The sequence below is a fragment of the Mytilus californianus genome, unplaced genomic scaffold, assembly GCF_021869535.1.
Source record: "Mytilus californianus isolate M0D057914Y unplaced genomic scaffold, xbMytCali1.0.p SCAF_11, whole genome shotgun sequence".
NCBI classification, from domain to species: Eukaryota; Metazoa; Mollusca; class Bivalvia; order Mytilida; family Mytilidae; genus Mytilus; species Mytilus californianus.
In genome coordinates, this window is record NW_026262593.1 from 41,152,508 (window position 1) to 41,224,596 (window position 72,089).

At 32.7% G+C, this 72,089-nt stretch overlaps 3 protein-coding genes across 3 annotated transcripts; 1 reads left to right on the plus strand and 2 right to left on the minus strand.

Moving 5' to 3' along the window:
* Positions 1 to 3,758: 3,758 nt before the first annotated feature.
* LOC127720092 (uncharacterized) lies at positions 3,759 to 11,050 on the minus strand. The gene is made up of 4 exons (XM_052226501.1): positions 11,039 to 11,050; positions 8,042 to 8,324; positions 5,190 to 5,276; positions 3,759 to 3,909 (listed from the first exon to the last, which is right to left on the minus strand). The coding sequence occupies exons 2-4, from the start codon at positions 8,322 to 8,324 to the stop codon at positions 3,860 to 3,862; spliced, it is 420 nt and encodes a 139-aa protein (XP_052082461.1). The 5' UTR covers positions 11,039 to 11,050; the 3' UTR covers positions 3,759 to 3,859.
* Positions 11,051 to 31,172: 20,122 nt separating this feature from the next.
* LOC127720091 (uncharacterized) lies at positions 31,173 to 40,527 on the plus strand. The gene is made up of 4 exons (XM_052226500.1): positions 31,173 to 31,202; positions 35,056 to 35,428; positions 36,797 to 36,841; positions 40,410 to 40,527. The coding sequence occupies exons 2-4, from the start codon at positions 35,056 to 35,058 to the stop codon at positions 40,448 to 40,450; spliced, it is 459 nt and encodes a 152-aa protein (XP_052082460.1). The 5' UTR covers positions 31,173 to 31,202; the 3' UTR covers positions 40,451 to 40,527.
* A 20,628-nt stretch (positions 40,528 to 61,155) lies between these two features.
* LOC127720079 (uncharacterized) lies at positions 61,156 to 69,037 on the minus strand. Its single transcript, XM_052226486.1, has 3 exons — positions 68,436 to 69,037; positions 67,369 to 67,485; positions 61,156 to 64,697 (listed from the first exon to the last, which is right to left on the minus strand). Exons 1-3 carry the CDS (start codon positions 68,925 to 68,927, stop codon positions 64,131 to 64,133), a joined length of 1,176 nt encoding a protein of 391 aa, XP_052082446.1. The 5' UTR covers positions 68,928 to 69,037; the 3' UTR covers positions 61,156 to 64,130.
* Between the last annotated feature and the right edge of the window lie 3,052 nt (positions 69,038 to 72,089).

Sequence of the window (72,089 nt, forward strand, 5' to 3'; positions counted from 1 at the left end):
AAATCAATACGTAACGCTCGTGCATGTTTACACTGTCATAACTTTTCTGGCTTTATTAACAAAGGTGTGCTTCTCACACAAAAACCGTCAAACAGAGAAAGAAAGACTGAATAAAAAAGAAAGAAAAAAACTTCATTACAAATAAAGCACTCCGTACTTTATTCTGGAAAATCCTTTTGATACGATCTGTATATATACATAGTCGAACAGATCATTCAATTTTATAGACATAAAAATACCAGGTGGGTCTCACCGTCATTTGAGCGGTCTCCGGTAGGTTTTTCACTATATATTTTGAATATCAAACTGGCACTTTGAATGCCCCGTAAACATAGAACACAAAAACTTTACCAAAATTCCTTAGTTGTCATTTGTATCTTTATGCTATCTAAATATCTACATAATTGTATGATGATTGAGCGATCAGGGAGGTCTAGCCATCGCTATATGCACTTTTACCTGAATTTTGATTTTTAGCTGAAAAGTGACAATTTAAACCCTCCATACATATCGAAGATGACATTATTCTGCAAAATCCTTTTGATACGATCTGTGTATATACATAGTCTAAAAGATCATTCAATTTTATAGACATTGAAAGACCAGGGGGTCTCACAGTCATTTAAGCGGTCTCCGCTAGGTTTTCACTATATATTTTGAATATAAAACTGGCACTTTCAGCCCTCCGTAAAGATAGAAAACAAGAAGTTTACCCAAATTCCTTTTAGTGTCATTTGTATCTTAATAATAAATAATTATCTGCGTTATATTATGAAGATTGATAGATCAGGGACAGGGAGGTTTAGACATCGCCAGTTGCTCTTTTACCTGAATTTTCGACGATTTTTAGCTGAAAAGTGACAATTAAAGCCCTCCGTACAAATCGAAGATGACAATGTTCTGCATAATCCTTTTGATACGATCTGTGTATATACATAATCTAATAGATTGTTCCATTTTATTGGCATTTAAAGAATAGAGGGTCTAACCGTCATTTATACGGTCTCCGCTAGGTTTTCACTATATATTTTGAATATCAAACTGGCACTTTGAGGCTCCGCAAAATTGGATGACAAGAAGTTTACCCAAATTACTTTTGCTGTCATTTGTATCTGTATGCTAACTAACTATCTGCATAATATTATGAATTTTTGGAGATCAGGGAGGTCTTGCCATCGTCCTGTGTCGTTTTACCTGAATTTTAGACGATTTTTAGATGAAAAGTGACAATTTAGGCCCTCCGTACTTATCGAAAATGACAATATTCTGCATAATCCTTTTGATACGGTCTGTGTATATACATAGTCTAAAAGATCATTTAATTGTATGGACATTAAAAGACCAGTGGGTCTCACCGTCATTTAAGCGGTCTCAGCTAGGTTTTCACTATATATTTTGAATATCAAACTGGCACTATGATCCCTCCGTAATCATAGAAGACAAGAAGTTTACTCAAATTCCTTTACGTGTTATTTGTATCTCTATGCTAATTAACTATCTGCATAATATTATGAAGACTGAGATATCAGGGAGGTCTATCCGTCGCCCTATGCCCTTTTTACCTGAATTTTCGACGATTTTTAGCTCAAAAGTGAAATTCAAGCCCTCTGTACTTAACGAAGTTGACAATATTCTGCATAATCCTTTTGATACGATCTGTGTATATACATAGTCTAAAAGATCATTCCATTTATAGACATTGACATTGAGGAGGGGGTCTCACAGTCATTTAAACGGTCTCCGGTAGGTTTTCACTTTATACTTTGAATATCAAACTAGAACTCTGATCCCTCTGTAAATGTAGAAGACAAGAAGTTTACCCAAATTCCTTTTGATGTCATTTGTATCTTTATGCTTACTAACTATCTGCATATTATTATGAATTTTGAAAGATATGGGAGGTCTAGCCATCGACATGTGCCGTTTTACCTTAATTTTTGAAAATGTTTTGCAGAAAACTGACAACTTAAGCCCTCCGTGCATATGAAAGATGACATTATTCTGCAAAAAGTTTTCCATACGATCTTTGTATATACATAGTCTGAAAGATCATTCAACTTTTTGGACATTGAAAGACCAGGGGGGGTCTCACTGTCATTTAAGCGGTCTCCGGCAGGTTTTCATTATATATTTAAACTATCAAACTGGCACTTTGAGCCTTCCGTACTTATCGAAGATGACAATATTCTGCATAATCCTTTTCATGCGATATGTGTATATGCATAGTCTTAAAGATCATTCAATTGTATGGACATTAATAGACCAGTGGGTCTCACCGTCATTAATAGACCAGTAATATAATGAAGACTGAGAGATCGGGAAGGTCTATCCGCCGACCTATGCCCTTTTTACCTAAATTTTCGACGATTTTTAGCTGAAATAGACAATTTAAGCCCTCTGTTCATATCGAAGACATTCCATTTGGTGTCATTTTGTATCTTTATGCTAATTAACTCTCTGCATAATATTATAAAGATTGAGAGATCAGGTAGGTCTAGATATAAATGGCACCAAAATTCCTTTTGGTGTCTTTTATATCTCTATTCTAACTAACTATCTGCATAATATTATGAAGATTGAGAGATCAGGGAGATCTAGCCATCGTCCTGTGCCCTTTTACCTGAATTTTCCACGATTTTTAGCTGAAAAGTGACAACTTAAGCCCTCCGTACATATCGCAGATGTCATTATTCTGGGAAATCCTTTTGATACGATATATGTTTATATATAGTCTTAAAGATCATTCAATTTTATGGACATTGAAAGACCAGGTGGTCTCAACGTCATTTAAGCGGTCTCCGCTTGGTTTTCACTACATATTTTGAATATCAAACTGGCACTTTGAGCCCTCTGTAAACATAGAAGACAAGAAGTTAACCCTAATTCCTTTTTTGGGCATTTGTATCTTTATGCTGACTAGCTATCTGCGTATTTTTATGAAGATTGAGAGATCAGGGAGGTCTAGATACAAATGACACCAACATTTTCATTTTGAAAGACCATGGGGGAGGGGGGTTCATACCGTCATTTGAGCTGTCTCTTGTAGGTCATTACAATATATTTTGAATATCAAACTGGTACTTTGAGCCCTCCGTAAACATAGAAAACAAGAAGTTTAGAAGTTTACCCAAATTCCTTTTTTTTGCATTTGTATCTTGATGTTGACTAACTATCGGCACAATATTATGAAGATTGTATGATCAGGGCGGTCTAGATACAAATGACACCAAAAATCCTTTTGATGTCATTTGTATCTTTATGCTAACTAACTATCTGCAGAATATTATGAAGATTGAGAGATCAAAAAGGTCTAGCCATCGCCTTGTGCCCTTTTACCTGAATTTTTGACGATATTTAGCTGAAACGTGACAATATCTTATTTAATTTTTTTTTGGTTTTCCATAATAATTTCTATTCATATTTTTAAACGTTACTAGAGTGATCGTTTGTTTTCGTTTCTAGAAATATCATTTATCAAAGTACATCTTTGGTTACATTTTATTGATAAAAATCTATATCTTATCAAAGACAAATGTGCGATTTACATAAGGGTTTATATTTGAGAACAACGAGAATTTATGACAGCTTAAAGGGGTTATAAAACGATTTCCTACATATCATTTTACTCCTTTTAACTATGACTATCATACTTTTAATTTTAGCGAATATTGAATTTTTTATTGTTTTCAATTATTAAGGAATTTGAATACCGGCCGCTAACTTCACATACATGTTTCGTTGATATAAACAAGGAAAGATTATCATACTTATTTATATAAGCATAACAAACACACGTTAGGTACACACAATATATCTTCTCAGGTTGTCTTTAGTGTAACATTGGTAATTATCTCGCCTATTAGGTAGTTGTTGGAGCAGTAGTGGAAGAAATTGTTGGTGCAGCAGTAACTGAAATTGGAAAAAAAAAATTTCTATTTTTCATCAATACAATCATAAAATTAGATAGTGTATGACACAGATGTAGCGGATTCTTTATACATTTTAGTGTTTTAAAAAATTAGGGGGTGACTATTCAATTTTCTAGACGAGAAAAATACTTTGGAAATGAATGTGTTGACCCGGTTATAACTCTAACTGAATAATTCAAGAGAGTATGAAAATACATATTTTTCCCACAAAAACAGGATATATTCATGTTTAAAAAAAAAAATTTCCGTGAAATAATCATGCCTGACTAGCAACAGGTGAAATACAAAATTCCGTCAACGAAAAAATCTTTCCACTCTTTGCCCTCCCTTTCCCCCTGCAAATTGAAATGAAAGTCACTTAACCGTGATAAACACCGTTGTTCATCAAATTCATCATTTCCTAAATATTGACGTCAATAAGATAACTATCCAAATTTTCACAACCTCATAGCTTCATTCGTTGGAATCCATTATACAGGGAAACGAAAAGATTACGACATTATTGTTTAATGTTTTCTATTATACTTTTGTAAGCTCTAAATTACGCAAATTTCTAGAATTAGTAGCCTTTAGTCGGATAATTTACTGGTATTTTCAATCCGGTGTCAGTTATAAAAGTCCACAGATTTATTTTCGGACTTTAAATGTTTATGTCCTGTATTTACTAGGAATATTCATGTTTTGAAAATGTTGTAATATCTAAATACACAAGGGCTTTTTTCAAACACTTACTCAAATTCATAGTTTTAAAGAAAGATATATGTACTTTAAGGCTATAACAATATCTTTGCTTATTTCTTATCAAATAATAAACGCTTGAAGAAACGCCCAAAACCGCAATTTTTTTGTATTTTCCAGAAAATGTACAAGAAGAACATTTTTAGCTTTAACAAAGTTATGTAGGAAGTAAAACTATTTAATGTTTTTCGGATACACTCAAATTCATTAGATAACGACGAGCAGCATTTGACAAAAATATGTAAAATTTGGAATTTAAGTATAAGTGCCTTCAACAGCAAAACGTAGCAATGAACAATATTTTGGTGAAACGGAAATATGTAAAATTTGTGACCCTACATTTTTAGTATAAAATATAAACATTCTTATAGTCAATTTCCTGTAAAATTTGACAACTTTATGAGTTAGACCCTGCAAGTAAAACAAATACGAGGGATATTAGCACTACTCCTTTACTGAGTAGGACAACGTGATCATATAAGCTAGCCTAAGACAAGTGGGTCAGGTAAGTTTAATACAAACCTATTTGGAGTGGCTGGATTAGCTGGACAATTGGAGCTGCTGGTGCTGCTGCAGCAGCTGGAGCTGCTCGAGGGATGAGTGCCGTCACTACAATAAAAATCAATTATACATATTCAAAATGTTTTAATTGCAATCAGTATAGCGACGGAACATAACTGAAGATTTGTCGTTTCTATACTTAAAAAAAATATGGATGAGTTTATTTATCAAACCGGTACATCAATATTTATACTGCAGAAATCTTAAATGATTACCATAACTTGTTTTTGTGAAAATTTTGATATGGTATACTAATAAATGTAGAAAATATTAAATTTTAGATCAATATCATATTGAAATGAATTATCAAAGGGTTTCCATGTGAGTGTCCAAATTAGGGAACTTTAAGTTATATTTTGTGTACAACACATTTAAAACATTTGTAGTTGATTTTAGATCTTTTCTAGTCATTGTGTGATTGATTCTTAAAAAAGGATAACAAAAATACTAAACTCCATGGCAAATTAAAAAAGGGGAAGTCCAAAAATTCTGACAAAATAAAACGCTGTCAACTAACGGATCAAGTGAAAAACAACTGCCATATTCCTGTCTTGGTATGGACATTTTCCGAAGAAACCGGTGGGTTAAACCTGGTCTTATAGCTAGCTAAACCTCCCAATAGATCAGGGTGTTTAATGAGAGAGAGTTGAAAACTCTCCGACGATGATCCGTTAATTGCTTTAAAAAAAGGTGATATTTTCATTCAATGATAACTGTAAATAATTGTTAATGAGTGGGTGCCTCCATTTAATGATATATTCTTTAATCATGAGTTTTATCTATATATGCGTTTAGTGTCTCCAATATTCTTAACCTTAAACTACCAACCTTATTCATAGAAAGGGTCAAAATTCATTATTTTTGGGGAAATTAAAAAAATTTCAACGTAAGATATGATATAATAATATTTAGTTATACTACGATTTGCAACAGATGTAAACATTTTTATTTAGTAATCTGATTGAGAAAAATTCTAAATCTGAACAAAGCCGATTTCTGGACTTTTCTTTCTTTACCTGTTACTTCAGAAAAAAGTATTCTTTAATTATAAAAGAAGAAAAATTCAATTGTCTTAATTTGCAAAAAGGCAAACATGTATATAGAAAATTAATTTGGTTGAATTTCTTAATTAACAGAGTATTGTCAACAACCCCGTTTTTGGATGAAGCCCTGTGCCAATATTCGCTAATTACCGTCGATGATATAGCGATTAAAATGTGGTGTTTATTAGTATACAAATGACATCTAACTTTTAGAATATTTATATTGTTTCGGAAGATATATGTTTTGATAATTAGAGGCATTAACATTAACAAAAAAGGAAGGCGTTTCAATTTATTGAGTGACTACCAACTGTACTAATGTTTCTTTCAATAATATAGATCTTGTTCAAATAGCTAGTTAATAGTCTCAAATAATCAAGTTCTTGTGATTAATTAAAACCTTGTAATTGTACTTTATGTAAACTACTCTTTTTTTACCAATTTATTTTCTTTATTTTATGATAATGATTATTACAATTATTATTATTATTATTATTATTATTATTATTATTATTATTATTATTATCTAATCTATCTAATTCGTAGTAAATAGAAATAGCAATTTAAAATTTTAGGGCGTCCGGAGGGCTTTTCTTTCTTGTTTTTTATTTCACCAGGAACACTAAAAAAATAAAAAACGCAGGACAAGGTTGTATAAATACTTGAATACTTGGAGAGCTATATGACCAAAAGGGAGGTAAATATAATAGTGAAAATAACCTAAGATAAGCGTGGTTAATTTCGTTTTTAATGATAGGGCAGATAATATAGCGAATCGTATTTAGAATGAGATTTAACACACATTTGAACACTATTGGACATTGACGATTTGAAAATGTTTCCGTTTGATAAATATGGGGCATGGACACATATAGAATGCCGAAAACATGGTTGTGATATTGACATTTTGATATACATTTTAGGTCTAATTTATTATGCGGCTATCTTCTTTATATGTATATTGTTCTATTAAAAATAGAAACGGCATTAAACGCAAGAAAGTAAAGAAAATTAGTGTTCGTTGTAGCCATAGTAGTTAGGGGCAGATATGTCTCCTTTCCTTTGATCTTTGGTGTTAGTTGTCTCGTTAGCAATCATATCATGCCTCCCTATTTTCATATTCATAGTAATTTTAGAACTAGAAATAATGGTAGATAATGCAATCACTTTCAGGTTTCCATTTGCTAGAACAGTTACAAATTTTAGATTTAGTATTGATAAAATAAAAATATGCGATCAAATTAATGAATGTTTATTATAAACAACATACTAGTTGACGTTTATAATAAAAAAAAAACCTTAATGGTCAGTCATATTATAGATTGATTTCCATTCACCAGAATAATTACATATTTTATATATGGTTATACTATCCATGAACAGTTTGGAACATAAATATTTAATATTGTGACTGTACAAACCATGGCAGTGGACAGCGTCATAATCATCATCAGGTGCTGTCGAAACCAAAAATTTAGAAAGATAATTAATAAAATCGTGTCTGTACAACCATGGCCGAATATAGAGAAGAGTTTGGTGACCTTCATCTTGTACTTTTCAAACTAAAAAGTTAGAAAGTCAATACGTATAAACGTTTGTGAGCATAAAATCTACCAGGTCCTAAGAAGAACATACCATCGTGGTCAAATTTTCATTGGGGAAGGGGTTGGGGGTGGGTTGCAATTTGGGTTTGAATATAACATAATTTATTAAAAAGACATTAACGAACGTAAAAAGTAAGTAGCAATTATTTGCTATTGTAGTACTAACATAAGAAGGGTACTAATAACAGAGACAATAACGATCCCAATCCACCACCAAAGCCACTGCTAAATCCACCACTAGATGCACCAACACCGTCTGTTAGTCCATCTTCTTGGATAAGAAAAAACTCTGTTTCAGCTGTATCAAGATCCGGCACAGGTGGAGGTAATCCGCCAAAGGGTAGTCCTATCCCCGGTGGAAATCCTAGTTGACAGCTAACATGAACAGGACCATGCGTTAAGCCAATAAAAACTGTTATGACAAGGATGGTCAGTTTAAAATACGCCATCTGTTAACAACAAAAACTGATTTACATAGGCATCATTACATTTAAATGGAAGATAAGCACATTCAAAATATATAAATGATTGCTTCACTGAAAATACAAACATTATGTATAGCAAATTTGTTCACTTGACACGTTTAAACCACCAAAAAAGACAAACGTTACATTTTTGTCAACAAAGGTGTGTGCCATTTGATAGAATGAAGAAATGACAAACTTACAAGTATCTAAATTAAAAACTTATATCTATTATATTAAATAGGGAGAAAACAACAAGAAGATAAACATGCACGATTCAATTTATGAATAATTTTCATAAACAACATACTAGTAGATGCTTATGATATATCACACTTAATTCTCAATCCCATCATAGATGGATGTTATACACCAGAACAATTGCTTTCGGTTATTGATAATACTTAAAGATTTTCTATCCCAAGAATTTATTACCGTAGCTTTATTTGGAAAACCCTTTCGGAATTATGGGTCGTCTAGGCTCTTCAACTTCGTACTTTATTTGGCCCTTTTTTATTTCGTCGATATTCTGATGAGTATTTGTTTAGATGAAATGCGACTCTTGCGTACAAAATATAAATCCTGATATCTATGATGGGTTTATTGATATATATAAACCTAAATTATTGGGGGGAATGCAAATTCAGAATTGATGCTTAGTGGCCAAATATTTGTTATTTTATAAGAAGGGGCGGGTAGGATAACTTTTTTTTAAACCAATATATCAAATTTACCTACTGCAAATCTCGCTTATTTGGTTTTTTTTGTGCGCTCGATAATTTATTTATACTTTTGTACTCCTGCATTTTGTTTGGAAAAACATTCCCCTTCCACAATATCAAATGGTCGTCTCCTTACAGTCTATAAATGTTTTTATAGCTGTTATCAAAACTCGAAAGGGGCATTAGCTATGAAGTTGACGAAAAACTTAAAAATGAAATGTTTTGTTTTGTTTTACACATTAATAAAAGAAAGGAAAACAACGCATTATAAATTTCGTGAGTCCGACGCGCTTTTCTAGATTATAAATGCTGAATTGTGATAAATTATTTCGCTATGAGCAGTCCGTTTTGATGAATTTTTTCAGAATGAGCGCAAATGCATCGATGATGTATTATTGCTTGCAGGTCAATAATTCAACTCATTTGAATCTGAATTCAAGCGAACTTCAATTTAAATTGGGCTACGCATAGATTAAGCATGTTTAGTTATTAAAAACACAAAATGGTCAAGATTGAAAAGTGAAACAGCCAGCCATCTGGAAGGTCCACCAAAAATTAAAAAAAATAGTTATTCTAATCCACAAGTTTATACAAATTCAATTTCATGAAAGAGGAACCTACTTCACTTAATTCAGAAAATAATAATTCTCTAATTATGTAAAAAAAAATCCTCGTCTACTTTCTAAACACATAATGGACCAATTCGCTCTTCTACAGGAGCTTGTTATTCCAATTTGTTCAATAACTTAATGATTTTAGCAAGTTTCCTCCTACTACTTATCAATGTTTAACATTAGGTATGTTGCATCTAAACAAAGTGCGAACTCGAAGAAAACAATTTAGTTCCTTGCATTTTCTACTTTAAATATATCAAAAGTAACAAAGAAGTATAAATTATCCAAAAATTCTAATATCGAAAAATATTCAACTCATGACCGAACAAGACTGATAGCTCAGTTACGCTCTAGGCGATTTTTTACTCAATGTTTTGTTGGTCACTCATTGATATCCTTTTTAAAACTCTTATTATATGACGAGCTATTCTTTAAGAATATAAGAATCGGAAATAAGTAATAACTCATTTCTTCTTAAAACTCATTTCACAATACAATCACAACTATAAAGATAGTTTGGATATGAATTAAAAGAATGTTATTTAATTATTATATTTGTTTCAGTATTTAATAATTTATGCACTAACTTATTATTGTAATCTGATCGAACTCTGTTTTTAGCTCTGATTGTATGTTCTACGGCCAAATTAGAAATTATTTAGTGCTGAATTACATTTTATCATATACATGTATTTAGTAGTAAATACAGTAGTTTTGAATATTTGATAAATAGCATGCTGTTTAATCCGTATCGCTCAACTTTGATGCACACCCTTTATCACACCCCTTTATCACACCCCTACTCAAATTTCTCATTTATGAAAGTAGTGATTCCGACTGAATTTACATGTAGTCCATGTTTTAATTTATGCAAGCTTAATTCTCAAGAAATATTTTTCCTCAATGGGTCCTAAATGAAACGGTCATTAGGGCGTGACGTCATTGTTTGGCGTGTGACGTCACAGACGTCCAGCTTTCTGGCACACGAAATGCAACTATAAAAAAGAACTCAATAAAATACCATACAAAACACAAAAAAATACAATAAAGAAAATATTTCTATCAACAACAGGACACAAATTGTAAGGTAACCCAGGTGCTTCGGATGAATATTTAGGCAGTTCTTTTAAAGCTTTTAGAACAAGGCAAAAGTAAATCTGAAGGTAACCCAGGTGCTAGGGATCAGAAAGTAGTTCATATATACTCTCCTGTTTAAATATATGATGAAGCGTTGAAAACATGGCAAAATCCGTATCACATGCCGTATCACTCTCGACCAATATCATCCCTCGGGCTTTAAGGCCTTCGGGATGATACGGCATATGATATGGATTTTGCCATGTATTATTCTCTATGTATTTACCTGGATTGTCGCCGGTTGTTCTTTCGTAGGAAATATGCGTTCCCGATGTTTATATATGCTGTGATGAGGAAGTTAAGCCTTCGGGATACTAAAGAAGCTTATTTAACCTTGTACATTTTGATGAAACACGAAAAAGTATAAGTCTCAGTTGATTACTTAATATACCTTTTAGCAAGTATATATCATGTTATTTTCTTTAACGGTTCATTAATTCATCATCGTGTTTGTAGACGTAGAAGTTATAACTTGCATACCTACCAAAGTCGACTAGATTTTCTCAATATCTATTGAAGGTTATTCAAGAGATATGAGCACACACGAAAATCAACTGTTGTTGTTGGAAACCAACGCAAACAAAAATTTTGAAAAAATATTTCAAAGTTAACAACTACTACAATAGCTATCAATTGACAACATCGGCCAAGTTGACTTATTTGTATATTTTATTTCTTCGTTAGTTTGCTGTTTACAATTTTTCTCTATCCAATATAGTTCATGGAAGAAAATAAACTCAAGACATCGTAAAAATTATCATTCAAGGCTAACTATTCTTTTAAGGGGTCAATTGACAATTTCGTCCAGGTAACTTATTTGTATATCTTATTTTCCTAAAGTTTACGTTCCTAATAATTTCTCTCTATCAGTTATAGTTTCTAAACAAAATGCGAAAAGGAATAAAATTTTCGTTCATGCAATTACTCCTATAAGGGTTATTTGTCGATGTCAGCTTTACTTGTTTTTAGATCTCATCTTTATTTTTTTTTACAAAAAACGGCTTTACAAAAGGGAGGCGAAAGACGCCAAAGGGACATTCAAAGTCAAAAATGAAATAACGACGCCATGGCAACATAAATAAAACGACCAAAAGACAAACAACAGTACACAAAACACAAAATAGAAAACTAAAAACTGAGCAACACGAACACCACTAAAACTGCAGGTGATCTCAGGTTCTCCGGAAGGGTAAGCAGATATTGGTCCACATGTGGCACAAATTGTGTTGGTCATGTAAGTTGAAACCCGGTGATAAGTTTAATTCGGTTGGTCGGTCACATTTGGAGAACAGGAGGACGGAGTTGTCGTTACGACGATCTGAACATATCCGACGTTATCTATGAAATAGATATTCTAAAACGGCCAACCAACTCGTGATGGCGTCCGTAAAATTTTCGAGAGGATAATTTCAGCTTCACCACCTTGACCTCTTGGTTTAATAGCTTTCTTATGAACAGCAACCCTCTATCAAAGAAATAATGATAGGAAACGGAACCCATAGAATATCGTTTCAACTAGGAGATATGTACTCCATATGCAGGCGTTGTTCAAATTTTGCTACATAAAAATGGAAAGTTTATAATTGGGAGGCTGAAATCTTTTTGTTTTGTCGTAAAAGTTTGTTCTCATAAATCCATTGTATGTGATCTGATTGTTTAAATCCTTGGAAACATGATTTATTCATTAGTTGTAATTGGCTTTGAATCAGCTGGCTGGATACGCTTCGTGTTGATCTTATAAGTCATGCATTTTCAACTGATTTCTACAGTTTCTGGTTTGTTGTGTTTTTACACCACTGTCTCAGGTTAGGGGAGGGTTGTGCTTTTTGTATGTGCTTTCCAAAGTCAGGAGCCTGTAATTCAGTGGTTGTCTTTGCTCGTTGTCTATCATATATGTTTTTATTAATTGTTTCTAAATAAATTAGGCGGATTTGTTTTTCGTTTAAACTGTTTTACATTTTTTCATTTCGAGGCCTATAGCTTATAGCTTACTATACGGTATAGAGTTTGCTAAAAACAATTTTAGTCTGAAACGGTCATTTTGATTTTAAAATTATCTGAAAGGACTTAGCAATAAATCATTAAATCATTAAATCATTTCAGTCGAAGTAAATTTTCATATTTATTGACTGTGATTACTTCAGTACTGTTCAGACAGTTTGCTTGCAGTGAATTCAATTGATACAATTCAGATGAATTCAAACGATTTTTTAATTTATCATTTTCTCTATAGAAAAACATTAAATCCTTCATTGCCAAATCAGTCTATTTTCTCTTACAACTGTAGTAGATAATAGGCTTTAATAGGCTAAAAGAAAGTATTGGACGCTGAATTATGCTTTGATAGCTTTGCTGGATCGAAAATATTGTTCCCTGCAAATATGACATGGGCCGATTTAGAAAATTCCGCCAACATGTGGCATTCGAATGACATCTTTTGTTTTACACTTGTTGTTAATCTTACATTTCAGTAGTAACTGCTATTTACCTGCTTTATGTTGCTTAATTGGTATCATAACGGACTGAGGAATACGTGCCTACATGCAATAGCTTTTAGTATAGTGCATTTGTTTATCGTGATACACATTATTAACCTTGGATGTAAGTGACCTATTTTTTACAAGTATGGATAATGTGTGCTTCGTCTGTATGAAAAGGAATTTCCAACAGTAAACACCGTTAGATTATTATATGAATTCGAACTCATCAGCTGATTCTATAGGTAATTACTTTTCACACACGAAAACATATTACAAAAACCGTTAGACATTACAACTGTGCCTGTTAATTATTGTTTTGCTTTTTAAATTATGTAATTAGTATTATCTGTAGCCGTTTAGTCATTTATATTGTGAGACAACACCTGGCTAAGGTATTTTCTAAGCGAACAATTCTGATCAGATATTTTAAGAATATTCTTAAAATAAAGATTCAGAACAATCGTTTCAATAATGATGATGCTAGCGTTTTCGGTCATTCATTCGGCTCTGCAGACATTATCTGAACGTTGTAATGCAGTAACAAACAATACAAGATTGTCAAATTACCATAATAAGGGCTTCATAAAATGGACCATGGTACCAGAGATAAAGAAAATCATGGCCGGGTCATGGTACTAGAGAAAGAGGAAAATATGGCCTTTGGGTGCTCTGTTCCACAATTCTCTAAAGATGTACGATTTCGGTAGCGTAGGAAAAAACGGGCAACCCTTAAAAAGGATAGGCGGTTGACCTTACAATGGGCCTCTACAAATGGGCCATGACATCAGAAGTGAAGGTAGGCGTGACTTTTTGTATGCACCGTTTCACAATTTCTAATGTCGTACGATTTTGGAAGCATAGGAAAAGGGGGTTCAGTTCAAACATATAACATTTGAATGAATACAAATTGGATAAGAAATAAGTCAAGCAAACTGATGAAGTCTTCTCTGTTTAACATATTAAACAATAGATTAAATCAGACCATGCTTACATTAAATGTTATTTCATCGTTTGTATGAATTGGACAGAAAATTAAAAAGGCGAAAAAGAAAAAGAAAAGAACAACAAAAAATGGTTGACTTAGATCACGATGTGAAATGTGTGTGCGGTCGTAGTTTCCCTTTTTTAATCAATATGGAATCTGTCCGACCCTTTAATAAACTCAAAAAACGTCTTTAAAGATATTTTCATATTGCTTCACAACCCCAGGTTAATACTTCTACATTTAAAGGATGTATTATGGGGCCATTTAGGATTTTCTTAAAGTTTACTTCGTTTGTCTGAATATAATATACCTTTATAAAGAAATGATTCGAACTGTCACGATACACACCACAGCAGCAAGATAGGTAAGAATTAATATCAACTTGATAAAGATCATAATTTGATTATAACATCGAATTTGGGTAAAAATGATATTTAGTTTATGACTTCCAAATTGATATTTCTTAAGCATATATTTTTTTAATACTTTAAGTTTTGTTTTCACTTTTCCATTTGTATCAGCATCACGGGTTGAATCACCAAGGTTATTCCGTAGACATATAGTTATGATATTAATGATTCATTAGTCAATGCGAGTCTACAGAATGAAAATATTATATCGTTACCATTGAGTTGCTGATATACTATTATACATATACTTTGGTTTGTTGATGGAATTAGATTACTCAAATATTCTGGTACATTATTTTGTTTAATATCATAAAACACTCGAATTGTTCTGATTTCTCTTCTTCCATCTAAAGTTTCTGAATCAAAATATGATTTACCCGGTATGTCCTATAGCCCTAATAATGTAATGTCGACTGGTCTAATAAAGGGCTTCTTAAGTGTGCCGTGGTATCATAGGAAGAGAAAGGCATGGACTTATGCATGCACCATACCACAGACACCCTAGACACGTACAAGCCCGGCAGCATCGGGAAGAGGGGTTACCCGGTATGTCCCATATCTAGCATTAATATGAGCTTATAAAATTGAGCCATGATACCAGAGGTAGAAGTAAGTCCGGGGAATAAAATACTGACGGAAATATAAGCTTATATTCCCTATGAAAATCACTAATAACACTTAAATTATAATGGAGTATACTGACTTTAATATTTATTAAAAATATTATCTCCTTTTTTTGGCAGGGTATATGGCTTCACATTCCCTGTCAAAATAACCAATCGAATTGCATTATTTGCTGGGATATTTCAAAAAAGTATAATAAACAAGTAATCCCAAGAATACAATACCAATGAAGTCAGTAACATTGCCTTTGAAAATACAAAATTTTAAAGTGATATACAAAGATCAAAAGGACATTTTTTAATATGATTGTAAATCATTTCGATCTGCCCTACACCTTTAAAAACCTGAAGAAACGCCGAAAACATTATTTTTTAGTTACGAGTCGTAAACACAGTTTCATCAAGATGTTAGAAATGCCAAGTATTTATATGAATTGAATAAGAAAAGATATGTTATATGAGAAACACACCCAACATTAAGCTGGTGAGTATGTCTGACAATCCAAGACGACAACTTCCAGTTCGTGATCTTAAGATTCCAGGGACAAAGAGTATCTAAAAACATACAGGCTAATGTCTCAACCTAAACTTGCAGCCAAAAATTCATTGAACATGCAAGTACTAATATTAATTGAATAAGAGAAGATGTGTTATATGAGAAATACACCAGACATTAACCTGGTGGGTATGTCTGACAAACCATTACGACAACTTCCGGTTCGTGATCTTCAGATGAATAGTACAAAGAGTGCATGACAACTTACAGGTAAATGACTCTACCTTCATTTGCAGCGACGTACATGCATATACTTGATATTAAAAATATATCAATGCGTCCTTGTTTGTCCATCCTAGAGAAATTACAGATTTCATAACATTCTGGGAGTTTCACTTTCCGCTTCATGTTATACGATGTCTACAAAATTCACATTCTTACAAACACAAAATGTAGTGCATGATAATATTTTTTACAGGTTGATTTGCTTACTTTTCTGGATCAATTGAAATGACCCATGGTATTAAGCTGGTTTTATTGTTACTGAAGTCTATTGATTGGTTGATGATGGGTTTTAGTGTCCTGTTATCTGGGTGGATATTGCGGACTTCATGGACCTACTGTTACAGTGATGGATCTGTTGTTGTTCTTTCTCCCTTTTTTCTTGCTCCGACCTGGTGGTTGAGTATGATACGGAGTGTCTGACCGTTCTTCTAAGGCTATTGCAGTTAGAATGACCTTTGGAGCTGGCATGGTTAGCGGAAATGTATGTGATGGTGTGCGAAGTAGATTGAAACCATCGATGTCAAAACCCTCTGTAAAATCTATCCTTCAACGATTACCTTTAGGTTTGGATGGAGTACTGAATTCTATAATTTATTTATACATCAGTACTGTTAAAATAATTGACACCGAAGAAGGCTATTTGTTAAGCCGAAATATTTGTCAACACGATTTATTAACAACATCTTCGTATAATACCATCTTATATTAGTATCGTTGTGCAAATCTCTAGACTTATATAATTTTTTCCTTATCTGCACAGTATCGTCTATTCTAGACGATCCGGTACATAGTAAATTTGCTGGTTGGTCCTTTTTATAGACTTCTATATACATATATATATATGTATATATATATATAGGAAAAAAAGTAAGGCTGAAAATGCACCAAATATTTATATTCAATATGAATATTCACATTTTGTCTATTACAACAACAAATTGTTCAAAAATGTTCTCCATAGTATCCTACCGGTTTCACTGTTTAACAGATCTTCAAGGATATGGTTGCTGGCGACGTCGTCAGGGGTAACGTCCGTAAGCGACATTATTATTTAGTCCTGAACGTCATAATATAGCACAAGGTAGGTACTTAAAACGAAAGTACATAAAGAAAATTATTTTATTAAGAAATATCGTCCTAAATTAAATAGATGACATGAGAATCTGGAAGGCATTTCTTTATAATTATGTACTTTCACTTTCGTTTTAAGTACTATATTATGACGTTCAGGACTAAATAATAATGTCGCTGATGAACGTTACCCCTGACGACGTCGCCAGCAACTATATCCTTGAAGATCGGTTAAACAGTGAAACCGGTAGGATACTATGGAGAACATTTTTGAACAATTTGTTGTTGTAATAGACAAAATGTGAATATTCATATTGAATATAAATATTTGGTGCATTTTCAGCCTTACTTTTTTTTCCCTATTTTATGCACAGCGTGGACAAAATTTAAAACTTTTCAATATATATATATATATATATTCTGTTTTGTAGACGTAAACAAATTTATTTGGTAATCTTAATTTCTCAACCAGATTACTAGAATCAAATTGTTTTTGTCTGTTGTAAATCGTAGTATAACTTAATATTTTTATATCATATCTTACGTTTAAACTTTTTTTATTTCCCCCACATTAATGAATTTTTACCCTCTCTATGAATAAGGCTAGTAGTAGAATAATATTGGAGACACTAAACGCATGTTTTTTAAAGTTTAACACTAAATTTACTCCGGTAGAAGAATGTGTCCCCAGTTCTTATTTCCTAGGTAAGTAAGTACATATTCATGATATTTCTAGAAATTAAGTTCAAGCAAAACTTTTTCTAGTAAAATGAGTTAATGGGTTAGTTAAATATATTTTCCACGGGAATTTGTTCGTGTACTTTAAAATTTATTGCAAAACAAGGAATGTGGACTAGTTTATCTAGGAAGCAAAGTCTATTGTTTTTTCTAGGTTAACCTTCATCCGTAACGCTCATTTTCGAATATTTGAAAACCTAGAATGTAAAAAAAACGAAAAACTTGAAGAGCTAGAAGACCAAAAAGGAATTAAAAAATATCCGAATCCATCTAAAGTCAACTTTACCAGAGGGAGTTGAAACCTATAATAATTTCTTAATTAGAAACGGACAATCTAAAAAAGGTTTGTTATGCATCATGTTTATACCAAAGTATTGATTATTTTTAAGCTGATAATGACCTCCGGAAATGATAGTCTACCACCAGCTGTTTCAACCTAGTATTTGTATGATAGGTCTGTATCACCATCTATTAGCCATTGGTATGCAAAACGAACGTAGTAATATTTTAAAGGATAACAGGAAATACTAAAAGATTGTATAGTACAACAGACCACGCAAACAACCAACACCCTGCTCCGTTGAAAAAAAGACAAACAATAACTAACTTCACATGGTCCAGTATTCTTGATTTGGTTCCAGAAATACAGTTCTGTTCTACCAGTTTTACGTTCTCACAGATTTCCCCTTTTGTCTAACTAGACCCGTATGTTGTAAAAAGTAGGTCATTACGGACGTGTCGATATCATCAGCTTGATCTGCTATTTACATCATGTTGGACGGAGATCGTTTGTAACATTACATTTCGAAAGTCCTTTTGGTATTTGTTTTACGATGCACAACAGCTGATTTATTCATTAGTTGTTATAAGCTTTGGACTAGCTTTTAGTAACTGCGAGTACTTTTATATCGGTATTTTTTGTCTTTTTCAATTTTCATTTCTGCCAGTGAGTCAAGCCATTTACAAAGTTATTTCGGATTTTCAAAGGTTGTTCTTGTGTTGTGCTGTTGTACCAGTGTCCCAGGTTAGAATGATAGAGTAACGCATACACACATGTTTAACCCCGACATATTCTGTATGTGCCTGTCCAAAATCAGGAGCCTGTAATTCAGGGTTGTTTTTTGGTTGTTGTCTGTAATATTCGTTTTTCGTTTATTGTTGTGTCATAAATCATGCCGTTAGTTTTGATATTTTTTTCATTTTGTTAGAGCCTTTTATAGCTTTCTTAAAGGTATGGGATTTGATGATAATTGTCATTTGTGTATAGTCTCATTGCAATCATACTACATCTATACTATATAAAAACAAACTAAATACAATGTTGATCAGTCAAATGATACTACCCAACCAGATAATTAATAACAATGAGCTAAGAAAGTCTGAAACAATTACAAATGACATAAAGTGAGTGAAACTCTTCGAATAAAATATCAGGTAAAGGAGAAAGAACGAACTGGGACTAAATCATCAAATTGCAAGACCTAGTAAAAACTAGACGTAAATGATTTCACTACTCAATTATCTGGCAATGGAATAACTCGCTTGATTAATAAACGCACTGCTGCACACATGTTTTTAAACATAAGAGTGAAACACCATCTCTTATTCCTGGGCTTTTTGACACATCATTGCTTTTTGTGTAAATGTAAGCATATTTCACATTTAAATCAAATTGCGTCACTTTATTGGCTTATAATTCTCGATTGCATGTGACATAGGCAAATGCAAGTAATAATATAGCTAATAAGGGCTATTCCAGGAGTTCTTAGAGCGAAATTTATGATTTTTTTAAAAAAATAATTGTAAATGTTTTTTAATCTACCTTTCGCAACGCCACAAAACACCAAACTTACTTAACAAAAAAGTAATACCAAATTAAGGTAAAAGCAGAAATAACTGCATGGTCAATGATTAGGCATAAATGTGCCAATGTCCCTAACGCGCCTCAAATTAAATATTCAAATAAAATATGCGAATCTCTATGCAGTGATATTGAACATGTTGCAACATTAAACCAGTGACTGAGCATAACCACTTGTGTTTATTTGAAGAGCAGAGGACCATAGAATAAGGGTTAAAACTGTATTAAATGTATGCAACTTACTCAATTTCCAGAGATCTTTTTGTATGAAAATAGGATTTGTTTTCCTCAAGAAGCCGCATCACAAAGGACTTTTAGGGGTATGTCAAATTTCAGAAAAATGAATCTCTTTTCGTAATGCGAAAGTTTAATAACATATGTGAAACGGTCTCAGCTCCGAAACGAGCCATCATACATATCAAACTTAACGATATGGGCAGAGGAATAAAAGAAAAGGCCACCATTACCGCCTACTTATAATGAATTGCTCATATTAACCCAAATGAAAATAATCTCTTGTACGAACAATAATATCTTTGTTAATGATGTCTAATATGGCACAGATAATCGAAATACAATGGCAATTTGTCACGACTTTTAGCTCCGATTCTAAAAGAGACTTTATAGATAATCGTAAACATTCTTAAAGATGCAAAAATTAATATGAATTGAAGATATGTAATTAAGAATACACCAAACATTAAGCAGGTGGGTATGTATGACAAACCATGACGACATCTTCCAGTTTGTGATCTTCAGATTAATTGTACAAAGAGTGCCTGAAACTTACAAGTGAATGTCTCTACCTTAATTTGCAGCGAAACACATCCATATATGTGATGTCTTTATTCAAGATATGTTTACGCTTCCTAGCTTGTTCATCCTTGAGAAATCACGGATTTTATAACATTCTAGGAGTTTCACTTTCCGCTTCATATTATACGATTTTGTCTTCAAAATGAAGCCCTCTGCATCTACAAAACTCACATTCTAACAAATACAAAATGGAGTGCCTTATATTTTTTTTTACATCTAAATATGCTTACTTTTCTCTGGAGCAACTGATACTACCCCTGGGTTAAAATGCAGTTCGTTTTTCTGGTTTTTATTTTATTTATTTTTTTGTAGACAGATCTTTTTATTTTGTCGTATTTTTTTCTGTTCTCCCTTAGGCATCAACCGCTTTGTTTTCTTACTGTCCGTACTTTAAAAATATCTATTTTTATCGTTCTTAACTCATCGGTTATAATCTATTTCAGGTTATAGATTTTCAAAAATGAATAATAAATAATCAAAATTTCATATGTGATAGCTGTGTGTTTATGAATATTGAAGATATGGTTTTCAAGGAAGATATGCGAGAGTCTGTATTTAATCTGCTAAGTCGATTGAAAGCATCAGAAAATCCTTTGATAAACACTCTTATCAACTGTGATTATTGTATTATTCAACATTTTGTGACAGCGAGCTGTATGTGGATTAACATTAAAATAATATAAATCTAAAAGTATTAGAAAAACTCATGAGGCGTTGAAAGCGCTTCGTACAAACTGAATTTATAAAGTGTTATTTCATTTAATATCCCCTCCTCGATATTACTGCTGATGAACTTTAAGTCCTGGATGTAAACATCAGTTCAAAAGTCAGTGATTAATAACCTATTTTCTAAAATTCCATTTTGATAAATTGCCATACGTGGAGCAGGATCTTATTACCCGTCCTGAACACCTGAAATCACCAAAAGTTTTTGACAGTGTTCTTGTTGCTAATTCTGAAGTTTTCCATGTTGTGTTTTGTGTTTTGTGTTTTGTGTACTCTTATTTATTTTTTGTTTTTTGTTTGTTTTTGTTTTGCTATGGCATTCTCAGTTTGCTTTCGACTTATGAGTTTGAGTGTCTCTTTAGTAACGTTCATTTCTCTTTAAGAAATTACCCAAAAACTAAGGTTTTCAGGGTGAATTCAGCTATATGTTCATGTCCCTTTTTGTCATATAGCGCCTAAGTTTCTATATATTCATATATCTCTGACTTTCAAATGTTCGGTTTTGTGAGTTCCTGATGAAGATTAATCCACAAAAGCGAGTCAAGTAAAATCCAGAAAAGCGCATCAAACGCAAATAGATAAAAAATTGTAGTTTTCATTAACATTTAGATATAATGGTTACTGCAAAATGATAGATTCCAATGATTTATATTTTATGGCAAAGCATGATAAATGCAGGATATCGAATTACATTTAATGACGTTTTTGTGTAAATATTTGAACTATACAGAATATGTTACGTTTTCTAGATAAAGGCAACAGCAGTTTACCGCTGTTCAATAGACATACATCGATTAAGCGAAAGCAAATCCGGGTCACAAACCAAAACCGAGGGAAACACATCAACTATAAGAGGACAACAACGGAACAACAGAAACACTGAACTGCTACAAAAACAAACGCCAACATACATAGAAACGGACTATTTGATGACAACTGCCATATTCCTGACTTGGTACAGGACATTTTAAGAAGAAATGGTGGGTTAAACCTGGTTTTATGGCTAGCCAAACCTCCCGCTTATACGGCAATGTTAAAAATACTAGACATATTGTTTAAATAAACATGAACTTAGCAAGGACATAAAACAAAAGACAATTAAGTGGCTTGATATTACCAATAAAAAATGCAAAGGTGAAATCTCTATTAACACATCAAATACAGAAGTTAGAAATAAGAAATCTGATGGGGACGAGAAACGTTACTAAATTGCAAGAAAAAAAATTAATGAAAAGTAGACAAAAAGATGATATAATTAAGGACAAGCAACATAGAGATAATGCAAAATTTCATGCAAAAAAGATTTTTTCAATCTAATTTAGGACAAGCATCGTTAAGAAAATGCATGGAAAATAAATCTGGTGAAAATATGATCTAATCAGGGACAAGCAACGATAGGAGTGTATCAAATACAAATAAATCTGATAATAAGAATAAAGATGATTTCATCAAGACCAAGTAACGTGAGAGTATTCAAAGACAAAAAAATTATTTAAAAAAAAACTTGAAACCTACACAAACAATGACCAAAAGAACAGCAAGTATATCAAAATTGCAGAAATCAATAGTGACATTTCAACATTTGATCGAAGATGGCCCAGAGGTTAACTCATTGGTATATGAAAAGCCCGACACCTCCATCATCTGCAATGTTGCTGAGATTAACGAAGAATGAAAAAAAAAATTAACAGTTTAGAAGTCAGCTTAAAGAGGAAATAAATTCAATTCATAAGAATCAACGGACTGTCAAAAAGGAGACAGAAGGCGATTAAAGGAGATATGGTACATTTTCAGTGAAATTCATATTACACTTGTGGTATATTGCATAAAATCACTTTCTCATTATTCGTGATTTCCATTACGCTCAAGCTAAACTTAAATACGCAGGACACGTTTTCCATCATAAAACATAACATGACATTAAATTATATCAGCATATTATTATAAATAATTACTGGGAAGATGTCTGTATCGCCGAAAATGAGGATAAAAGGAACTCTTAAACAGTAATACCACCAAACATGATGAAAGAAATATGCAGTCAGACTAAGACCTTGACAAATGGACAAATGAGCTGTGAAGACGAATGAAGAAATTGCAGAGTTTGACGAACTTCTTAAAACAAAAGCAAACTTATGTAGATATCCATTTGATTCCTTTTTACAACCATAAGATATGAGTAGTTATTCCGATTCAATACTTAACATTGTTCCGTGTGTGAGCGAAAGAATAAATAAAACTAAAACACATGCAATTCACTCTGACTTCAAAGTGAAGTGTCATTTCAACTGAGATAACTCCAAGATTTTGATGGGAAACGTGTTCTTCAGTCTATTTTTGTTTTCGTCGCATATAGTTTTTTTTTGCCATAACATTGTTAGTTTCTCTTCGACTTATACGTTTTAAATGTCCCCTTGGTATCTTCCGCCTCTTTTTTCACCTTTTCTTAGATGGAAAATTACGATTTGATGATAAGAGTAAAACTAAACCATCTTAGAATCAGTTCTTTAATGCTGACATATTTTGTCATGAAATATAAGTTCCTTCGTTATATAAGTTCCAAATGGATGAATTATTATGTAATATTATGTCCATTGGAACAAATAATACAGTTCTTGTTCCTAACGGAATAAAAATCATAGAATATTTGTTCCAACAGGAACAGATATAATGGCATTGTGGATAACAAAGTTTCCAGTGGAACATCTGTTAGGCGGAACAAATATACGTTTACAATTGAATTAGGGTTCACCATTCGCCTCCAACAAAAAGTGCTTATACTTTGCCAGTATAAGACACTAGCAAAAAGAGATATATGACTCTGTCAACATATTTAACCAGAAATGACTTATAGTATCATATTTTCAGACGGCTCGTGCTTCAACAGCATGAATAGAACAATGTATATCGGCATTGAAGTAGATCACAGCCAAACAAGGAGAAACTGCAATTCTGAATCGTCGGAAACTTCATCTTCAGCAGGACCTGATGGTGGTGTAGCAAATTATAATCACACCATCTCTCACATTTTTGAATAGTATCAAATAGATAACACTTGCGAATATTCAGTAATATTGTTGGAACACTGAGGTTATGAAAACGAAAGAGGTCTTGTGACAATGTACAACAAACTCCTTGGAAGACTTTATGTAACATTAAGACGGACTGTTAAGTCAACAACCAATTGATTTTTTCACCGCCTATTTTTTTTTTCAATGAATAACATATTAACCTCCTTCCGGCAAATCAAGATTTCCTTTCCTTGAAAAACTTTTCAGATAGCAGGTTTTTCCATGACATTAAGAAGTAGCCTACACAGCTGGTTCATCCTAAGATCATATATGATTTGTAGTTGTATATACAACCATTGTTCAATATTCAGATAATTTTACAGTGACTCTTTGCTTTCTAATCCAGCTTATCTAGTAATATATGTATTTGTTTTCAATAAGGTTTGCATCCGTTGAAAATTATACCTTAAACATGGAAAAGAAACTATTTTGCATCTTTATTTCTTTTTCTGACTGCTAATTTACTGATGTTAGTTAATTGCGATCTGTTCGAATAATAAATATAACTGTGAGTGATGATTTTGACAGACTGAGGCAATGAAAGAAAAAATAAACCAATTAAGAAAAGGCCTATAAGTATGACAAATGATTGAGTTATCAGAACTTTTTACTAAGTATCTTTTTATTTGAGAGGTTCGATTTTGGTTATTAAATCTTCGAGCTGTATATTGTTATAAAATTTTCAAAAGGTCACATTAATTTCTTTTCATATAAATAAGGAGATATGACATCATTAATGCTATTGATATTATAGATAATGGAAACGGAGAATGTGTCAATGAGACAACAAATCGACCAAAAATCAGAAAACAGCACAAGGCCACCAATGGATCTTCAACGCAGCGAGAAAATCGCGCACCCGAAGACGGGCTTTAGCTGGATCTTATACAATAATGTATAATAATTCAGCGAAATACAAGCTACACTAAACTCCGAGGTTTAACATACAAAGGAAACAAAATAAAAAAAAAAACTAACAAAGGTTAGAGACTCTTGACTTGAGGCAGACGCAAAAATGCGGCAGGGTTAAATATGTTTTGTGAGATCTCAACCCTGCCCTTACTCCTCGAGTCAATGTGGAATAAACAAACACACAGCAAAACGCAAAGTAAAACTCAGTTTAAAAAAGTCCGAGTCTGAAATTTTTTCATTTAATTTTAACAAATTTAAATCTTTTTTTCTTTCCTCAATAAAGAAAGATTAAGTTTTCCCTAAATAGTCCGAGTCCGGTATAAGATTAGATAACAGAAGAAATTAAGCAAAATGACAATGATAAACATATATTAACAAAGGACTACTAGCAGTTAATGACATGCAGCCAGGCTTCAATTAAACTGATCGATAGATTATGTATTCATCATATGAAAATCAACAACAATCCCTTCCGTTAAGGGTTCAGTATCATATCATAAATTGTAGGAGAAGAACATAACCTGTATTATGCCAACAACTGGATTTAGAATAAATGTGTTTATTTCCAATGCAAATACCCTATGAGAGAATCAATATTAATTTTTTTTAAAAATACTATCTTTAATGACTTACACCAGTATTGAAACTATCCCTTAGGAATAATTTTGTTTCAAGGTTTGAGTAGCTTTTTGGGTTTGTATAGAACATTACCATAAGAGATGGGATGTGAAATGCCTGAACGTATAAGATGTCTGCACGTTGATTAGTAAAACGTTTGACAAGTTTGTGATATCAAAAACCCTGGAGTAATGATTTTTCAGTAACACAGAAATTTCCTTTGTTAAATTGAAATATGTTGCATACACAATCGATTCGAACAAGTTGATAAAGTTATAAATACAATACGATGGTGCCAAGGGAACGTCATCATTAATAAACTGATAGTTAACAATAGGAAATAAAAAGAAATCTCTTTTATTGTAAACTTTAGTATTAAGCTCCCCGTTAGAAATATAGATATCAAGACCAAGGATAAGACAGTGTTCACTGTTTCTATTAGCATCATTTAAAGTATGTTCAACAGGATAAACCTCTTTACTGCAATACTAAAGTTGTCATTATTGAGAGCCAAAATATCAACCAAATCTCTAAAAAGAGTTATTAAATTTTTGTATCAGATGTTGTTTCGATTGGTGTTTGCTGATTTTAGACATAAATTATGATTAGTTACAACACAGAAACATGGTCGCAGTATGTGGTGCACAGTTGGTTTCCATGGGAATTACAATAACTTTACGATATACGGAATCTCCATAGCAAGCAAAGTTATTATCTAGTAAAAGTTTAAGTGCAGTTATCATATCACAGCAGGTTCAGTTGACATATTCATGATATTGGCATTGGAACAACTGTCCACGAAAACCACAGATTACCGTACGGTCTTTAATAATGAGCAAAATGCATACCGTATTGTAGGGTATACAAGACCCCATGATGACAAAATGTAAAAAAATTCACAAGATAAAACCAACGTACTACTTTGTTTCACGACACAACAGTTTTTTTTTTTTTTTTTTTTTTTTAATGTCTTATGTGTAATAACGTTTTGAGGAAATATCATTCTAGTGTGAATTTCTCTTCATTTCTTGTTGGAAACAATGATATAAGAAACATTAAATGTCAGTTCCATATATATATGTTATATACATGATGATTAGCTAATTAACGACATACCTGTCAAGTGGAAGAAAACGCTAACTGGTCTTGATTTATCCAGTCCAATACGAAGAAACTTCGAAGAAAATACGACCTTGTCTCTACTGTCCATGATTAGTTTCAATGTCGATTTTACCGATCAGATTTGATATTGTTTGGACAATCAACACATATTATTTCCTGTAATACAGCAACCAACTATAGATATCAGAATGGGCATTTCATAAAAAAATTGCAAAACGTGGTATAATTACCGATGAGTTTACCAAAATACCTAATAAACGAAGGTCAACACATGGAATTAATCAATGAGCAAAACCCATCCTATATAGTAAGCTCTAGAAGGCCCAGAGAAAACAACGGCATGAATCAAGCGAAATGCATTGAATTAAACATATTTGGCAGGGGATAACCACTACCTACAGACAACAAATGAGTCAGGATTACACACGCCCATTGTTAAAGGTCGAATGGTGACCTGCAATTGTGCACTTCTTTGTCATTTTGTATTCACGTGTTAATTGTTTCATTGGCAATCATACCACACCTCCGTATTTGTATATCGTAGCTTCGACAGAAGACCTGTGTGCTAATGATATTTAGCTATTTTCTATAGCCTTGGAGATCCCTTAACCTTTAAGGTAATCAACATTTTAACGCCAAAAATGTTTCTTGATAACTCCCATGGTATATACCATATCTCTAATTTCATTTGAGAACGTCATGAGAACCAAGTTTATTTATGCAGAAACCTGTTTCATAACGTCATGAATTTCTACACAGGCGAAAAAGAAATATTTAGTGTTTTTTGCTGAAACTATGGTAGAAAGAGAGAAAGGTTCAAAATAAAGTATGATCTTAAAATAGGTCAACATAGCTGAAATCGTCAAATAACCACTTAATTGAATAATCGCCCTTGAAAGAAGATTGTATTCCCTTTTTGCTTTTTTTTTTTGCGGAAACTATGAAAAATTGTAAGTAATAGAAACTTCAGCAAAATAAGATCGACAAATAAGATATGGCTGAAATTGTTAATTGACGCCCTAAAAGAGTAATTGGCCTTTAAAGAAAGTTTTTACAATTTTTTGTGATTTTTTTTTTTTTTTCCTTAAACTATAATGGATAGAGAGCAAAACATACATACACATACCATTCTGTTAAAGAACAAATTCCGGGATATTTTGATAATACTGAGCTCCCTCTTATTTGTTATATTTACAAGAAATCTACCCGGAAATTTGTGTTTAATTATAGCCAATTATGTAAAGATGTTAATATCAGTGAAAATACACCTACTTCATGTAATTGCAGTAATTCCGAATACATTTATGGACCCATTTCCCATGTTATAACAGGAGATCTTAACATCGTTCAAGACCGAGAGTTAAAATCATTCCTCAGTAAAGGACCTAAATATCGTCCCCCGTCAATTATTAATTGGAATGAGTGTCGTAATATCATCCACGACTCACTCCATACTTACTATTTGAAATGGATAAAACGGGAAAAAGCTGACAAAAAATCTTTGGACTCTTTTTTTAGATCAGTAATGAACATAGTTGATATACGTATTCAACATTTTAAAGAACATTTTACTCTTAACAATAACCACAATAAACCTATTTCTCGTATCAAACATAAACTAAAAGAACTAGCAAAGGAATTTGTTTTTGTCCCGGCCGATAAAGCTGCTAATAATATTATTATTGTTTGACGTAAATTTTACATTGAGGTTCTGAAAAAAGAAATCACCAATTCACCAACATTCCAACTGACTCCATTTTCAGAAAACGACATCTGTAACAAACATAAACTTTTAGCTACCGCTTTACAAGCAGAACCAAATACAATGAAAGTCCCAACTATGTATTGGCTTCCGAAGCTACACAAAACACCTTACAAATATAGATTCATTTCGTCTTCAAGCCATTGTTCCACTACTAAATTGTCTATTCTTCTTACCAGTACACTTGGTACAATCAAAAACCTGATAATAAATTGTTCAAATAAGGCCTTCGAAAATAGTGGAATTAATTACTTTTGGAGTGTCAAGAACTCGTTGAAAGTACTTGATAAATTGCATGCATATATTGGTGATTTTGAATCTGTTCAAAGTTTTGATTTTTCTACCCTATAGACCACATTCCCTCACATTCTCATTAAGAAAAAATTCACACACCTAATTAAATGGGCATTTAAAAAGTCAGAATGTGAATATATATGTTCAAACTCTTTTAGGTCATTTTTTAGTAGCAATAAAAAAAAAAACTATGTCAATTGGACATGCTTCGATACCATATATGCCCTTGAATTTTTACTAGATAACATTTTTGTTCGCTTTGGAGATTCCGTATATCGTCAGCTTATCGGAATTCCAATAGGGACTAACTGTGCACCACTTATTGCGGACCTTTTTTTGTATTGCTATGAGTTACAATTTATGACAAAAATCAGCAAAGACCCATCGAAACACATCTGATACACAAATTTAATAATACTTTTAGATATTTGGATGATATTGTGGCTCTCAATAATGACGACTTCAGTATGTATACTAAAGAAATTTATCCTGTTGAACTTACTTTAAATAAAGCTAATACTAACAATGAGCACTGCCCTTTCCTCGATCTTGATATCTATATCATTAACGGAAAGCTTAATACTAAAATATATGATAAAAGAGATGATTTTTCATTTCCTATCGTTAATTATCCATTTTTAGATAGTGACGTTCCCTTGTCACCATCTTACGGTGTTTATATATCTCAACTTGTACGATTCGCTCGTGTATGTAACAATGTTTTAGATTTTAACGAGAGAAATATATGTATTACTGAAAAATTATTACACCAGGGTTTTCGATATCACAAACTATTCAAAACATTTACTAAATTTTATCATCGGTATAAGGACATCATTCGTAAATATAGCTCAACATGCAGACTTCTTATACGTTCAGGTATTTCACATCCAATTTTTTATGGAAATATTCTTTATAAAGCACAAAAATGTCAGTATTCACCTCTGAAGCTAGCAAAACCTTTAAATAGACTTATTAAGAAGGGATATAGTTACGATACTGTTGTCAGGTCATTAAAGATTGCATATTTTGGCGTTAATATTGGTTCACTTATAGGGTCTTTGCATCGGCACTAAACACATTTATTTAAAAACCAGTTGTTGGCATGACACGGGTTATGTTCTTCTCATATATGTTATGATGGTATGATACTAAACCCCTAACGGGAAGGATTGTGCCTGATATTCATATGATGAAGACATAATCTTTCAATCAGTTTAATTGAAGTCTGGAGCTGGCATGTCAGTTAACTGCTAGTAGTCTGTTGTTATTTATGTATTATTGTCATTTTGTTTATTTTCTTTGGTTACATCTTCTGACATCAGACTCGGACTTCTCTTGAACTGAATTTTGATGTGCGTATTGTTATGCGTTTACTTTTCTACATTGGCTAGAGGTATAGGGGGAGGGTTGAGATCTCATAAACATGTTTAACCCCGCCGCATTTTTGCGCCTGTCCCAAGTCAGGAGCCTCTAGCCTTTGTCAGTCTTGTATTATTTTTAATTTTAGTTTCTTGTGTACAATTTGGAGTTTAGTATGGCGTTCATTATCACTGAACTAGTATATATATATTAGTTTAGGGGCCAGCTGAAGGACGCCTCCGGGTGTGGGAATTTCTCGCTGCATTGAAGACCTGTTGGTGACCTTCTGCTGTTGTCTGTTCTATGGTCGGGTTGTTGTCTCTTTGACACATTCCCCATTTCCATTCTCAATTTTACAGAAACGTTAAAAGTAAAGTTAAGTCAACCATGCCGAATTTGTCAATATAGACATTTTGAACTTCTTTCTCATTAACGCTATTTGAGTTTGTTGAATGCATAATACGAGTCTCTTGCATAATCTTCATTAGGTTCGCTAGTTATTCCAAAACGTTCTTTTTGACTTAGGTAGACAAGCATGTGAATTAATGTCTACATACACGATGATGTATAATTGAATAACATGGCATTCTCTTACACTTGCTTAAAGGCAATCAATTGGGAGTAATTTTTCGTGTTTTCATCAAAATGTACAAGGTTAGGTTTGCTTCGTGCGTATCCAGGTTTATCTTCCTCAATACAGCATATATAAGGATCGGTAATGGATCATTTCTAAGTCAGGAAAACCACCGACATCACAGGTAAATAAAATGTAATTATGCATTATGCAATTTAACATTTTGACGATCGAGCATGCAACTAAGAACTAAGAACAGAACTCTTTTATTTCACAATATCATTTATTGACTAAATGATAAAATACTGAAACAACAACAAAAATTAAATAAAATGTTTTTTTATTTCTATCCGAATTATTTTTATAGTTGTTGTTATAAGAAGAAATGAGTTTTTAGAAAAAAATATATTATTTTTATTGCTGATTCTTAGATACTTAAAGAATACATAATCATTAAATTAGATTGTTGAAAAATATTCAACGAGTGACCAACAAAACACTGAGTCACGAATTCGCGTAGCACATGCTTTACCTATCAGTATTGTGTCTTCATGAGTTGAATATTTTTCGATATACGAATGCTTGGATGTGTTCTTCTTTTTTAACTTATGATGATAAATCATTAAACTGTAATGACCTCAGAAAATGTCAACAACTTTAGGAAAATTATAAAACCTAAAAAAAACATACGTTTTGGAGTTTAGTATGACGTCCATTTTCACTGAACTAGTACACATTTTTGTTTAGGGGCCAGCTGAAGTCCGCCTCCGGGTACGGGATTTTCTGGCTGTGTTGAAGACCCATTAGGGCCTTCGGCTGTTGTTTTTTTTTTTTTACTCTTCGGTCGGGTTGTTGTCTCTTTGACACATTTCCCATTTCCATTCTCAATTTTACTTATGTTAAACATAAGTAGTAATAGGACTTTTGTTAAAATCCATATAGGTAATAGTATTCTTAAAATTGAACACGTTCGGGATCATAAAGCTCCTTTACAAGTGTGAATTTGTCCCTCATGTCCCTAAGAAGTAGCTGACGATTTTTTTTCACACTTTAATGGACAAAACTAAAAACAATTAGAAAACAATTTTTTTCTTTAATAAGTGAAGAAGTTCTCTTTTTTATAATTTTAAATTTATGTATATTTGACGATTAGAATTACTGTAAAAATCATCAGTGATATGTTTTACACTAAATACGATTGGTTGAGTAATACGTAACTGTGCGGTATCAATCCTCAGAGTGCGAACAGATCATAAAAACGTATAATTTTTTTTCAAATTCAAAACTTTATTAAAATATTAATGAAACAATTATATGCTTTGTGAAAAAATAAACAGAACATGGTATAACACAAATGTATCATTGACTAAAAGAAAGCATACAATGTATGATTCAACTAACTTATAATTATATTTATATTTAATCATCATAGTTCATAATTCAATTAATTGTATCCTACCCTTAGTACTAACGACTATTCTGTGAAGGAATCTATGCTTTCTACCTATTTTTGTGTTGATGTGCATCAAAATTTTTCAATTTTGTATTATCTTCCAACTCATTAAAATTTTCAATAGAACTTGCATTGCTCACTGGAAAAAAAAATGTTTAATGATTGAGTTTTTTTACCTCAAATTAAAAAAAAACAATGTTTCTCATCTGCAACTATTTTACAGGACATAAACGGTTTATCTCTCCGAATTTATAAATGTCCTCCTTTTTTAATAAAAAAAAATATAATCACTTTATGTTAATTTGGTGATATTACGTCTATTTTCAAATATGAATTTTTATTTTATCATTTTGTTTTATTCTTTAATACAAAAGAACTTTACTTTTATTATCTATTTTCTCGATTCTGTTAAAAATAATCTTCCATAATACTTAAATATAAAAAGGGGATGATAGACACATCCGAGATTTTTAAAAGGGATTCATCGGGCTGGAAACTGCATTAAAAAATAAAGGTCTCAGCAGAAAATAATTTTAAATTTGATTAAAATCCCTCAGATTTCCGCAGATGGGGATTCGAAAATCTCAACATAGAGGATTACATACTAAAGCATCACCGAAAGCCATACTGAATTTGTACTGGAAACTTTGAAAAACAGGATGTGTTAAAGCGACAAATATATTCCCAGATTTAATGAAGAGCAGATTATTTTCTAGCGGGGCAAACCCTAAGTTAAATATCTGCAAGGAAAATGAAAAAAAAAAAATCCTGACAAATTATTTTTAGATATTTAGATAAGTATTTACGTCATAAGTAAATAAATTCAACAAAATTCAACAGAAACTCAGCGATTCCGTGGTCCATTACAGACATCTTCGGGTCATTGTTGCATACCTTAGACATATAACGGTTCCATTATACAAAACACGTATAACAGTATATAGTACAATAAAGATAATAGTCCCCTTGTCACCATAACGATAATTGAATGCTAGGCGACAACATACTATGTCATATTTTTTTCCGAACGCATAATTTTCTTTAGAGGATATTTATATTTTACCTGGACCGATTAATTGAATGAAATAACGAATCACTTTACGTAAAGTTTGTAAGTCATTATATATCTAATCTTCAACCCCATTGGTTGACCGTTATGGAAATTCCGTTTCACAGATGATAGTGGATATGTTCCAAATTTCGAATATACAATCCCGTTCCCTTTTCCCCGAATGTGTCCTACCGATATAGACTTATTATCGGGTTTGTACTAGCATGAGCAACACGACGGGTAAAAATGTGGAGCAGGATCTGTCTACTCTTCGGAAGCACCTGAGATCACCCACAAATTTTGGTGGGGTTTGTGTTGCTCAGTCTTTAGTTTTCTATGTTGTATTTTGTGTACTATTGTTTGTCTGGTGTTTTTATTTTTTTTTAGCCATGGCGTTGTCAGTTTATTTTCGAGTATGAATGTCCCTTTGGTATCTTTCGCCTCTCTTTTTAAAGCTCAAATTCGTCACGTTTAAAGAAAAAAAGAAACATATTCAATAGAGACATCCTAAAAATTTTAAATCTAGTTCTACATTTAAGAAAAATTCAGAATCTGAAAACAAAATCGACAAATAATTGTTTTTAAACTAAGGAAGGTTTTAACTATTTTTTATTGACAAACATGGCTTAATTCAGAAAGCGGCATAATTTATTTTATGTAGGACGTGTCACATACATTAGCTTCTCCTGTATGGATTTAGATGAAAAAAGGTGCTTCATTTTCAGCATGAACGTGCCAGAAAACTGTGAGAACTCAATTTATATCCACCATAATATCCCAGTATAACTAAGTTGCTTATATTTTGTTACGTGTTAAGTTCAAGTTTTTATGACAGGCATATAAAAAGAATAAGCTGTAAGGGGACGACCATTTGATATTGACGGAAGGGTTTTTTTGCCCAACAAAAGGCAGAAAATAAATGTGTCCAGCATTGTACATTAATTTTCAAGCTCAGAAGCAACAACAATCGAGACTTGCAACAGGTAAAATCAACTTTCGTTCAGAAAAAAATTACCTGCAAACTGCCCCAGATAAGGTAACAAATGTTCGACCAATAAGGAGCATTTCTTAATTTGCGTTTTTTAATTAATTTAGGTTTATTTATATTCAATTTACATGGATAGTATATAGACTTATTTATAACCAATATGAAATATATAATTGTTCTGTTGAATGGAAACTCATCTTGATTGGATTGGTCATAATGTCCTTTTTATTATAAACATCTACTTGTTTGTTGTTTATAACAATTATTTCTATATTTAATCTTCCTTGTATCTTCTTGTTTGTTCTTCGTTATTTAATATGATAAATGACAGTATTCAATTCATACACTTAGTTTTTCGTCCCTTCATCCTATCAAACGGAGCAAGATTTTGGTGACAAAATTATACCTTTTTTCCTTTTGGTAGCTAATACTTGCCAAGTTAACAAGTTTGCTATAAATAATGTATGTATTCATCTATTTTGAATATGTTTATTTTGAAAACCATTCAAGAAAGGCCTATGTAAATAAGATTTCTTTGTTTTTAGATGGCGTATTTCAAACTGACCATCCTTGTCATAACGGTTGTTATTGGAATATTGCATGGTCCTGATGATGTAAGCTGTCAGATAGTTCCATCACCACTGGGATTAGGATTACCACCACCGGGATTAGGATTATCACCACGATTTCCACCACTACCGAGATTAGGACCACCCATTATTGCTCCACCAGGTAGAAGGCTATTGCCTATACCTGTACCTAGACCGGTTCCTGTTCCTTCAACTAGAAGACGTTCCAATGCAAGACGAGTTTTACTTGTCAACGACGGGGCCGTTAGTGGACCTGTTAGACCTGTTGGTGGATCTGTCGGTGGAGGATTTGGATCGTTGTTGCCCGCGATATTTGTACCCCTTATATGTTAGTACAACTATAACAAATAATTACTTCTGGTTAACAAATTATGTAATTACATCTAAACTACGGTTGCAACTTTCCAATGTAAAATTTACCATGAAGGATTTGTTTTCTTTAAGCCTTAGTTGATTTTTACACTCACAAACGTTTACAAATTAATTTTGATTTTCTCTTTTTTAAGGTTTCAAGGTCCACTGTATTATGTCAGGATTATATAATCACAATACCATTAAGGACTTTCTATATTTTTTTATTTTTATATTACCTGATGATGATTATCAAGCTGTTCACTATATTTTGTCAGGGTTGTACAGCCACTTTATTTTGTCAGGGTTGTACAGCCACTATATTTTGTCAGGGTTGTACAACCACTATATTTTGTCAGGGTTGTACAGCCACTATATTTTGTCAGGGTTGTACAGCCACAATATTTTGTCAGGGTTGTACAGCCACAATATTTTTATTGACTTTCCAAACGTTATGCCTTATACCTGAAAGTATTTGCACAATTTACAACCAGTTTTATTACTGAAATTACGATTTACATAAAAATCAAACGACGTGGTAAGATTGCTAATGAGATAACTACTGTAAACCAACTCATTTTCACGGATATTCTATTTCGAGTTTAGCCTTTCCTAGCCCACTTCGCGATGATTTAATCTCACGATTTTTATGTTACATATTTAAGAAAAGATGCAAGCTTTACACAATCCTGACGATTTATATTCGCGTTATTTTAGTAAGCTGATTTACAGTACTTATTATACAATGAAGAACAAAGGAAATGATCAACTAGACACCAAAGAACAAACGAATATATTATTTTATGCGACTGTCATACAAGTGAAATGATTTGCTAGCTATAAAAACAGGTTTAATCCACCATTTTCTACATAAAGAAATGCCTGTACCAAGTCAGAATGGGTGTGTAGGAAAAGGTAATATCTTTGGTCAGCTTGCTTGCTAGCTAGTAGGAAAAGGTAATATCTTTGGTCAGCTTGCTTGCTAGCTAAACCGTGAAGTCATTATTAGGTTAGGTAAACCACCCTCCTTTATGAGTAGACTAGTCCCACAGGTAACCAATTCTATCTGTCTGTCGGACTAGTCTACTCAAAAAGGAGGGTAGTTTACCTAACCTAATAATGACTTCACTGTTCAGCTAGCAAGCAAGCAAACCAAAAGAATTACCTTTTCCTATACACTCATTGAAATCAGCTGTAAACGTTTAGTAATGTTCAACGTTCTCATCGCTATTCTAATTGCATTTGAACATCTAGAATATTTATACACTGAAGTAATTAATATTTTCTTGAATATAAATTGATACGCATGAAATGTGTCAATTATTGATTTTATTTCTTATTGTAGTATTGGCATTACTTAGTCGTCTAACTACGACTACAACCACTACAAGTATGTATTAAACTTACCTAGTCCACTTGTCTTTGGTTAGATTTTGTGATCACGTCGTCCTACTCAGTAAATGAGTATAGAGTGTGTCTTTAAAATGTATTTGTTTAACTAACAGGGTCAACACCTTGAAGTTGTCAAATCCTACAGGAAATTAAACATAGTCTATATCATAAACTTACAATAGAATTTCAATAAATTACATATTTCCATTTAATCAAAACGTTATTAAGCCGGCATATAGTTAAAACATTAAAGTATATATATTTGGTGTTGAAACTATGAATTTAAGAAAGTACTTGAAAAAAGTCCGGGTGTGAAATCGATTCAAGGGAAATTGGTCTTATTAGTTTTTTTTCCCTGAAAATCTGCTTAATAGAACAGAGAATGGAAACAGGGAATGTGTCAAAGAGACAACAACCCGACTACAGAGCAGACAACAGCCCTCGGCCACCAATTGGTCTTCAACATAGCAAAAATCCAGTATCCTTAGGGGGCGGGATTTTGCTGACCTCTAAATAATAATGTATACTTGTACAGTGAAATAGACGCCAAATTTAACCCCGAAACATACAATGATACAAAAATAAAAAAAAACACGAAAGACTAACAAAGGCTAGGGGTTACTGGTTTGGGACAGACGCAAGCATTCATCGGGGTTAAACATGTTTTGTGATATCCCAACCCTCCCCCTATACCTCCAGCCAATGCGGAATAAACAAACACACAGAAATAAACCTATATCTAATGTTGACTGCAACACACATGTACATTACTGTAATAGCAATTGAAAACATATTGTTGTAAACAAAGGTTTCTTTACGGATGAACTCATCATAGATACAATGAATAAAATGTTGTACGCAAGATGCGCGTTTTATCTTCAAAGGACTTTTGGTTGATATATATATATATATATATATATATATATACGTCAATGTTATTACTTAGCAACGTTTGGTAAAGAAATGTCCATAACTGACCGAACATTTACCTAGAGATACATGCATTCTTGATTTTCTAACAAGTGAAAAATGAAAAATTAAGTTTTTAGTTATCATAGATTTTCCAAGGAAAAAAGGGTTCTCTTAATATTTTTTTTTTTTCAAATCAATAACCAATTCAAATTTTTATAATGAAAATTCCAATATTCATATGATGAAACTCACGTTACGAACATAATTCTGTTATGCATTTTTTTAGAACAAGTCAGATGTAAATATTTAAAATAAGTATCTATTAGGGAAATAATAATAAAATAATGTACAATAGGTACACCAAAAAAAATCGAATATAGCAACAAAACAGTCAACCATTTCAGTTTATATCTGAATTATTTTATTTCAGAGCTAGGAATATTCATAGTAAAATATATAGAATTAGGATGTAGACATTTCTAAATTGGTAAACATACCAGTGGACTTTTATAACTGTTATCGGACTAAAAATACTGGCAAATTATGCTGCCATGGACTTTTTATTCTAGCAATTTTTATCCGCCCAGGCAAATTATACCAGGACTCATTTATAGCTTACAAAAGATTTGTCATGAGTATGGGACCTCCGATACACTTGGCGAGAAAAAAGGGGAGGGAGCAAAGATTTTCCTTTGACGGAATTTTCATTATAGCCTGTTGCTAAGAACACTTGTTTATTTCACTCGGACATTTATTTTCAAATACAAATGTTTCCTTCATTTTGTGGGAAAGAATATTTATTTTCCATTATTGAGCGTATCCGGTCTTGAACTCTGAGTTAAGAATGGTTTAAAGTGTATTTTGGCGCTTAATCTATTTTGACTTTGGACTTGCAAATTCTTTTAATTAAGCAATCAGTTTTGTTTTTTTAATATCACGTGGTCTTGCTAATACTCATACGATCTAACGTAAGCACATATTGGCCTACTAATATTTTTCACAATTTTAATTGCCTTTGATCAAAGTTACACAACGTGTTTGTTATTCTTAAAAAAAACAAGGACAGCATGTGCATGTATGTTAAAGTGTAACACTAAAATCGCTCCGGTAGAAAAAAGTGTCCCCAAGGTTTTATTTCCTACGTAATTACATAATCATGATGTGTCTAGAAATTAAGTTCAGCAAAAGTTTTCCTTGAAAAATGAGTCCATGGTTAGTTAGATATTTCTGTCACTTATTTTCCTAGTGAATTTGTTCGTATACTTCAATTTATTACAAAACAAGGAATGTGGACAAGTTTATTTAGGAGGCAAAATCTGGGTATCTATTTACCTAAAGGAAACAAAAAACTGGGAACAATGATTATCGTTGAATAAAAAAAATCTATTCTTTTAGTAATGAAAGTCCATCTTATCAATTTACAAAAAGAACAGAATAAGATTTTTATTCAGAACTTCGTTTCTTGAAAAAATCATTTATTTCATCTCAAATTGTATTGATTGTTGTTTGGTTAACATCCATTGTCGAATACAACCTGTATATTAAGGTTATTTTCAAAGTTACATCAAAACTCTTCCCAAAATTTTGAAATTATAATGGGAAAAAAAATGAAAAATAAGAAATTTAATTACCTAGCTGTAATAGGCCATATAATAAATTTAACTAGGAAAGTAATGGCTCTTTAAAAGTTCATTTCTTAGACAATTTTTTGCTTATTTGAGGTTTTCATAATAAAAATTTGATTAGTAAAAACAATGAAACTCATGTATCCTAATTACAAACATAATAAAAGGCCTGTTATCCATTTTGTTCGGAAAATAAGTCCGACGTATATATCTAAGATACAAATATTTTCGGACAAACTTCAAAAATATTGTACAAAATGTACACCTACCAAAATCTTTGAATATTACAATAATTTCAGAACGTGAATATTCCTAGTAAAATACAGGACACGAACATTTTAAGTACGAAAATAAATGTCACCGGACTAAAAATACTTGACAAAAATGATCCTACTTTAGGCTATTTGTCATAATAATTTGCGAAATTTATAGCTTACAAAAGCATATAAGAAATAAAATTAAACGGTACGTACCTGTCGTAATCTTTAATGTCTTCGTTTCTCTGTGTAATTGGTTCCACGGAATGACGCTAACAGGTTGTAAAAATTTTGATATTTATCTTATCTACGTCAATATTTATTTTATTTTCATTGTCATTATGAAACACTAAATTTAATGCATAACGGTGGGTTTTTATTTATCACGATTAGGTACCTTCGTTTCATTTTGCGGGGGGAAAGTCGGGCAAAGAGTAGGAGAATTTTTTCGTGGACGGAAATTTCTATTTCACCTGTTGCTAGTCACACATGTTTATTCTACTCGGAATTTTTTTTTAAACATAAATATATCTTGCAATTTGTGGGAAAAATAGGTATTTTCCTACTGTCTTTAATTATTTAGTTACAGTTCTTTCCGGGTCAACGAATTCATTTACAAAGTCTATTTCTCCTTTAGAAAAGGGAATAGTCGTCCTTTTATATTTATAAAACACTAAAGGGTATAAAGAATCCGCTAAATCTGTTTCATACGCTATGTCTTTTTAAGATTGTATAGATGTAAAATAGATATTCATTTTTTTTTCTATTTCAGCAACTACCACTACTACACCAGCTACCACTATGGCGGGATAACTACCAATGATACACTGAAGAGATATATTGTGTGTACCTAACGTGTGTTTTTGCTTATAAAAACCGTATTAATTTGGTATCTTTCCTTGTTTATATTCACGAATAAAACGAGATCTGGGGACTTCCCCCAAGAGACTGCAATATACGAGGTTTTGGTTTGGGTTCGCAGAATAGAGAATAAGGGCATAAAGTGGAAGGCCAAAAGCAAAGAATAAAGAAATAAATCAAAAGAATATAGAATAATTGGGTGCTGTTATATAAAGAATAGATTACAATGGACAAGGAAAATGAAAAAAAGGAAAAACTGGCTTAAAAATTAATGAATAAAGAATTGAAGACCCCTCCCCCTAATCCGGACTGACACTCGTAAAATAACAAAACAAAACATCTAAAGGGCGATAAACAGTCTTTTACAATAGACATTCGTAAACATAAAATATAAATCTCTAAATCTCTAAATCTTCCCGGGTCTATACAAGTTATGAATAAATTCAACAGAAAGAACTAAGGAGGATCTGCCATCAATACCCCAGTTGCAAAATAACGTAAAATACTTCGTGTGTTTTTGGGTTTGTTTAGAATATTCCGAACATCATTAACTTTACCTTTAACTTTAACGTTGATCACTCAGACACATTACATACGTGTAACAAGAGGAATACAAAATTTACATATATACAAACAATACAAAACAATGGTTGGTATGAAAAAGAGAAAAAAGAATACAGTTGGTATGACACGGGTTATGTTCTTCTCATATATTTTATGACGGTATAATACTAAACCCCTAACAGGAGGGATTGTGCCTGATATTCATATGATGAAGACATAATCTTTCAATCAGTTTAATTGAGGTCTGGAGGTGGCATGTCAGTAACTGCTAGTAGTCTGTTGTTATTTATGTATTATTGTCATTCTGTTTATTTTCTTTTGTTTCCTATTCTGACATCGGACTCGGACTTCTCTTAAACTGAGTTTTACTGTGCGTACTGTTGTACGTTTGTTTTTTTTACATTGGCTAGAGGTATAGGGGAGGGTTGAGATCTCAAAAAACATGTTTAACCCCGCCGCATTTTTGTGCCTGTCCCAATTCAGGAGCCTCAGGCCTTTGTTAGTCTTGTATCATTTTTAATTTTAGTTTCTTGTGTATAATTTGGAATTCAGTATGGCGTCCATTATCACTGAACTAGTATACATATTTGTTTAGGGGCCAGCTAAAGGACGCCTCCGGGTGCGGGAGTTTCTCGCTGCATTGAAGACCCATTGTTGGCCTTCGGCTGTAGTCTGCTCTATGGTCGGGTTGTTGTCTCTTTGACACATTCCCCATTGGGTCTTCAACGCAGCGAGAAAATCCCGCACTTGGAGGTGGTCCTCACCTGGCCCCTTAATAAAATTGTGTACTGGTTCAGTGAAAATGGACGTCACACTAAACTCCAAAACATATAAAGGAACTAAAATTTAAAAAAACATACAAGATTAACAAAGGCCAGAGGCTCCTAACTTGGGACAGGCGCAAAAATGCGGCGGGGTTAAACATGTTTTGTGAGATCCAATTTTACTATAAGTAACGGTATAATTATCGGCTCCAAAGGGTTTGTTTGCACAGACAGTATGATTTGAAAAAAAGTATATTTTATGTTGGAAACATAAGTAAAAACCCGTATTTTAAATACGAATTAGCTATTATCAGTTTGTTCGATTTGCTAATAATCTGACGTATTTTCGACCATGTGCATGTGACCCGAGTTGGAGATCCATGTCATCAACATGTTCAGCTGTTGTAAAGAAAAATGTAATCATTGAAAAATTGTGAAAATTTAAAAAACCAACATGAAGACATATTGCGTTAGCCGATTTGGTCTTCATAAAATCCATTCTTACACAGGTAGAACGACAATTTCATTTGTTTTGTGTTTATCTATTACATGAAATCAAACAGTCTTGAAAAATTGTCATTATACTGCTGCACTTGCTTTTATCTTTATGCAGGCTTTAGATACATTTTAAAAAAAAATATAATAATGCAATTAGTCATGTTCCGCCAACTTTGTTTGGGTGATGTCTGTCATCAATTCCGCTGTAAATAATCGGAGTGATTAGCAACGACATTGCGCAATCGCATTCAAAGTTTATAGGATATTTGAAATGTTTATTTTTTTAACCTTTTTAATAGCGTTTCATTAGAATACGAATGGCAAAAAATCCGATTTTACTGCACACTTTCTGTGTCGCCATTAATCACGTCACACAAATCCAACGGAGCAATTTATTCATAAAATGTAGAGAGCACCCTTTTGGTGCGTAAATCTTTTGTCATCATTGAAGTAGTAAAAATATTTCAATCAATCATGGTTTGGTCCATTTATTCAATGGAGATGCATTCAATATCAAAGGTACATACATTTACGGGTTGCATCGACTGCGTATCTTTTATTTGCTCTTGACTTTTTCATGGTATAAGATGTGAACGCCCTAGCCGAGGGCAGCAGTAAATTTGAAAACTGAGATGGACTCACGTTTAAATTATTGGTCTCAAAACATCCTTTACCACATGGTGGGTGTGGTCAACGTACGGGATGCTAATATCAGGGCTTGATGCAACTGTCGTCAGTATCATGAATTTGGTGACCCGCGTACGAATGTTGACACTCGGTCAATTGACAAAAAAACAGTCACAAAACACTACATAGAAAAACAAATGACTGAGCAACTCGAACCCAATAAAAAAACCGGGGTGATCACAGATGCTCCGAAAGGGTAAGCAGATCTTGCTTCAAATATGGCACTCGTCATGTTGCTCATGTAAGAACAAACCCGGTGAAAAAGTCTAATTTCGTAGGAAATATTCGAGGAAACGAGAACGGGATTGTTTTACGACACCAGGAACATATCCGTCGTCATCTGTGAAACAGATATTCAATAACGGTAAACCAATTCGTGATCGCGTCCGCAAAATGCTTTTGTTTTGATTGTTCAATTAGTAGCCCGAAAAAGTCGTATGACTATGTACAAACCTTCAGCTTATCTCCTAACTGTTACACTTTGAAGATTTAGAGACAGAAAATCAAAAGCTCGTTATCTCGAATTAGATCTATATAAACTAAAGGAGTTAAATAATAAATAATCCTTAGTTCTAGTTGACAAGACAACAACTAATGTCGAATTTGTCTAATGTGAAGAAGTTCCAAATTTAAAATCGTTTGCTTTGACCGATTTGACAAGAAATGACAATCGTAGTCAAATTCATCGTTTCCAGACTATGTGCTGAATACCATAATATAGCCCGTTTATATATGAGCTGAGTCAGATAGAAATCGACCTTATGCAAGTGCACGTACACATATACATGTATACACTTTGATTGATTTTGGAACAATCAAATACAAACTAAAAGATGAATTTTGGTCTGTTTTGTGGGGTTTTTATATCAACGCAATTATCAAACAGCTACAGACTTTGCATAGAAATTTTTTACAACCCAAAATAGTTTAAACAGATGTATTGATATTCATTTGCTTAAGGTCGATCTCTATCCGACGCAGCTCATATGAACTTTTTGCGAGTGTTATACTATCAAATGCTCTGTTCTTCTTACAATTACACTTACTACCATACAATATCTTATTATTCAATATCGCATAAAGTCGAGCACAAGTGTCAATTATTTTTGGAGCATTAAGTGAATATAATAATAAGAAGATATGATAAGCAATGAAATAAATTTCCACCAAAGACCAAATGACGTAGAAGTTAGCAAGCTATAATGTTTCTTTCTTTAATAATATTTGATGTAAAACCTGTACTCCAGAACATTCGCAGGCTTGAATATCTTGCTTGAAAATGTTTTCGATCTTTTTCTTAATGGTTTAATTATGCTGAATAAATTTATCTTAAAGAGCTCTCGCTTAATTTAGCCAATGATGACTGTAAATATTGTCAACTTTGTGACGTAACTTTAAATATATTGCAAAAAATGCACCTCCCTTTTCTAGATTGTAATTTTGCTATAGTCAAATAATAAGGCTTGTACATTTCACAACTTATTGTTTCAACTTTATCTACTTTAGCTGACAACTTGCATTTACCCAAAAGTTTCTTTGACTGGGTTACAATCACTGAAATCTTTTGAATACTTTTTGACCGTTGTTATCAACATTTAACTTGTAAAAGTAAAATTTTCTCAAAAAAATAACTCAAAACGGTATGGTACTGACTCGACTAAGTAAGTTCTAACCAGTGATAGGGTTTGTTAAAAGATTAACAATCTGATTTGAGCTTTACTTAGTATTTCACCATAATAACAGGCGTACAGCTTCAGTGTATGGGCAATTGTTCTGTGAAGTTTCAAAGGCATGTTTAAAAAAACTGTTTTCACCATATGCTTATCTATATGTTTGACCATTTTTTTATCTGGCTCACCTGACATTACCACAATAAAGCGTTTTACAATAACAAGATATATTTGTCAACTAATTTTGATTTAAAGAATGACTGTATTTTATTAAACTTTAATCTCATCTTCATGGTTATCGGTCAACTTCATGTTTTGTTGATTTGAATGTACGCGTAACGGCCTTTTCTAACTTTTGAGGTGTACTCACCTCGAATGTGGGAGGTCGTGGGTTCAAATAATTTGAGTCAAGATTTGAAAATTTGTATTAGCTCTTTCTCCGCTATGCACACATGTTGTATTTAGAGAAGTCGGTTCGGATTGAGAATGATAAATTCAAATAAGGTTAAATTTTATTTTGTCGTGATGAAGTCAGTGTGTCAGCCAAAAATTTGGACATTAAGAGATTTTTTTAGTATCTGACGCAAAAAAACATCAAGGTGACGGGAACTGTTCTTAAATTTATTGTTTAGTAGGAAAGTCATATCTGTCAACCGAGTTGAAAGTCCACAATAAGGGCGTGATTAATCCAAAACACCGAAAGAATAAATACAACTCAATCCATTACTTTTATATGCTTTTTTCAAAATTTTATAATTTCTTTGAAAAATGTGTGTAAACTGGTTAACGGATCTGAAATATTAATTTGTAGTACACTTATCAAAAGCTGAGATGTAGCGACATTTTTTTGTCTAGTTTAGTAAGCCAATCTATAGCAGGGACATTCAAATTTTCAGTGGAAACCTTCAACTGAGATGTGATTATGACTTGATTTTTTACTATTTGACTCTCTGGGGACATCTTCGCTAGCCAAGGGTTACGATCCACTTCCCTCATCTCCGCCCTTGGCAGATTAAGCCAACATTTGTGATAACAATGTTGCGCCATCTATCGGTAGATTAAAGTCACGCCCATTCCGAATACATTATTCTTGACCAATGGTAGCACTTGAACTCTTCAATTTGGAGATAAAAACACGGTAGCGTCTAGATTCTACACACTTGGTAAAGCAGGAAACGAAAATATACGTTGACATTCATGCATTTGTGCAAGAAACATACACAGGGATTTCTATTAGTTGATTAAAAACATTCAAATTGTCACTAAATATAGTCGTATGTTTAGGGATGTAAAGACTTGTTGCACAATAAGCACGTGCCAATTGTTTACATACACTTCCTACATTTACACGTGATCATATTATAGGCGCTTTTTGATTGGATGCAGCGAGTTTCGACTGCAACCAATGAAAATCATTACCTTGTGTCTCCGAAATTCTATCTCAATCCGCCAAGGGTGGAGAGGAGGGAAGTGGATCGTAACCCTTGGCTAGCAAAGATGCTCTGGGGAGCGCACAAGCATGAATGTTTAAGAATTCATTGTTCATTCTTAAAATCTTCCGTTTAGTATCGACGTCATACCACCACTGTATTGTTGGCTGTTTGTTTCCACACAGTTGGCTGTTTGTTTCACACGGTTGGCTGTTTGTTACCGCACTGTTAGCTGTTTGTTACCACATAGATTGCTGCTTGATTCCACATTGGTGGCCGCTTGTAACCCCATTGTTGGATGTTTGTTATAATATTGTTGGCAGTTAATTACCAAATTGTTGGTCGTTTGTTACCTCATTGTTGGCTGTTAGTTATCACATTGTTGGCTGTTTGTTACCATGTTGTTGGCTCTTTATTACCACATTATTGGCTGTTTGATACCACATTATTGCCTGTTAGTTATCACATTGTTGGCTGTTTGCTACCATATTGTTGGCCGTTTGTCACCACATTGTTGGCTGTTTGTCACCACATTGTTGGCTATTAGTCATTACATTGTTGGCTGTTTGTTACCACGTTGTTGGCTATTAGTTATCACATTGTTTGCTGTTTGTTACCATGTTGTTGGCTATTTGTTATCACATCGTTGGCTGTGTACAAACGTAACTGAAAAGCTATACAATGTTTGATAAGAGGCGATGCAAAACGGTATGTATCACGGTAAGGGGCCTCTGTTTTTTATTTTTGAGGGAAATAGTAGGAGGTGTTGTTTATTTCACTTGGAAATTTATTTTCAAACACACATCTATCTTGCATTTTGTGGGAAATTATATTAATCTTCATACTCTCTTGGATTATTTAGTTATAAGTATATATATGGTTTAGGGGTGGGGATTGCAACCGTTTACAAGATAAAAGTACATTTTCAAATTGAAGGGGGTTGGGATTACCCCCCAGGGACTCACCCTATACTTTATTTGATTTGTTGTATTGTCCTTTTCTCATTACTGAAGACCGTGTGTCTATCACTTACTGTTTTCGAGAAATAGTCATTTGAAAATTAAAAAAAAATAAAACCCCATAGGGTTCTACAGTAAACCCATCCCTTCTTTAGGCCCCTCAAAATACCCCTAAATAGACCCTAATGCATAAACAAAAGATTGATGGCTCCGCTAGACATGTTAGTCTAACATTTTATGAAACCCTAAGTAAATCTGACAAGCGGTCCGGTCTTCTTAGGTGGTTCGAGTGGATTCGGTCCGACTTGTCTCTGGGACGAGTTTTCCACATTACTTAAAACATCCCATCGACGTCGATTTCCGGATCTGTTTCATGACCTCGTTTCATTCATAAAACAACAACCGTATTTGGCAAGATAAGTTGTAAAATTACCGCCAACTTAGATATATAACTTTATTTCCTCTATCATAGAGATTTGTTGTACATGAACAATATTCCTGCGCATTTTGCTATTTGGGAAATATAAACGACGTGTAATTATAGATTTTCGGCGATGAAATATTTCATACAATTGTTCTTTGACATCTTAGCCAAAAGCACAGGGGATAATAAACTACGTACGGATTTCTATTGAGCACTATTTCCTATATGTGCAACTTCAAATATTATGGGTCGTTCGACGATCATTCAAGGTTATTCTGGTTATATTTTTTTGTACTCCAGAATTAAAAGTATGAAAAAAATGTCCAATTAGTTATAAATAACATATCAGCCTGCTAGATTATAACAATGGCGCTTTTTTCAGCATTCGTTGGGAAGAACACAAATCTAGGGTGCTAGCAGAAGGCAGCTTAACTGCCTAAAAAAATAAGAAAATATGGTAAAACGAATCATTCCTATTTCTAAATTTAGCAGGCATTGGCTTTAAGGCACATATAAAAACGTTAATGCGAATGAAATTTGGATAAGACTATTTTTTCATACTTAATTTTACTAGAAACTAGATCTATAATTGCCTTTTTAATTAAATATGTCAATAATGACATCACAAACTAGATATCTTTGAGATGGGAGCCATCTCTGTGGGCCCCGCTGTGAATAACGTGTGGTAAAAAATTGGTATCTTTACCATAGGACATGGGGTTGTCAACTGAAACCATAGTTTTTGACCTTGACCTTTGACCTAGGAAATTGTACATAAATTATGACACACCCTCTGGTGTTGGTTAATATACATGTTAAGTATAAACTTTGAAATCATAACGGTTCTCAAGATATAGAGCGGACACGATCTATACCATAGGACAAGAAGTTGTCAACTGAAACCAAATTGTTTGACCTTGACCTTTGACCTAGGAAGTTGTACATAAATTATGACACACCCTCTGGTGTTGGTTTATATACATGTCAAGTATAAACTTTGAAATCATAACGGTTCTCAAGATATAGAGCGGACACGATCTTTACCATAGGACATGGGGTTATCAACTGAAACCAAATTTTTTTACCTTGACCTTTGACCTAGGAAGTTGTACATACATTATGACACACTCTCTGTTGTTGGTTAATATACATGTCAAGTATAAACTTTGAAATCATAACGGTTCTCTAGAAAGAGAGCGGACACCATTAGTTTCGGACGGACGGACGGACAGACTGATCACTAACGGGCGTCCGCCATTCGGCGGGGCCTTAATAAACATTGTTGTACTCTTGTAGGTGATAATTTGGTGTTTGAAAGCCTAGTTTTTACATTTCATTGAAATATCCTATAAGAAAACAGTAAATACAAAGCCCCTCAGACAAAGCTAATCAAAGACGGTTTTTGCTACTCTTTCTGTGTCATTTACGATTTTATCTCCAATATATTTGTTATCTTTGGCTATCTTAAAAATTTTAAATTCCATACTAAAAGTTTGAGAAGAGTATCGGGACAGTTGTTTAATCTAAGAATAAAAAATAAAGAAAAATGAAGCGTTAAATAGGATTTTTTCACTTAAAAATGTGATGTTAACCTACAATTTATTTGTAACTTACTACTACATTACATTTGACACAAATGACAATCTCTTCTACGTGGATACTGCAAAACGAAGGTAACCAGCACAGTTCAAACACACTCTTATCTTACGATTACGTTTATGAATCAATAACTGTGTACAAACGTAACTGAAAAGCTATACAATGTTTGATAAGAGGTAATGCAAAACGGTATGTTTCACGGTAAGGGGCCTCTCAGTCTGTTTTCTATTTTTGAGAGAAACAGTAGGAGGTGTTGTTTATTTCACTTGGAAATTTATTTTCAAACACACATCTATCTTGCATTTTGTGGGAAATTATATTTATCTTCATACTCTCTTGGATTATTTAGTTATAAGTATATATATGGTTTAGGGGTGGGGATTGCAACCGTTTACAAGATAAAAGCACATTTTCAAATTGAAGGGGGTTGGGATGTCCCCCTAGGGACTCACCCTATACTTTATTTGATTTGTTTTATTGTCCTTTACTCATTACTGAAGACCGTGTGTCTAACACTTACTGTTTTCGAGAAATAGTCATTTGAAAATTTAAAAATAAAACCCCATAGGGTTCTACAGTAAACCCATCCCTTCTTTAGGCCCCTCAAAATACCCCTAAATAGACCCCAATGCACAAACAAAAGATTGATAGCTCCGCTAGACATGTTAGTCTAACGTTTTATGAAACCCTTAGTAAATCTGACAAGCGGTCCGAGTTGTCTTCTTAGATGGTTCGAGTGGATTCGGTCCGACTTGTCTCTGGTACGAGTTGTCCACATTACTTAAAACATCCAATCGACGTCGATTTCCGGATCTGTTTCATGACCTCGTTTCATTCATAAAACAACAACCTTATTTGGCAAGATAAGTTGTAAAATTACCGCCAACTTAGATATATAACTTTATTTCCTCTATCATAGAGATTTGTTGTACATGAACAATATTCCTGCGCATTTTGCCATCTGGGAAATATAAACGACTTGTAGTTATAGATTTTCGGCGATGAAATATTTCATACAATTGTTCTTTGACATCTTAGCCAAAAGCACAGGGGATAATAGACTACGTACGGATTTCTATTGAGCACTATTTCCTATGTGCAACTTCAAATATTATGGGTCGTTCGACGATCATTTAAGGTTATTCTGGTTATATTTTTTGTATTCCAGAATTAAAAGTATGAAAAAAATGTCCAATTTGTTATAAATAACATATCAGCCTGCTAGATTATAACAATGGCACTTTTTTCAGCATTCGTTGGGAAGAACACAAATCTAGGGTGCTAGCAGAAGGCACGGCTTAACTGCCTAAAAACAGTTCTATTGCTGAGGTAAACAGTAGCGTACCCGGCTGTTGACAGTTATGATTTTTCTACCTAATACACTATTTTTCCACAAAATCTGATCAAAAATCATATTTCTAGATGAAATGGAATAGCCTTTTGATAATAATTCATTAGGTGCAATAATAACCTGTCTTTCATTAGTCAAAGGTACCAGGCTTATAATTTGATACGCCAGACTCGCGTTTCGTCTACATAAGACTCATCAGTGACGCTCAGATCAAAATAGTTAGAAAGCCAAACAAGTATAAGTTGGAAGAGCATTGAGGACCCAAAATTCCAAAAAAGTTGTGCCAAATACGGCTAAGGTAATCTATGCCTGGGATAAGAAAATCCTTAGTATTTCGAATAATTTATACTTTTGCAAACAGTTAATTTATAAAAATGGCCATATAATTGATATTCATGTCAACACCGAAGTGCTGACTACTGGACTGGTGATACCCTCGGGGACGAAACGTCCACCAGCAGTGGCATTGACCCAGTGGTGTAAATAGTTATCAAAGGTACCAGGCTTATAATTTGATACGTCAGACGCGCATAAAAGATATAAGAATCAGAATTCCAGAACATTCGAAGAAGTGATTAACACTTCATATCTTAGCAACAATGACAAATACCAACATAATGCACATACAATTTAAACACGGGATAATTAGAAAAATACTCAATTCATTTATTTAATTTATGGGTGAAAAATAGAAAAATATGCTACAAAAGAGACACCTCCTTTTTTTAGATTGCAATGTTGCGCTTGTCACAAACTAGGCGTTAACATTTCAAAACTTGTAATGTTCACCAGAATACGTATAATTACAGCTGACAAATTGCATTAACTCAAAAGTTTCTTTGACCGGGTTACAGTTTCTGAAAAATTTTGAATACTTTTTATCGTCGTTATCAACGTTCAATCTGTAAATAAAAAAAATTCACAAAAAAAACATCTCAAAACGGTATCGTACTGGCTGACCCAAGTAATTTTAAATCGGTGATTGGATTCGTGTAGAGATTAACAATCTAATTTGTGAGGGGCCTGATGGGGGGTCTCATCACGATTCACGAGTTGATTTTTTTGTCAATCACGATTCACCGAAAATAAATTTCCATGATCACGGATCACGAAAATATGAAGAAAAAAAATCTGTAGAAAAACGGATCACGATAGCGAAAATGCGCCGATCACGAAGAACGAAAATAACCCATCAGGCCCCTCATTTGTGTTAAACTTCAGTATTCCACCCTTTTAGACTGGAGGAATAATAGAAGTCAGCATCTGATTGTTGACCTCTTCATAAAACCAAATCACATATTTAAAGATTTCTATAAACAAGTCCATTACAGCAGGTGTTGAGCTCCAATATGTGGGCAAATAATTGTTCTCTGAAGTTTCGAGCACGTGTGTTGAAAACTGTATTAGCCAGATTATTAAACAAAGTCGGTACCATTTTACCACGCTCACCTGACATCACTATACTTACATTCTGTCTTAGAAACATGATGTTTTTATTAGTACTATTGTGTCGAGGATTATCATTAGATCTACCTCTTTCTATAAGTAAATAGTGAGCAGTATGCAAAATCTTGTTACATTCTGTCTTTCTTCAATTTTTTTAACAACACCATGATAGTTTTCGCAATCAAAATTTGATTTAAAGTAGCATATGTACATAGTTCCCTTCTAAATGGTTATTGGGGTTTTCCCCCCAATCTTTCAAAAAGGCAATTTTAAGTTTTCTGTTGTCTATTGGTTGACCCCTGTCAGAGGATATTAGGCGATTATTGATCAGCGTAAAAGTTACCCAGACGATATGTATCACTCATACAATTTCTGAAGATTCTAAAATTGCATTTTATAACAATGGGAACTTAGTGCCAAATTTGTCTTATATGTAATAGTATCTAATCATTGACATAATCATGTTAAAATATATTGGTAGTCTTGCAAACTCAATAAACACAACAATTACTTCTTTTTGGAACTACAAGAATAAATTTACAGAATTTGACATGAAGATTTCAGCAGGTAATTTAGAGAAAATATGGTAAAACGAATCATTCCTATTTCTAAATTTAGCAGGCATTGGGTTTAAGGCACATATAAAAACGTTAATGCAAATGAAATTTGGATAAGACTATTTTTCATACTTAATTTTACTAGAAACTAGATCTATAATTGCCTTTTTAATTAAATATGTCAATAATGACATCACAAACTAGATATCATTGAGATGGGAGCCATCTCTGTGGGCCCCGCTGTGAATAACGTGTGGTAAAAAATTGGTATCTTTACCATAGGACATGGGGTTGTCAACTGAAACCATAGTTTTTGACCTTGAACTTTGACCTAGGAAATTGTACATAAATTATGACACACCCTCTGGTGTTGGTTTATATACATATCAAGTATACACTTTGAAATCATAACGCTTCTCAAGATATAGAGCGGACACGATCTATACCATAGGACAAGGGGTTGTCAACTGAAACCAAATTGTTTGACCTTGACCTTTGACCTAGGAAGTTGTACATAAATTATGACACACCCTCTGGTGTTGGTTTATATAAATGTCAAGTATAAACTTTGAAATCATAACGGTTCTCAAGATATAGAGCGGACACGATCTTTACCATAGGACATGGGGTTATCAACTGAAACCAATTTTTTTTACCTTGACCTTTGACCTAGGAAGTTGTACATACGTTATGACACACCCTCTGTTGTTGGTTAATATATATGTCAAGTATAAACTTTGAAATCATAACGGTTCTCTAGATATAGAGCGGACACAATTTGTTACGGACGGACGGACGGACAGACGGATAGACAGACTGATCACTTTAGGGCGTCCGCCATTCGGCGGGGCCTTAATAAACATTGTTGTACTCTTGTAGGTGATAATTTGGTGTTTGAAAGCCTTGTTTTTACACTTCATTGAAATATCCTATAAGAAAACAGTAAATACAAAGCCCCTCAGACAAAGCTAATCAAAGACGGTTTTTGCTACTCTTTCTTTGTCTTTTATGATTTTATCTCCAATATATTTGTTATCTTTGGCTATCTTAAAAATTTTAAAATCCATACTAAAAGTTTGAGAAGAGTATCGGGACAGTTGTTTAATCTAAGAATAAAAAATAAAGAAAAATGAAGCGTTAAATAGGATTTTTTCACTTAAAAATGTGATGTTAACCTACAATTTATTTGTAACTTACTACTACATTACAATTTATTTGTAACTTACTACTACATTACATTTGACACAAAGCACAATATACTGCAAAACAAAGGTAACCAGTACAGTTCAAACGAACTCTTTATCTTACGATTGCGTTTATGAATCAACAACTTTGTACAAACGTAACTGAAAAGTTATACAATGTTTGATAAGAGGTTGTGCAAGGAGGTGTTGTTTATTTCACTTGGAAATTTATTTTCAAACACACAGCTATCTTGCATTTTGTGGGAAATAATATTTATCTTCATACTCTCTTGGATTATTTAGTTACAGTTCTTACCAGGTCAGCATATTCATTTCCATTTCCAAAATCCAATTCTACCCAGAAGATCTAAAAGTCGTCCCATTATTGCAAAACCCCAAAAGGTATCATTTCATGTTTGACAATTAAGCATTTTATTATCTATTTCAGTTACAAGTACCACTCTTGCTGCAGTTGTAACCACTCCTGCTGCAGTTGGTACCACTCCTACTGTGCAACTACCACTGAATACTCGAATAATGGAGTCGGCGGATCAATTGTTTAAAAATAGGTGTGCAAAAAAAGAGATATTGTGTATACCAAACGTGTGATTTTTTATGTTAATATAAATAAGTATAAATCTTCTTAATCTTTTCCTTGAATATCTGCACGAATTGTGGGGAGTTCTAAAAAATACAGCAATATGAGAGGTTCTGGTTAGGGTTCACAGAGTAGAGAAACATAGACAAATAAATTGCTTCGCTGAGCGCAGCTGGATAAGACCGCAGATGTCCAACCCTGAAAAGTTGGGGCCAAAATGGACACAATATTCACGCTTGATACAGGTCTGAATTTGGATTGTAACTAAATTTTTGACACATAATAGGTTTCTGACACAGAATAACTGTAGTCAAAGAACTTCAAATTGGTTATATGATCTGAATTTATATTCAATTTTTTGCTTTTGTGCAATACACTATGCTGTTGCGAATTGACCCCCCCCCCAAAAAAAAAAAAAATACCCCGGTTTTTTGCTTTTGTGCAATACACTATGCTGTTGAATATTAACCCCCCAAAAAAAATATTTGAAGAAATTAGTATAAGAATAGTCATGGCTAAAATTAATATTAATTAATAGTAACTGCTAAAAATAAATTGACAGCTAATTACATCAAGACAATCATCATTTCTTAATACATAATTTACAAGCAGTGTAAGGGAGGTAATCAAACAGTGTTCTTTTAATTGATTTGGATTACCTCCCTTACACTGCTTTTAAATTGTCTCAATTGTCCTTTAACCAGAAAAATCCTTGTTTTTCCCCTTGTTTTGCCCCTAATTACTAATTGGTTTGAGCCATAACCCCCCAAGGATCCTAACCATCCCTTTGTAGTATGGAAACTTGTGGTATAATTTCAGAGAGATTCATACACTTTAACACAAGTTATTGTCTGGAAACTACAAAAATGCTTATTTGGGCCCCTTTTTGGCCCCTAATTCCTAAACAGTTGGGACCATAACCCCCAAAATCAATCCCAGTGGTTATAAACCTTGTGTTAAAATTTTATTGATTTCTATTTACTTATACTAAAGTTATTATCCGGAAACCATCTGTCTTCGGACGACGACGACGACGCCAGACGACGACGACGTGATACCAACATACGACCAAATAAATATTAATTTTTGCGGTCGTATAAAAAGAATAAAGATTAAAAAATAAAATTGAATAATGGTGGCTGAAATAAAAAGAAAAGAAATATTTGAGACCTGGAATGGGACAGATGCTGTTCTTAAACTGTTCGTTTATCGTTCTTAAAGTTGTGCTTTTTTTTCTTACCATGTGGAGCTGACACATGAATGTTGATTTTGCCATGGCGAATACTGTTATCGGAATCAAACACGATCTTAAATCTTTCTTTTCACAAGTCTCGACCAACAAGATGGCACATGCTGAAAAGTCTCGCCTGCTTTACTTCATTAAATTAAATTTCATACCAAAAAAAATTGGCCTACTACATATACTCAGATACTGTAAACCAAAAGGCCAGAGAAACAGACCTGATTGCCAAATTGAACATTGGCTAAATTAATGAACCATGAAAATGAGGTCAAGATCTGATGAACCTTACCAGACAGACATGTGCACCTTACAATCATTCCTTACAACAAATATAGTGGCCCTATGGCTTGTTTTTTCGTAGATAGAGCCCAAACAGGAAAAACTTAAAACATTGTCCAATGAATCCAAAAAGGTCAAGGTCAGATGAAACCAGTCGGACGGACATATACACCCTACATTCATTCCATACACCAAATACAGCTAATCTTTTGCTCATAGTATCTGAGAAACAGACCAAACTACAAAAACTTAACATTGACAGATGAACCATGAAAATAAAGTCAAGTTCAGATGAAACCTGCCAGTCGAACATGTACACCTTTCAGTCATTCCGCACACCAAATATAGTTGACCTATTGTTTATAGTATCTGAGTTACGGACTTGACCGTGAACACTTAACATTGATCACTGATCCATGAAATGAGGTTGAGGTCAGGTGAACCATGTCTGACAGATATATGTAGACTTTGCAAGCATCCAATATAGCAAATATAGTTACCCTATAACTCGTAATGAGGGAGTATTTCACAGCGACAAAACAACTAAAACAAGCATTCCCAGAGTATTGCATGGCGATACATGTACATAGTCCCCTACCAATTAAAAATTCATTGCACTGCATGGAACAACTAACTGGATCTATAACTTGTCCTAGTGTTAACATGGTTGAACTATATAATGAATATGAAATCAAAATCTTCAAGCATGATGAAAAAAGTGTGGAAAACTGATTATTTGCATGAATTTTCTAAGTCCGAGGACCATAAACGTGGCAAAAAAAAAACATCCGAACCAAACAAAATTCAAACTTGATCTGTAACTTGTCATTGTTAAACTATATAACAAATACCAAATCAATATCTTCAAGTATAATTAAAAAAGTTAGGAAAACTGATTTCTTGTCGGAATTATCTAAATCCAAGGAACATAACTCTGCACAAAATCATCAGACCAGAACAAAAATCAAATTTGATCCGTAACTGGTCATGATAAAACTATATACCAAATATAGATTTAATATCTTCAAGCACAAAGGAAAAGGGTGTGGAAAACTGATTAGCCAGACTGAAGGATAGACAAACAGACAGACGGACGGAGTGCAAACCTGAACTTGGTCGATAGGGGACTAAAAAAATTCAAGCAGTTGCTTAACCATGAAAATGGCAATAGATAAATGATAGACAGGAAACTTCGTAATATAAGAATATAAGGCATTTGCATATGAAGCATCCAGGTCTTCTACTTCTGAAATATAAAGCTTTATCATGTTTATATACAAATAGTTTGCTGCTGCTGGATTGTAATCCCTGTCGCATTCTTCAACGTTTGACACATGCAGTCTTCACAATAGACTTTTGAATCTAAAGGCCCGACTCTGAATTTTAAGAAAATTTTAGTTAGATTATATTGGCCGGTGGAGATGATTTTTACAGGCCCGACAAAAGTTTTATAAGCCTGGGCTGCTGAACCTGTGGATGAGCATGTAGAATGCATATGTGAGACAAAAAGATCAAGGTTTAATGAATATATATTGATTAATATACTTATGATCTAAGAGACTGATCACTTTATTTCATTGGGGGACCTGGAAGAACAAATTGGAATTTTTCTTATTTTTTTTTCAAATCCCACCTTGAAGGAAAATAAATTCAAGACCCCCCTTCCAAAACCCATGAATATTTCAACACAGCTATGGGCTCCCTACAAATTTCTTAATACTTTAACATTACATGTGTCTGTATTGACCCCATTATAGATTCAAGGGAGATTGCCTGTATTCCAAAAGATTACAAGAGCAACCAACATATATACATGAACTCTCAGGGGTTCATGCAATAAATATCAGTTTTCAATATCTGGGCTTACAAAACATTTTTCTGGAATAAACCTCAGCTGAAGTGTAAAGTCATGTCCTGCTGCTTGCATTTTTTGTTTTTTTCAGAAGAAAATAAATCCTTTTCAATACAAAGAAAATAATTTTAACTACTGGGAAAAAAATTTTTAACAACCACTTAAATACTAAAAATGTGTCAACCTTCATGAAAGGAGTAGGTCCGGTAAGGGCCGATTTTGGCCTCAAATTTTAGGTTCATCTGATGAAAGATTTTGGACACTTTTTAAACACTTAAGTGTCTACTTCAGTCGATTCAATTAGGTTTATGTGAAAGATTTGAACAGATTTAGTCATTAAAGACGCTCAAATTCAATCTTAAATATGACAAATCTATCATATATGCCATAATATGTCACTTTTCAGATGGTTTTTGTCAAAAATGAAAGTGGCAGCATTCGTGTTCACTCTCAACCTTTATATATGTTATGTATTATCATCAAATACAACTTACATCTACATTTTGTAAATATTAAGAATGAAAACAAATGTGGCTACTTCCATTTAAGACGGAAACCGTCTAAAATTTAACTCAAATGCTAAAATTGTGAAGATTTCAGTAATTTAGCATGACTTAATGATGCTAGTACCCGATATATGTGCAATGTATTGTCAAAAACAGTCCATATCTATGTAGCAGAAGTATTCTACTTTCAAATAAATAGCTAAAAGTTTACATTTTAACAATTTTGTAAAACTGCTATATGTTGGGGCCAAAAATGGGTCTTACTGGATCTACTCCTTTTATGAAAATTGGACAGAAGCTTTTTTATGATCAAAAGATCCAGAGTAAAATTTGAAAATATTATTTTTTTCATTTTTCCATATTTTATTGATAAACTTTTTTTTTGGATGAAGGTTTGCAAAAGTTATATAAAAAAGCTTCTGTCTAAATTACAGCAAACTCCAAGAAGGTTTGATAAAGTTATTTTAAATGCTCCTATATGTTGACACCAATGGTGGAACATATTATTGCTTTGTGTCACTTTTGTGACAAAATGTTGCAAGCCCAACAAAAACCCAGCAAAAATACCTCATTTCAATTTTATATCTATAGACATGATAAAGTTGTCCCTTGTAGACAAGAAACAACTCTTAACATGCCCTTTATCTCTAAACTGTGTCCCAATGGCCTTAAATCCTAACTATAACGTTGAAATACATCATTCATAAACGGAAAATTCACAATTGAAAGTATCCTTTTAATTATGACATAACCAAAGCAGGGTACTAGAGAAGACTGTCTAAGACCAGGTGCTGGTTATAACAAAGTGAGTATGACCAGTATATACATGCTACATTGACCTATATATAAATCACATGCTGGGAAGTGGCAACTCAAATATCTCAATTTACCTTTGTTCAAACAGGTTCTTTGTCAAAAATGAAATAAAAATCCTGTCAAAAAGTTATGTATAATGATGAGAACCATAGGCACCTGTTCTGTTAGAAAAGCTTAAAAACTCACACATTATTTAACTTTATTTTCTTAACAATAAAACTTAAACAAATTACTATTCAAAAGAAATGCTTATACTGTAACATATATTCAAATTGTGAAATGTATGAAAATCAAAATTCTAAAGGATGATATAATATATATATAGCTTGGTAACAAGTCCATACATATATATAAACAATTATATTCATAATTATACAGTAGTCACTGTATTAAAAACATTAAGACCATCACATAAACATAACCTTAATATAAACTAACAAACATGTACATGTATACTTCAATAAGGCATGAAAGTCTCATCCAGTATGTATCTCACCCAAACCCAACAGTGGACCAAATACCTGACATCCAAACTACTGTGGATTCAATATTATATCCTGCAATCGACCTTTCTACTATATTAATACAGGTGTACAGATAACATGAAGCGATATACGTATACTAGATGTATATTGTCTCCTGGTATCCTGCTTCTGTTGCAAGCGAACGGTTATGTCAAATTACTGTTTACGTCACAGTTCAATTCGGGGTCCTCATTGTGGTCTGCGTTTAAGTCAAGTCAATTTCTTTCAGAAACAAATTCAACGATTGTGATGGAAAAAAAAAATGTACAAAATTAATCGCAGGATAAAGACAATAACTGTTTAGTATCTTTAAATATCAGCTGTATTTGTACTCGGCTCAAAACAGGAGTAATAGCTCGCTAAAGCTCGCATTACACCTGTTTCTTAGCCTCGTACAAATACAGCTGATATTTAAAGACTGTTGTCTATATTTATGGGATACCAATTTTCATGGATTTCATAGGTAAAGGTAAACCATGAATTAAAATGTTCAACAAAGTACACATTTTCTATAGGCTTGTATACAGACTTTGACATAACCACGAAATCGAATATCCATGAAATTGCAAAATATTCTCAATCCACTATAATTTATATCCATGAAAATAAATGAATCCACAGTTTAAGTATTTAACTCATTATCATTGAATTTGCTTCAAAAGTTTTTTCCTAAAATCTTTAACTGAATACAAACTTCCTAGTAAATGTAAAAGGCATATTAGACTTTTTTAGGTGGTAAAAATATGATTTCCAAGCACACAATACATGTATCATCTTCAATCCTTTCCGTTAATTTATTTAAGGAATGAATATGCTGTTTTATCGTTTTTCACCAAATTAAGATGTAAAAATTGTATATGTGATAACTGAGAAATATATGAATGGGTTATGATTTTGCGATGAAATATGTTTATGGGTCGTGATATTTACAAGGCTTTAATGTTTGAATGGGGGTGATTTTGAAATCCCAGTGGCATGTTTTCTGTATCCAAAATTTCATGTTGAAACCCTCTTCCCCAATGGAGCCATGAAATATGTTTATGGGTCGTGATATTTACAAGGCTTTAATGTTTGAATGGGGGTGATTTTGAAATCCCAGTGGCATGTTTTCTGTATCCAAAATTTCATGTTGAAACCCTCTTCCCCAATGGAGTAGAGTAAAAGCATGAAGTGGGTGCATTAATTGTTTCTATAATATACAAAAATCTAATCAAAAGAAGAAAATTACTGACCAATTGATATTTTACCTTGGTGAAATTGCAACCCATTGATATATCTGAAGTATAAAAAAGGGACCAATTACAGATGCACGTATATAGGAAGAAACCCTGGTGGTCCACTCACACCAATTTATCGAATGAAATGCATACACCTCCATTCATACAAACAAACAACTATCACACAACTTTGTATGAGTAAAAAGAGTGGTTTTTTTTCTTAATTGTAACAAGTAATTTCATATTCTACTTCAAGAAACATATTATTTGTTCAAATTACCATTAAAAGAAAAATGGCATCTTATTTTTTCTATACTAATTAGCTTGAATATTTAGTTCATACTGCATCCATGCATGGCTAACCCTATTTAGTTGGGTTAGTTTTCATAATACTTTTCTTATCAATTTTGCAGAATTCAAAATTATTCCAGATTCAAATAATTCCTTGTTTAAGATATTATTTTTTGAAGTAACCAATTACAATTGACCTTTTCAGATGATCTACTAAAATAAGTTTTAAAATCTGAATAACACAAGATTTGACATATCAAATATTGTACAAAGGGAAGTAATCAGCTTTAAATAAAATACTGTATTCCCTAATTGCTCTCTTGTTCATGCACTGACAATTCATTATTCTATAAATGTTGTGTTTTATTTATCATTATAATTATTGTATAAAATTTAAAACCGGCAAGGGTCCATGATTGGTTAATAAAAAATTTCTATGTCTATTCTTATTTCTAAACGATATTGATTCCATATTGAGCAATCTTAAATAAAATACAAATATGCAATGGATATTAATTGTTAATGTTCTAAAATAGCTATCAGACATATCTTAATAGTTTGTTCCTTCAATATCTCAATAAAAAACTTTGAATTTGATTAGCAGCAGCTGGTATCGATGGTTTTCCAAACAAGAGGGTGTTTCTCAGCTACAAGCTCACCGAAGGGCGATAGCCCTGTGATGAGATGTGGCCAAGAAACATCCTTGAGTTTAAAAGACCATTAATAATCTGTTTATCGCTATTTTGCTTATGACGATGTAGATGTTTACATTGCAACAGCAGGTGCGTCCTTAGTTTCTGACAATAACTTTCTACCTCAAGCAAGTAGCATGATATGAAAAATTATCACAAAAAAGATCAAAGGAAAAATACACAAAATAGCATCAAATTTTTTTATATTTGTCATACCCTTAAATCATATACATTGCAAAAATTGATCAGTTTATTTTTTGAGTTTTCCAGATGATTTATATATTGCTCAAATACAAAACACACGTGTACCGTAAATACTTACAGTGGTTTATATTTTATCCTTAAGGATGTTAGCTCCTCTGTTTCATAATAACAAGCTTTTTAAACGACTGTTATAAATTGATAGTATATAAATGAAGAAACTTAAAAAACAGAATAAAATGAAGGGTCTGTGTGCTTGTTTTCGAGATATAAGCCATTGAAAATTTGGCAGAAATGATTCTCTCTAGATTTTTCATACATTTAACATTGGCACCTTTTTTCTTTCAAAAACAATGAAAAAATAACAAGGATTTTATAAGATTTTCAAATATGGCTTTTTAAACTAGATGTAATAAAATTATGAAAAGAAAAGTAGGGGTTAGCGGGCAAAAATTTTTAATGGCTCTACATGGATAAAACAAGAGGATTCAGAATATCTGGCAAAAAAATCAAAAACAAGAGGAGCAATATCCTTAACACTACTTTACCTCTTTTTTTCTAAAAATAAGATAGTTTCTTCAACATTGCTTAGAATACATGAAACCTTTTTCCTAAAATAATTTTCTACGGAGCATTCATTCTTGTAAAAGTATTAAAAAATGGATCAAAGACTCAAATGGCTGGGTTGAACAGAATGTGTCTTTAACAATGGATATTTTCTATACTGAACATTTAAATATGTTGAAATATAAAATGTAAAAATGAGCAATTTAAGGAGCACAACATTGAAAACTTTCTGAAAAGTACAAAAATCTGGAATGAAAACAAAAATTGGAAAAATCTTGCTGAATAAATCAATTAAGTTCCTTTGTGTGGAATATTTGGATAAAAAACTTCAAAAATTTCCATAGTAGCTGGTGAACAACTGTAATATAGGTGCAAAAACTTAATTACTTCCAAAACAACCTCATTCTGAGATCTTGTTAATAACATTTATATAAGTATATTATTTTGGACTTTTGCTACATCCTTACAAAAAGAGAAGTGTTGCTTTAAGATGTCTAAATAAAAGATGTTGATGTCATCTTTTTGACTATGACTTTGGCTCATTTTTATATTTTTGCCAAAATCTTTGTGAGAAATGGTCATTTTAGGTCAAATATGTCATTTCTACATGTACACTAATGACGTTCGTGACAACGCAAGTGACATTTCTGCACTGAAAAGTCCAGATAATATCATCCTATTCATTTCAATATAAAAATAAAAGAAGAATGTGTCTGAGGATACGAATGCCCCCGCTCAAGCTTTGAAATTTTCCAAGTTATAAAGGGGCATAACTCTAGAACGGTAAATGACTCACTGCACAAATTCAAACTCTGTCTGCATTTTGTAGTTTTAAGCATTGTGTATGAGTTTCATAACATTTGGGTGAGACAAACTTGAGTTAGAGTGCAGAAACAAAAAAAAATTGCAATTTTCCAAGTTATAAATGGGCATAACTCTAGAACTGTAAGTGACTAGCTTCCCAAATTCGAGCTCTGTCTGCAAGTTTTGGTTCTTAGCATTGTGTATGAGTTTTATAAAATTTGCATGAGGCAAACATAAGTCAGAGTGCAGAAACCAAAATGGGACGGGTGGAAAGCCAGATGGTCAAGGGTAACACTTAATGCCCCTGTTGCCTACCAAGTCATAACCATGAAAGATGTATTGTAAATGATAAAAGTTATGATATTGTTTTGATAATAAGTTTGCTACTACATGTCATATTACTTTCCTGCAGAGGTCTTCTTCTTGAATAAATGAGCAATTTGCATGACTAAACCATACCTCTTTATCAAGCTATAAAAACATCAACCATTTTGACAAATTGGCTGCACATTTCCTTTTCATGATTTTTTTAATACTGTGGATTCATTTATTTTTGTGGGTACCTATTTTTGTGCATTGAGAAAAATTGTATTTTCGTGGATATTTGATTTCATAGTTTTGCAGAAGTCTGCACACAAGCCTTTTGGAAAATTTGTACTTCATTGAACATTTGAATTTGTGGTTCATCTTTACCCACGGAATCCAGGAAAAATGGTATCCGACGAATAATAATGAATCCACAGTAAATAGTTCAACAACTTTCTAAAAACTGTTCTGTGATCTCTGCACATTAACCAGTTTACTGAACTCTCATTACATCCATGGAAATTTAACATTTCTCTTAGTTATAAAAGTATACAAAATTTTTGATTACTTGAATCATGATTTAAAATATCTATTTTAACATGTTTAAGGAATTTGATTGAGTCTAGTTCTTTCTATATAGTCTGTTGTGACATTATGTGAAACATACATCTGGTAATTTTCTGTAATTTGAGGAACAACTATTTTTGGTACACCAAATACTCTTTCTTCTACAGCATACCCTTTTGAATGCTTAAATATTTTACCTAAAATCACATCAAATGCTGACATATCGTATTTATGACACCCAGAATACTTAAATAACGGCTTTCGTTCATAGTTGCATGCAGTGTTTTGAGCTCCAGTAGGGCTAATACATTCTTCAACAAGGGCACATTTTACCCATGGCAACATTAATTCCTTGTGAATCTTTTCTGTATCGAACAATATTAATTGACTAGTTTTTGCTGACTCTTTGAAATAATAATCCTCTATTCGAACCTTGAAATGTTTTAGCATTTTTGTATACGTGAGTGATGATACAGGATCTTTAATTGTCCATGCTATAAGTCCTAATGTCTGTGCTTTTTTTATCAAATGATTAATTTGACCCGTCAGTAATACTTCTGGTGGTTCTGCCCATAAAACCATTCCATAATCTCTTAAAATTTCCTAAAAAAAAAAACAGAAACCATTTAAAAGTTAGAAGGTACATGTACTAAACATCCATTCACAGTGACCCTGATCACACTTTTTTCAAATCGATCACAATATCTCTAGTGGGCTTCTTTAAAATCATATTTAACACTTGGATACTGTGGATTCATTTATTGTCTTGGGTACAAAGGAGTAAGTTTGGTATGGGCCAAATTTGGCCCCGATTATTAAGTTCAATGTTTCAAGATAAAACGTGTTTTAAGTTGATGAAAAGACATGTGAGAAAGTTATATAGAACTATTTTTGCCAGAGTTTTATTTTTAAGCATTGATTTTGACATCCCAAATAGGTTAAAATTAGATATTTTTGCAAAATTGGGCAAAATCGTCGGGATTTCAACCAAATTAAGACCTAGGAAACATACAGCGCAGGCGACGACAAACAAAATATTCAAGTCAAATATGTAAAACTTCATTACAAACATTAGGCTAAAATATCTTTGTTGTCGACACATGCGCTCTATGTTTCCTCTCCAAAATAACAATGTAAATTTATCCGCTTTCATCAAATTTTGCGCGGAAAATCTAAATGAGTGCTATTTGTGACGTCATAAATAGAACGCAAAAACATAAATTTTCAACAAAAAGACGTTTTTCTAATGTAGTCATTATATTAGCTATGATCCCATGTGACATTGGTCAATAAATCCTAATTTCAAATTTCAGCTAGAATTAGGGGCCATTTTAGAGCCTTATTGAAACTACTCCTTTCCCTGTCATGAGGAAAACTTTTACGGGGATATTTGATTTTTTGTTTGTTTTGCCAAAGTCTGCAGACAAGCCCATAGAAAATTTGCAATTCTTTGAACATTTGGTTCATCTGTGCCAAAGAAATCCAAGAAAACTGGTACCCCACAAATAAAAATGAATACCGGTACGGTATACAGTATGTCAATGAGTAGGCACATGAATGACGTGAACAATGAACAATGAGAAGATATCTGGTGGTTAACACAAGGTCTTCAAACAAAGTTTTGCCTTGCTACACTTCCCAGTATTTTTGGCATTATAGATTTCAAGGTATAACACAATTAATGCAATTTACCATTATGTTCTACTTTTTTAAGCCATGGTGGCCATGTTTGTTGACTGATCAAAATAAAAAACACACACTTTTTACTAGATACACAATCATTAACCCTTATTTTGGTTAAATTTGACTGATCAAAATAAAAAACACACACTTTATACTAGATACACAATCATTAACCCTTATTTTGGTTAAATTTATTTCAGTAGTTTCAGAGGTTGAGGATCTTAGAAAAAGTTTACAACACACATGATTAGTCAAATTTGTTGTTTTAAGGTCAATAACTTCTTGAGGAGTTCAATTGTTTGTTATAATGACATTTTTAAAGATAATGTTTTGCTGATCATTTTTTCTGTTTACAGTTTTTTCCCATCTACAGAACTCCACCAAAAGTATTCTTACAGGGGCATAAGCTGTCAAATTCATGTTCACCGATTTGAATCAAATTCTCATATTTGATTTATAACATACTAAAACGTATATCCAAATCACAATAAGTCTGAAATAAGCATTTAACAATGCATGGACTCGATAGTATATATCAGGATTTTGTGTGTATTTTAGTCCAGATGCCATCTAATTAACCATTGAGATGACCTCCGAAGACTGCCGATGGTCAAATAACCCGATATAAACATAAACATAAATATAAATAGATAGCGACCTCGTGCAATTGGACTTTTCTAGGTCAGTTTGATTTCATGTTATAGGTTAAAAAAATAAGTTAATCATCATTTTTACCTCAAAAGAATGATTTTTTGTGGATCAAATCAGTCAACAAAATGGTTCACCTTTGTTTCACTTTCAATGTTGACATTCTTTTCCTTTTAATGGCTGAACATGAATAATACATGCATAACCAATCTCTAGCTAATGAGTTAAATTGAAGGTCACATGAATACGGATTCAATGAGGTTAAATTATTCACTTGCATGTGTAAAATTTATTAGCGATGTTTCTGAGCATATTTTGACAAAATTGAACTAAATTGGCTGCTAAAAGCGAATTATTATTTCATTATTTCACTTTCATTAATGATTGAACAAAAATAAATCATATTTTAATTTGTTTTTATATATGTAGCTAATGCCCCTTTAAATTTAACAATGGCAGTCATGTCACAGTTAAGTAAACAAGTTTTTACAATCATCTCCACGCTACAATCATGATAACAATGAACCTGTATATAATTAGTTCTGTAGAAAAATATGTGCTTGTCATGTGACATGTGCGTGATGACATCATAGTCATCTGTATCTATGTTTTTTATAAATACTTATGCGGACAACTTTATTACAGATCTCAGTATAAAAGAAAAAACACTAAAATTAGTCAAAAATCATCAATGATGGACTATGACTCTGTAAGGAGTTATTGGATGGTTTCGATCATATTGGCATTTTTATAGATCTCTGGTATTGCCATTTTCTAATATAATTTTTTTAATAAATCAAAATCATAATATAAGGCTTCAACATTTTTAATGGTTCACACAAACTGTGTATATTATCTAACTTGAACTAAATTCAGTATCCATCCCTTCAGGTAAAATAATTCAGAAATGAATTCTCTACAAGATTAAAAACTTAAGTCTCACCTGTATAATTATTGGTCTATAACTTTTTATTTCTAAGTCCTTAACATGTGAGGGATACTGTTCATATTCAAATATCTTCAATGTGCATTTTCTTGTCTCATTGCAGTAAGTTTTCACCTGAAAGATAACTTGGAATCATTGGTTATGGTCCACTGAATTCCGTAAATAAACAAATGGAAAACAAAGAGATCTTCTGCATTAGTTCACGCTGTTTCAGATTTAAATGCATGAGATGGGAGGCACCCAAATTAATAAATTGTGAGGGTTGCAATTTCTTTAGAATTTAGTAAGAATTATAAGTAAAATACAAATTTCATATTATGCGTGTTTGGGGTCTGAAAATAATGCCATAATTTTAAATCTGCCCTTATTTGAAAGTGTTATCCTGATTTTAACTTTTCAAATACTATTACCTCCAACATGGCCCTTTATTGGGAGATTTAGAAAGTAAAAAGAACACCATGAAATGATTGCGACCATAATAGTTGATTACTTACATTTGTAAACTAGAACAAATTTTAAATAGTGGTTTTCTCATTCAAATAAGTAAAATATCTTGGTCACTTGCCTGAACAGCAAGTTGTTAAGAAAGATAATGTCAAATCATTACCATCTTTAATTTTCTTCCATTCCTGAATAATTCTTAGCATTTTGGTGTTAAAACATCATGTCACAATTATGGGGAAGATTAGTAATTAGGGGCTGTCATATTTGAAGCTTGAGTTTCAAGACACATGCCAAAAAAAATACTTTGAGGATAATTCAACTTTATATCAGCAAACTTAACTAAAGTAAAAATTAAGCTGCTCTCACTCTTGACGCTTGATAAAATTTACGAAGTAGCTACATGTAGGTTATCCACAATATTTTTATTGTTGGGGAGCTGTCACTTTATATACATTATATCATACTTGTTTTCCGCTTTATATTTTAAATCTTAAGAAGTATTGCTCTTTGATGCATGTAAGATGTGTTTCATCAATCCTAATTTTTTAAATTATTCACTGCACCTCCAATTATAAAAATCATAAAAAAACTGAAACAACTCCCAGGTTGAACAAACTTACCAATTGATGTTTATGGTAATTTATACCAAGGTCATAAATCAAGATCATCTTTGACGGTAAATGTTTATGGCAAGATTTAATTAAGCGCATGCTTTCATCATAAAGTCCAGGCTTTATTGCAGTTCCTATCGGCAAATTTTCAATGTCTTTCTGTAAATTATCATATGAAATGGAATGAGTCTCATGAAAGCCTAATTCCTCTAGCACATTAGGATCAACTTTGTACTCTTCATTGTGAGAGGTCCGAATATTCTCAGGAATGTTCTTTATGTTATTGATTTGTATATGGGTTTGCGTAACGATAGTATGAAGATGAGGTGATGGGTTGCTTAGCAACCAAAGTGACAATGTTGAAGCTCCAAGAAAAAGGACAAGAATATAGAAGTTTTTTGTCTTCATTTGATCTTGTATTTTACACTTTCTTCCAAGAGATTGAAGTTTTTGTTTTAAACTAGATTTCATAGGGAAATCTTTTTCTTCTTCCTCGGTCATCTGGGTTTTGGGTATTGTTGAATGTCATCATTGTCTGTTCTCCTCATCTTGAAGTTGGAAACAAATTTATTTATCGATATGAACTGTATAGCTAGCTCAGGTCATTTTCTAGTTTTCATCTGCAAATGTGAAGAAAAAAACATTAAATTGTGACTACAATTCTGTATTTTATAAAAACTTTAAAAAATGGTCAAAAAATCATATAAACTCTGATATTTATTTTCATTAATGATACTTGACCTAAAAGTAAAAACAACTTACATAAAAATAAGGAGATGTGGTATAATTGCCAATGAGACAACTATTCACCAAAGTTCAAATGAAGTGGATGTAAGCAATTATAGGCAACTGTATGGCCTTCAACAATGAGAAAAACCCATATCATATAGCTGACTATAAAAGGCCCAGACATGAAAAATAAGAAACAGTTGAATTGAGAAGACTAACGGCCTAATTTATAACAAAACAATTTACGAAAAAAACAAATATGACAGACATGAACCAACGACAACCACTGAGCTACAGGCTCCTGACTTGGGACAGGCACATAAAGAAAGTGGCAGGGTTAAACATGTTTGTGAGAGCTCAACCCTCTCCTATTTGCCCCCAATCGCATATCATCACCGATGTTCTCTTAAAATTTTGATATCAAGAGTGAACATTTCATATGGCATTTTTGTAGGACATCAATAGGTCAAGTGTCACAAAATCTAAAAAAAATAACTACTGTAAATTCAGAAATTATTGAGATGTTTTTATTAATGCAAATAATGCATCTAGGTGAGTATCGCATTCTGATATCTTGTGTACATATATCTGTATGCACATTTTCCTGAAATCACAATAATCAATCTCGCATTTTTGTCCATTCTTCAAAAATTGCAATTATAAATGCACGCAATAATTTCTGAATTTACAGTAGTAGTTTGTACAATTAAAATTATTTTGATGTTTTTATGAAGTTTTTATAGCCAGTTTAGTTTAGATATAACTATATATACATTTAAAAGTTCCTAAGTATTTCCTAAGTACATGTAACAGAAGCATGACTAAAGGACTTAGCATATTGTTTGCAATTGAGACATACATGTATGGGTGCTAATGTAACAGATTTCCTAGTGTTTCCACAGAAATTAGTTGATGGAAGATGGGGGGGATGACTGAAAGGATGGTGGTCATGAATTTTCAAGAATGATCTAAAAACACAATTTTCAAATTTTGAATAATAGTGTCTAAATCAAAGCATATGACCAATGGGGGCACCAAAATGTATAAACCCTGTAGGAAAACCACTGATATAATATAATAATCAAAGTAAAACAGCCTATGTATCACCTGGATCTTTGTGCATCTCCAACAATGGCGACATTTGTAACTTCATGACTAAGTTCATTTTTTTGTTGTTGATCCTGTCTTGTTGATCATTATACGCCCGTTTACGGGACGTATTATGGTATACTGTTGTACGTCCGTCTGTCCGTCTGTCCGTCCGTCCGTCCGTCGTCAACATGTCGGACATTAACTCAAAAACGCTTACACCAATTTGCTTAAAACTTTGATGAATTGTTTATATCTATTGACGTGAGCTCCCTTTCGTTTTTTATAAATTTTAGATTTTACGTTTCCGAGTTATGGGGTTTTATTCATTAAAAAGAAGGGGATTTTCCAGTTTTTGGACAATAACTCAAGAATGCTTTCACCAACTTGCAAGAAATTTTGGTTAATTGTTTATATCTATTGACATGAACTCCCTTTGGATTTTTATAAATTTTAGATTTTACGTTTCCCAGTTATGCGGTTTTATTCATAAAAAAAAAGGGGGGATTTTCCAGTTTTCGGACAATAACTCAAAAATGCTTTCAGCAGTTCTCATGAAACTTTGATGAATTGTTTATATCTATTGATGTAAGCTCCCTTTAGAATTTTATAATTTTAGATTTTACATTTCCGAATTATGGGGTTTATTCATTAAAAAAGGGGGGATTTTCCAATTTTCAGACAAAAACTCAAAAATGCTTTTAGCAATTCGTATGAAACTTTGGTAAACAGTTTATATCTATTGATGTAAGCTCCCTTTAGAATTTTATAAATTTTATTTGTTTATAGTCTGACAACAGATTTACTAAGTATTGCGCAACAGCACAGTGTATTGCACAACAGCAAGAAATCTTTAATTGAATATAAATTCAATTCATATAACCAACTTCAAGTTCTTTGACTACATTTATTCAGAAACCTATAATAGATGTATGTCAAATATTTAATTACAATCCAAATTCAGACCTGTATCAAGCTTGAATATTGTGTCCATTTTTGCCCCAACTGTTCAGGGTTATTTTTTACTGTTACAGTTTCTCTCTATTTCCTATAATTTTTGGCTCAAAATGAATAAGGGTAAATCTTCATTTAAGGGCAACAGTGCCTATAAGGAGTCAGTGAACTGACAATTTGACTACATGTATGTTGACCCTATTTGTAGATCTGATCTTGTCTTGCTGATCAATATTTGCTGTTTGCAGTTTTTCTTTATCCATCTACGTTCTCGCCAAAAATGCAAAAATCATCATTTAATGGCAATAACTCCTATAAAGAGATGACTGGCAATTTTGGTCATCTTGACTTCTTTGTAGCTCTTGTCCTACTGATCATTTTTGTATTTAAACTGTTTATCTATTAAACTGTTTAAGATAATAGGTAAAAACCCTAAATCATGGTAAGAATCATCATTTAAGGGCAATAACATCAACTCTTGTAGGGAGTTGACTGACAATTCATACCATTAACCTATTTTTAGATCTTGTCCTGTTGATAAATTTTTGCCATTAAATTTTCTATCTATCATGTCTATCTATTAAAAGTTTTTAAGATAAAAGGCAAAAAAAAAAAAAATGTTGACAAACAATTTTGGCAATATTTGACTCATTTGTTACAAAGATCTTACCTTGTGGATCATTTTCACAATTTAAATTTATTCCTTATCTATCAAACTTTAAAAATTTAATAGGTTTTTAAGCCAAAAAATGTGTAAAAATCGTTATAAGAATATCTCACAAACAAACATGACAAAGAGAGATAAGATATCGAGGGAAATGTATAATTATAAGTCTAATAAAAACAGATAACGCAAGGATTAAAATGTAATGAATTCAGAAGTCGTCTATT

What these genes read in the sequence shown, in the direction of transcription:
- LOC127720092 (XM_052226501.1), bottom strand. Translation starts at nt 8,324, where the DNA reads ATGGCGTATTTTAAACTGACCATCCTTGTCATAACAGTTTTTATTGGC. An exon ending in GTTATTAGTACCCTTCTTAT is followed by an intron (nt 5,277 to 8,041) that starts GTTAGTACTACA and finishes TTTTTATTGTAG; the next exon opens with TGACGGCACTCATCCCTCGA. An exon ending in AATCCAGCCACTCCAAATAG is followed by an intron (nt 3,910 to 5,189) that starts GTTTGTATTAAA and finishes TTCCAATTTCAG; the next exon opens with TTACTGCTGCACCAACAATT.
- LOC127720091 (XM_052226500.1), top strand. Translation starts at nt 35,056, where the DNA reads ATGGCGTATTTCAAACTGACCATCCTTGTCATAACGGTTGTTATTGGA. An exon ending in GATATTTGTACCCCTTATAT is followed by an intron (nt 35,429 to 36,796) that starts GTTAGTACAACT and finishes TTCTTATTGTAG; the next exon opens with TATTGGCATTACTTAGTCGT. An exon ending in TACGACTACAACCACTACAA is followed by an intron (nt 36,842 to 40,409) that starts GTATGTATTAAA and finishes TTTCTATTTCAG; the next exon opens with CAACTACCACTACTACACCA.
- LOC127720079 (XM_052226486.1), bottom strand. Translation starts at nt 68,927, where the DNA reads ATGACCGAGGAAGAAGAAAAAGATTTCCCTATGAAATCTAGTTTAAAA. An exon ending in ATTACCATAAACATCAATTG is followed by an intron (nt 67,486 to 68,435) that starts GTAAGTTTGTTC and finishes GTTATCTTTCAG; the next exon opens with GTGAAAACTTACTGCAATGA. An exon ending in ATAGACCAATAATTATACAG is followed by an intron (nt 64,698 to 67,368) that starts GTGAGACTTAAG and finishes TTTTTTTTTTAG; the next exon opens with GAAATTTTAAGAGATTATGG.